The sequence below is a fragment of the Tachypleus tridentatus genome, chromosome 4 (assembly GCF_004210375.1).
Source record: "Tachypleus tridentatus isolate NWPU-2018 chromosome 4, ASM421037v1, whole genome shotgun sequence".
In the NCBI taxonomy this organism is placed as follows: Eukaryota; Metazoa; Arthropoda; class Merostomata; order Xiphosura; family Limulidae; genus Tachypleus; species Tachypleus tridentatus.
This window is the reverse complement of record NC_134828.1, coordinates 37,999,268-38,071,356: the sequence shown is the minus strand read 5'-3', so window position 1 is coordinate 38,071,356 and position 72,089 is coordinate 37,999,268. Positions and strand designations below refer to the sequence as shown.

The 72,089-nt window shown below is 33.5% G+C and overlaps 1 protein-coding gene across 1 annotated transcript; it reads left to right on the top strand.

Annotated features, from left to right (window-relative positions):
- The first annotated feature begins 27,532 nt into the window (after positions 1 to 27,532).
- Positions 27,533 to 62,122, top strand: LOC143248874 (uncharacterized). Its single transcript, XM_076497743.1, has 7 exons — positions 27,533 to 27,653; positions 45,136 to 45,187; positions 46,352 to 47,711; positions 52,597 to 52,746; positions 57,633 to 57,762; positions 57,948 to 58,031; positions 58,179 to 62,122. Exons 3-7 carry the CDS (start codon positions 46,353 to 46,355, stop codon positions 58,373 to 58,375), a joined length of 1,920 nt encoding a protein of 639 aa, XP_076353858.1. The 5' UTR covers positions 27,533 to 27,653; positions 45,136 to 45,187; position 46,352; the 3' UTR covers positions 58,376 to 62,122.
- The last annotated feature ends 9,967 nt before the right edge of the window (positions 62,123 to 72,089 follow it).

Sequence of the window (72,089 nt, the reverse complement as noted above, 5' to 3'; positions counted from 1 at the left end):
CACCACAATAACCAATAGGCGAACGCCAAGCCAAGATTATAAAGGCTGAATACGACTGCAAGTACATTCTAGTATGTTTAATAAATATAAATTACTTATTACAAGATATTTTGTCTGGTTACAATTATAAGCATCGGTTTTCAGCTAACATGACAATATTACGGACTACTACAGTGTACTAGAATATCTATTAGAGGTATGATTGGTTGGATAAAATTGTGACTGGTATGCCTTCAACCTAAGGATTACAGAATACAGCGCTAACTGATTAGTAAATATTGTTATATTTGTCATTTTAAGATTATAGTCTAAAGTCTAAAATATATTCACTTGATTTTAAGTAGTGTTATGCCTACGTAACAATTACAGATAAAAGCGTTAATCAAATTCTTAAGAATTTAGTAGGTACTTATACTTTATTTAATAAAATTACAGAAAACGTTGGTAACCGGGGGTTTTGGTGAAGATGTTTACTTTTTATTTTGGTTAAGACATCAAAGTAAAGCAGTAGCTGAGAGTGGTGAGGCATACTTTTCAAATGTAACAAACTGAATGAAGCAATATTTGGGAGGTTAAAACTGGTGAAACAGGTGTATTTCTCAGGTGTACCAAACTGAATGAAGTGATATTTGGGAAGTTAAAACTGGTGAAACAGGTGTATTTCTCAGGTGTACCAAACTGAATGAAGCGATATTTGGGAGAATAAAGCTGGTGAAACAGGTGTATTTCTCAGGTGTACTAAACTGAATGAAGTGATATTTGGGAAATTTAAACTGGTGAAACAGGTGTATTTGTCAGATGCAACAAATTGAGTGAAGTGATATTTGGGAGGTTAAAACTGGTGAAAAAATGTGTATTTCTCAGATGTACCAAACAGAAGAAAGCGATATTTGGGAGAATAAAGTTGGTGAAACAGGTGTATTTCTCACATGTACCAAACTGAATGAAGCAATATTTGGGAGGTTAAAACTAGTGAAACAGGTGTACTTGTCAGATGCAACAAATTGAGTGAAGTGATATTTGGGAGGTTAAAGCTGGTGAAACAGGTGTGTTTATCAGATGTAACACATTAAATGAAGCAATGTTTTGGAAGTTAAGGTTTAAGCTAACGTCCGCTCTAATCAAGGCTAGGCAACATTTGGCAAGTTAAAGACTACGAAGAATAAAAGTTTTTAGCTTTGATAAATAAATAATATGTTTATTAACATGTTAAAATAGATAAGAACAGGATGCCTCTTTAGTTAAGGTAACAGGAAAAAACAATAACTGATAGATTAAACTTTCTATAACATGGACATATAGGATATTATAGTAAAATAACCATAGTTTCTTTAGTTTCGCATATTGTAAATTGTTACAGATGTATAACAGAAATCATGTTGAGTAGCGGCATCTGTTGAGGATCCTTAAAAGACAAATATGTTATATCTAAAGATATATTTGGAATGGTATGATAACCTAAAAGATGATCAGTTTGCTTCTCTTTTTCTTCTTTCAGGTTTTGTGCATATTTTACGTTTCGCTGTCTTGAAAACAATTAATGTAACACGCACATTTATATCAGGGATTCCTTTAAAATGCAAAATTGTTAATTTAATAAAAACTTAGTGTTATTTCACAAAATACGAAAACTCGTAACCTGAAGATCACTGGTTCGAATCCCTGTCACACCAAACACGCTCGCCCTTTCAGCCGTGTGGGCGTTATAATGTGACGATCAATCCCACTATTCGTTGGTAAAAGAGTAGCTCAAGAGTTGGCGGTTGGTGGTGATGACTAGCTGCCTTCCCTCTAGTCTTACACTGCTACATTAGGAAAGGCTAGCGCAGAAAGGCTTTTGTGTCTTTTATAATAACACAGATGTGGCACGGTCCACGTTTCAGAATTGTGTTTGTCTAAATACGTGGTTATTCTCTAAAGTAAAAATTTTTATTGAGTGTTTGCACTTTATTTAAGATTCAACGAAATTACTTTATCGGTTAGCAGCTTAGTCTTGTTCAGTTTTAACTGGTCCCAACTATGTTGTTGTTTTTTATTCTATTTATTTAAACACTAGGCTTGAATACTAATTAGCAGCTGTTATTTCAAGTTTTGTTTTGTTGTATATTGATAATGATCGAAAATACGAGTTTATATTCTGTAAATAAGAATATAAAAAAATCCACAAATTTACTATACCAAAGCAAATTTCTTTGTTATTTTAAATTAACTATGAATCAGTGAAACTGTATGTGGAACTGATTTTGAAAGATAAAGATAATTCCCTGAGGCGCTCATGTTTGGGCTGTAAGAGACCCTAACGATCACAGCCAATGGGGAAAGAAGCTATACTTGCACAGTAAACACATAAAGTAAAACTAACATAAAATCCGCTTTCACAAACACATAAGAGTTATGCCTCTGAAAATAGACTTGAACTCTGCCTTTACTCTGCAGTACATAATTTCGTATCCATGTAACATACACAAGTTGCATAAGACCTTTTACTTAATTCTGTAGGCTACATACTAATGTTTACTTCTAAAATATGATTCTGTTCTTACATTCGTACGAATGTTATTTCATTATTATTATAAATAGTAACTTAAAAACAACTAGTTTTATATTATAATTATTTTTAAAAAACTCGATGCAAATATATCACTAGCGTTTGTTATTTTTTAGTTCAGCTATATGCAATGTATCCACCAGAGAAAAATTGAGCCATGGATTTTGCTATTCTAAGTCTGTGAGCTTCCTACTATCACATTGATTGTTTGTTTGTTTGTTTGAATTTCGCACAAAGCTACTCGAGGGCTATCTGTATTAGTCGACCCTAATTTAGCAGTGTAAGACTAGAGGGAAGGCAACTAGTCATCACCACCCACCGCCAACTCTTGGGCTACCCTTTTACCAACGAATAGTGGGATTGACCGTCACATTATAACGCCCTCTCTGAATCCTGATTCCATTTTATCGTTCTTTTATTTACAATACCCGAGGAACAAGCTGGGAAAAAAAGTCCACGTTGTGATGTCTTTTTTTGAAACGATAAGACATTAACGAACATTCAACACATTACTGTGTACACAATACGATTTGAATGATTGCGAATACACAAAATGTTGTTTCTTAAAGTTTGTAAACGAGAAATCGTTTTTTTTTTCTGTTTCTAGTTTCTCTTGTTTGATACTGAAATGTCCATTGGAAACAGGGCATTAGCGATCAGCATAAACTTTCTTTTTCTTACGTACTTCCAATAAGATGCAGCAGTCTATTTTCCGCCCACTAGGCGGTGTCTTAATTACTTCTTATTGTCAAAATTTTCCTTTTAATGGCGTAATTTTTTCCCATCGCAAAGTACTAATTCGTCTGATCTGAACAATATAATATTCTCGAGAGAGAAGTTGGAAACAAGTTTTTGGACTTTATGAGCACTCAATGCACGCGATATTTACAACCACTCACGCGCTTTGTAATCAGGATATATGATTTACTCGTGGTCTATATATTACTTGATAAAAATCTTATAATTTTCATTCTTACACTACATAACAGGCTTTTTTAGGAAGAGTAAATCGCGTTTCGCTAATTGTACCCTTCAAAAAAATAGGTTATAAATTCAAGACAGGCGTAACCGCAAAATGCAGATCTTTGATGTTCCGTGTATTTTTAAAGTATATTTTTATTCTTTTAAAATGAGAAAGAACGAAAAATAGGAATTCATAATTATGTGATATTTAAAAATAAAATTGATGTAGAAAATGATAAAGACAATATTAGCTTTTAAATAGACATAACTATATGATTTTGATCAAATTTATGGTCGACAATGAAGGCATCCCTCGAAACCTTCCCCAGTGTCTTAAATGAATGTGTGAAACGATGCTCTAATAAACACAAGAATTTTGTGTGTGTGGATCAGAGATGGCTGGAACAATTACCGTAATTTTTGTTGCGGGAACTGGAAACTGTCCAACTGCGTACATGGGTGATTTTATTTCAGGATTTTTGTCCAATAAGGAAGATGAAAAACTCTCAAATACGTCATATTTTCACTTTATTTTGTAGACATTTGGTTCTAATTTAGAGACACAAGCACTTAATCATTTATACGAGCTAATTATTACATTACACAAAAAACAGTGTATGTAATTAGCATCTAATGAGGTCATTAGGTGTTTAATAACAAAAGAAAGAAGGAAGGGAAATATTGTCCAATATTGTCCCTTATACACTTTTTGTTAACCCTAACAGGTCCCCTTAGCCAGTTATTAAAACACGAACCGTAAATGGCTTTCCCAGACTTCTAAGCATTACTAGTATAAATTAAGTGTGATATAATGAACCAAATTTTCTAGTGGTCCGTTAAATTACGTGATTATTAATGACATATGAGTACAAAAAAAAAAAAAAAAAAACGTAGCCGTAAATACCACCAATAAGCAGCCTTCCTCCGTACACACACATATGGAGTTGTTATACTAATTAAGGACGTTACTAAGTTTCACTGTATAAAATTTAGGTCTTGTTCACATGGAGAAGGTGGTGTGATTTCTTTAATTTGGCCGATAAAATTTGTGAGAACTAAGTTTCTGAATATAATTTTTCTACTTAAACATTCTATCAAATTTGGCTTTTCCCGTTATCAGATATGCCTAATACAGTTATGATTTTTATTTGAATAATCATTTGAAATGAAAACATTCCAAAAGGAATGAGAAATTGTCGTTTCTCTCGTACGACTTATTGAATTATGCATTTCGTTCGTAGTTTGGAAAAGGTCATAAATCATTCGGTATCGACTGTTATATCAAGAGTAGTTCAGGAACACCTGCCACCAATCCTTCTCATGTAACGTTCTATTTATATTCCTGCATGGAATGACAACAGTACGTAAAGAAAACAATGAAAAAAACACATCTTCTCAATCTGAAAAAAAAACAACTATTGGCCCCTATTTCGTGGCTTGGAAATTAATTTATTTGAACATAAAGCCATAATTCTGGGTTCGATACCTTCTGTTGGCACAGTCTACAGGAATGAACATAGTGTCCTTTAATCGTGATTAAAGTGTCACTCAGACAGAGAAAAAACAATATTTTTCCTAGATGTTTTATTTTCGATAACGCTGTGTTTTGTTAAAATAATGTTAGATTTATGAACGGACACAGACTTAGAGTTCCTTTTAACTGTATTTCAGTCTTTTTTTTATCGCAAAAGATAATGATGTTTTGATTTTTTTCTGAATCAATATCGAATATATTTCAACTTCTGGGCATATTTTAACGAACGTTACTTTTGTTGAAGGGCCCGGCATGGGCAGCTGGTTATGACACTCGACTCGTAATTCGAGGGTCGCGGTTTCGAATCCCCGTAGCACCAAACATGCTAGCCCTTTCAGCCGTGGGAGCGTTATAATGTGACGGTCATCCCCACTATTCGTTGATAAAAGAGTAACCCAAGAGTTGTCGGTGAGTGGTGATGACTAGCTGCCCTCCCTCTAGTCTTACACCGCTGAATTAGGGACGGTTAGCGCAGATAGCCCTCGTGTAGCTTTGCGCGAAATCCAAAAACAAACAAATGAACAAAACACATTTGTTGAAATACAATCCCCTCTTCTGAGGTCACAAGTTCCACATTCTATAATTATTACATTGACCAAAAATCAGGATACGTAAAAACTTAATATGTTGTAAGTACCGTTGTATACTTCCTTCACTAGTCCAGGAATTTAAGATGTCAAAACATGAAATATTTTTTCTTAATAAATCTTAAACAAGTAATATCTATTCTAATGTCTTGTCGTTTGTGCTTCATGTTTTATTAAAGCGTTGTATATAATAAAGAATAGTACATATTATTTTAGCATCAAAAAATTAAAACAGTTACAGTAAGTCACAGGTCAATATTATTGATAGATGTGTGGTCCAGTTCGCCAGCTGTTAACACATGATACAACGCTTAATGAGAAGAACTAGTTAGCCAGTTGTTATCACAGTATACAACACTTGATGAGAAGGCTGAATTCGCCAGCTGTTGAGGCAGGATCCGACACTTGATGAAAAGGCTTTGGTTATAGTTCAGAGATTATTTTGAAATTTAGTTCTTCTGATTAGAAAAAAAAAAATCGTTCAGGAATTACGTGATGTCTTAGTTTCAAAAATAAATTCCAGGTTTTCAACTACAACAATAATCCATGTTCCTTTAAAGGATACCAGGACGCACAGCAATGTCATCAGTTTGGGAACAGGCTTTAACATAAGCATTGGTTGACGGAAATGTATTTCAACCTTAACAGTTTCATTTCATGGAGTTTTAAAGACACTTTTGATCCACGACGTTCATCACATCAACAGTGGCTGGGTAGCGTTTCAGCTAAATATACGACTTAAAGAATTTATTGTTTGTTTGTTGCTTTTCGAAGGCTAAAGAACAACATCGTTTGTAACCGATTTTAACACGACACAAGTGAATGATACTTTTCCAACGTATGTTAGCATTGGTTGAGTCACACAAATTCTTTCTAAACAGAAATCAGACTGGTAATGAAATAATAATAATAAAGTACATCTACAAGTGATTTTAATACGAATGTACTTTGAAAGTAGCTGTTAAGATATGGAACTTTTGTTTCAAAGCAGAATTACTGCTCGAAGAGTTCAAGCGTGTTCTACTAGATGCGGGTTACACTGAATCGACCATTCGATATATTCATAAGCTTATCAACAGTATCTGTAATCGATGGATAGAACGACTCTTCGATTCACCACCTTAGGAATAAACTGCGACTTCTAAGCAAATTTTCATCACTTGGTTTGAAAGCAAAACATTCGTGAGAAAGATGTTTATTTTACCTAGTTATAGAGCAAACGACCTGTATCTCATAGAAACGTTACTGAATACAAAGTTACAATTCTGTGCAAAATGCCCCTCCAGTGGCACACCGACATGTCTGTGTACTTACAACTCTGCAACCGGGTTTCGATAACCGTGGCGGTCAGAACACAGATAGCCCATTGTGTAGCTTTGTGCTTAATTCTGAACAAACAAATAACAACATCTGTGCAAAGTAAATGTTACTGTACGCTAAAAACAAATTATGCAATCAAAGAATGTTAAAATGGGATATTGAAATACATCATCTAAATGTTTAAAACCAATAATCTGTTTGTCAGTAATAATGGGAGTAAGAAAAAACATTTATATTGTAAAATGTAAAGCTCATGGGATAGTTATTAGAGCATTATATACACAGGGAATGAGTAAGGTTGCTCTAATTATTTTTATTGAATTAGATTTAAAATCTAACATGTAATGCTTATATATAATTTTCGAAATCAGTATGACATATTCAAATTTTATTTAATCTTTTAAGAAAACTTTTCGAAAATGTTCCATTCAGATAAACAATAAGATTTTAATGTGAAGTACTTCAGTAATCTGAAAGCTGATAGTAACCAGAATTAACTGCCATCGCCATGTTAATTGAGCAAGACAACATGTCAATTTACAATTAAGACAATGGCGACATATCTTATTGTCAGATAAGTCCTGTTTTCAGCTTGTTAAAGCTGATGGTAGGATTTGTGTTCGCCGTTTGTCTATAGAAAACATAAAGAAAGACTTCTTTTATCCCAGGAAACACACAGGAGGTGGTGCAATATATGTTTAGGCAGCTATTTATCATGATGGAAAACTTCTCTTCATATCATTCAGGGAAACATCAATGACGCATTTTATAAGCATCACATAGAAGCGATATTTCTGCTATATGCTAAGGCAAGGTTTGACAATAAATTTATATTTCCACATGGCAATCTCATTGGTTACAGCACACGTATTGGACAGGATTATCTCGACCAGGAGGACTTTACAAAATTCAGTGACCAACAAATTCTCGAGACTGTAATCACGTTGAGAACTGTTGAACAGAACTGAGTCGGTAAACGGCTAACCATGATACTAAACAACCTACTTTAGCTGAGTTTTAGTGCCTTTTGGTGACAAAATAAGACGACATCTCTTAGTATAAACTTATATAAGGCCACAGGCGCTATTTATAATAATTTGTTGTTATATTTAGTCATTACATATATATTTATTGTGATAGATGTAATGATGAATTATACATCATTCTACAAGTTTATAGTAAAAGTTTTTGCTGTTCTAATAAGTTGTTCATGAACTCCATACAAGTTGTCTCATTATACAAAATACATATGTAGGCGGGCCGGTATGGTCAGGCGGTTAAGGTACTAGACACCAAAAGTGCTCGCCCATTCAACCGTGGGGGCGTTATAATGTGACGGTCAATCCCACTATTCACTAGTAAAAGAGTAGCCCAAGAGTTGGCGATGGGTGATGATGACTAGCTGCCTTCCTTCTAGTCTTAAAGTGTTACATTAGAAACGGCTAGCGTAGATAGTCCTCGTTCAGCTTTGCTCGAAATTCAAAAACAAACATATGTAGGTATTTTATATAATATGCATTTTTCAGTTTTACGGCGCTAAATGTATTTGTATTTCATCTTAACAATAATGATTTACATACAGATATTTTGTCCAAGACTGTATTAGTTTGATTATCAAGTTATTGTTGAGTAATCAAAGTTTCTGTTCAGTTTTATTTTTAAAATATTTTCACAGTTGAAGATGTAGTACCAATGTGCCCCCACTTTGATACCCGTAATGGGCAGAGTATATGTAGTTCAATTTTTGGTTAAAATCTGGGTTTTTTAGCCTAATTGTAAAATTATGTAGTGTTCTCTAATGGAATGTTTTCCCAGAAATGAAAAATGACGCGAAAAAAGTGGAAGTAGACCTAACAACGCATTTTTATAGACAACGTTCAGTCACACTACTAAAAGTAAAGGATTTTCATTTTGACAAGATCTGTTTGAGAAACGTGTAATATTAAACACAAGTGTTTATAAGTTCACATTTTTTTATGTACTAATAACATCAGAACTTAAGGAAAGTATTGTTTGTTTGTTTTGAATTTCGCACAAAACTACTCGAGGGCTATCTGTGCTAGCCGTCCCTAATTTTGCAGTGTAAAATTAGAGAAGGCAGCAGGTCATCACCACCCACCGCCAACTCTTGGGCTACTCTTTTACCATCGAATAATGTAGGTGGGTATTGACAGTCACATTATAACGCCCCCACGGCTGAAAGGGGCGAGCATGTTTGGAATTAGTGGGATTCGAACCCGCTGCCCTGAGATTACGAGTCGAGGACCTTAACCACCTGGCCATGCCAGGCCTAAGGGAAGTAATTGATCGTATACTGACAAGAAGGTTTTTACTTAATTTAAATGTAATTTTAGTGAAGAAGAAAACATATCCAGCTGCACAAAAGAAAACTTGAATCACAGAATCACTTCGTTCTAGAAACAACAGAGTTAAATTTTAAAATGAAAAACCACCAGTTAAAATTGTTTAAATAAAATTCCGTCCATGTATACTCCAGGCAGCATTATGTACTTTCAAAAAAACAGCTAGAAAAGTTTAAAACACGATTTCAAACAGTTAGCAACGGAACTAGAGATATATTGAGGAAGACAAAACACACTATGGTAGTGTTTTCGAAGTCGTGAAACGTCATTTTCAAGAAATGCCCCACGTGTCTTTACGTTTGAACTACTGAAATAAAAGTTTCCCGTGTGTATTATAAATGTCTTTAGTAAAAAGATATGACAAATGGAGCATTTCGTAAAGATGTTTAACTTTGCGATTGAGCTGTCAGAACTAAGAAGTCGACTGATTTGTTGTTCTTGTTTGTTTCGTGAAACTATGTAAGAAAGAAAACGTTTAGTAAAACAACCGAAGTTTTAAACTATTAAACTTAACAAAAAACATGTTCTCATGCTATACTTGTGATAAATGATGAAAAACATATCACTTTAAAATGTGGTTTTGAACGATATTCGATAATAATGACCATCGTACAAAGACGCTCATGTATCTCGAAACCTTGCAGTATAACCAATATGTTTATTGTAATATTACTGTGTTGTTTCTGTTAGAGATAAAAATCTGCAAAGTTTAGCCACTTTTCAGCTAGATCTAGCATTCAGAGTTGAATAAGTGTGAACACGATAAAGATGAATATTGCTTTATGCAGACATGAAAACACATTCTTATCTAATTATCATTTGTGATAAAAGTGGATAAAGGTTGAATAAACATAAAAATCACGAACTTATTTAACAACCCATTTCGCTAAAATTCTGAAAACAGGCAAAATGAAGATTAACATACTATTTTTAAGATGTAATTTTACGTTGCTAATTCATTCAAGGGATTACTGTTAAGTTAAATCTATGTTTTTATCGAATACCTGTTGCGCTACAGAAACATATTTATGTACTTCGTGGGATATTAATCCAGCCCAGTATCTCTTTCACTGTAAACGAATATTCTGAAAACTAAGTTAAAAGCTTACTGTTTGTTTGTTTGTTTGTTTCTGAATTTCACGCAAAGCTACACGAGGACTATCTGCGCTAGCCGCCATTAATTTAGCAGTGCAAAACTAGAGGGAAGGCAGCTAGTCATTACCACCAAAAGCCAACTTTTGGGCTACTCTTTTACCAACGAATAGTAGGATTGACCAAAACATTATAACGTTCCCACGGCTGAAAGGGCGGGCATGTTTATTGTGACGGAGATATGAACCCGCTAGCCTCAAAGTACGAGTCGAGCGCCTTAACTACTTGGCCATGCCGGGCTAAAGCTTACTGAAAAAGCAATTTTAACAACTCATGTTTGTTTTAGAATCCACACAGTTGTCACATGGTCGTGGATGTTCCAGTGTTTCAACTGATGGACTAGTGAGAAGGTATCCACCGATAACTCTTGGGTAACTCTTGTTTTACTGAACAGTGGAAGTTGGCAGTCATCTTTACAACACACGATTCCAAAATGTATAGCTCGTTTCTGTAGGAACGGGAAGCGAATAAGAGACCATAAGATTCACAATCCGGGCGCGTTAGGCTCAATGGTACCGACTGACGCATACCAAATCGCACCTTTTCTAAAAATGCATGTGATATTGGATGTATATATTAAATATTACAACACCATGAATATGATTGACGAACCTGGAATTACTTTAAATATCTTACTGTCTTAAGATTACTGTAATGCAAATATGTATATTTATTCATAGTAAACAATAGGTCCATAACTTCATGAACTTATATTTTTCCAGAATTTGCTCTACGCTCATGTATATCGCCAGTGTTTCCATCTGTCGGCGATAATGTGAGAAATAAAATTTCTTCCAAAGTATATACGTAGATTATTTAATCCCTTACGACACGAACGTAAACCCATAAAAAGAAAACAAACCTGAACACACTTTCATAAAACAATCCATCCAAATAAGTTGCACTCTTTATTCACGTGGGTTTTGTATACAGAAATAACGGCGTACAATCCTGGGATTCTGCTGGTTCTTTTCATTAAGTAAGTACATTGATCCGACAGGAGACTTTTGTGTATAGTATACCGTTCAAGATAAATAACATTGATTCAGTCAAGTGTCCCTTAACTTTCAGCTTGAATACCACACGAAGAGAGAGAGATAGACATTTCACACACTGGTGATGGCTGGCATATTTCACTCAGATTTTGACTATTTGAAAATTAACAATGTTTTTATACAAACACGAAGTCCTTCATATTCTGTAACAAATCTACACAGTCAACAGGAACTCAGACCAATAACAGATGTCTCTCCAGAAGTTTAACTCGACCTTACATATTTCTCAAAATAAGTATGGATATCTGATACAATGTCTAAGAGCTAACGCCAGTTTCCCACAATGTAAACATTTTCAATGTTATCTTAGTATTTAAGTGTTAGGACAAAAAACATTCTGTCATTCTTTCCATTTTATGAGCTAATTCTTCCATGCCCTTACAAAATGTAAATTTCAACCCTATGGTAGTGCTTCATTGATTTTTGTTCACAATTGAATGAGCCACGGTGAGAATACTTGTCAAATGCATGTCATAAGAGTTCTGCTGGAATGAACATACTGATCAAATTTAGGGTTTGAAATAACTGTCATGGTACCCCATACAGTATCTTAACTATATAGAAAGAAGTTAGCAAGAGACCAGCATATGGTACTGTTATATGATAGAGAAATCAATTTAATAGCACTCCGCAATTAAACCTTGATACAAAAATAGTGTTTAACACAATATATTAAGTTTTGTTGATATATACGTATGCAACAGCTCAAAAAATGTAAAAACTGTCAGTAAAGCAAAGAGTTTGCATAAAGGCTTCATGTCATTGTGGTTGAACTCTCAGACAAATTATTGTAAAGTTGAAATGCTTCTTAAAGACTGAGAAGTACACTCTAGATCGTAAGACTAAGAATATAATGACCCAAAACACTCATCCAACACATGCAGAAATTATTTAGCTGAGAAAGATGTTGCTGGAGTCATTCAAATGACTAAATGGCCCCCGCAGAGCTCCGATCTCAGCTCAGTTCAATTTTTTTTTTATTTGATAGATCAAAAACTCAAGAAATCAAAAGCTACTTTCAACGAGGCTTTATGGGAATGTATCAGAGACATTTGGAATGAAATCTCAAAGGACACTTGAAACTAAAAACCAGTGAAAATTTTACAGAAACGTTAGGAATAAAAATACTAAACAAACGATAATCAGTAATGTCGAGAAACCCACTTGTTGGGAAATTTATATGCAAAAACGGCTCATTTGGGTTGAGAAAATATTTTGCATAGAAGAGCGAACAACGTTTCGACCTTCTTCGGTCATCGTCAGGTTCACAAAGAAAGAGGTAACTGACCGGAAGCTGACCACATGTTTGAAAGGGGTTGTGTAACTGGGTGTCGGAATGTAGAGGGCGGTATTATTTACCAAGATTGTAATTAAGCTTCGCAATAGCACTTAGGTACATTCCAACCATAGAAATCAAAACATGTTTAGAAGACCTAGCCAGGAGACTTGTGATACTTTCTACAGAAAACAAAAACAAGAAAACAACCAAAAACAACCAACAGAAAGAAGACAACTTAGATAATTTTATTGACATTCAACAGCCAAACTTCCCAGGTAAAATTACAAATTTATATTTTCCAGAAACACCCAAAAACAACATCTTAAACGATTTTTTCAAAGAATTTTCTCACAAAACCATCAACATAATTTCACAAAACAGAAAACTACAAAACAACCTTACGAAAAGAGACATTAATGCCATTAAAAACCTAAAACAAGACAAAAACATAAAAATTCTAAAAGCAGATAAAGGTAACGCTATAGTCATAATGAACACGAATGAATACATCCAAAAAATGAATAACATCCTATCAGACACGAACAAATTTAAACCAATACACACAAATCCAACAAAGACACACGAGACGCAACTGAACAAATTACTACTACAAATGAAAAAAGCCAACACAATTTCACAAACACTTTATTCCTACCTACGTATAACCGACTCACGCACACCGCAATTATACGGCATCCCCAAATCTCATAAACCAGATTATCCATTACGACCAATAATGTCCACATATGAATCGTTTAATTACAATCTTGGTAAATACATAGCATGGGCATTCTCCAAATATGTAACATCAGCCAGCTTATTCATCAAAGACTCTTTTAATTTCAAGTCTAATCTAAATCAACTTAATCATGAAGCCTTAATGGCCAGTTTCGATGTTATATCCCTCTTTACAGAAGTTCCAACCACTAAAGCCTGCAAGATAGCCTTAAAACTCTATATCCGAGACCCTAATCCAACTATAGAAATTCCCAGTAACCAGTTAGCAACCCTCATAGAATTCACCACGATAAAGACAAACTTCATGTTCAACAACCAAAACTATATACAAACAAATGGCCTAAGCATGGGCAACCCAGTATCACCAGTTCTAGCAAATATTTTTATGACACAAGTTGAAACACAAGCAATTAACACAGCATTACATCCACCACTATACTGGTACAGATATGTAAATGACACGTTGCGGGATTCAAATCTACAGAACACATACTTAATTTTTTCAATCACATTAACTCTATACATTCCAACATTAACTTCACATGTGAACAAGAAGAAAGCAATCAAATATCATTTCTTAACCTCAAAATTACAAGAACCGACACACAATTTAAAACAGAAATCCACCGAAAACTCACCCATAGTGGACTATACATTCCTTGGGACACAGCACATGAAACAAAACAAAAACTCAACATACTAAGAAACCAAATAAACACAGCCATAAAACTATGCTCACCAGATAAAATTAACGATGAATTAGACAAAATAAGACAATACTTCATCAACATCAATAAGTTTCCTCCACAAACCGTAGAAAACATTATTCGCACACACCTAGACAGAAAGCAAAATCAACCAACTAAAGTTAATATATCTCACGAATCAAAAAATCACGAAACCATATACTGCTGTATACCATATATTCCTGACATCAGCAAACAAATAACCAACATTTGACAAAAATTAGTAACAAAATATGACATTCCAGTTAATACCAAATTTATTCAAAAACCAGGCACAAAACTGAGGTCTATACTATGTAAAAACTACACTGACAAACACCACACTAACATTATTTACAAAACACAATGTGATAACTGCCACGACTTCTATATTGGAGAAACATAGAAAATGGAAACCAGATTCAAAGAACATAAAAGTCACCTTCACACGTTTTCGAACACTGCAAGTCAAATAAACACAACATAACCATAGAAAACACTCAAATACTAAATAAAGAAACAAACATAAACAAACGCAAAATTTAAGAAGCCTTACTTATACAACAACTTTAACCCAAAATAAACCAATATAAAGGAACGCCTTTATACCTATATTAATATACTAAAATAAATAAATTATATATTCAAACATTTAATACCGCCCTCTGCATTCCGACACCCAGTTACACAACCCCTTTCAAACATGTGGTCAGCTTCCGGTCAATTACCTCTTTCTTTGTGAACCTGACGATGACCGAAGAAGGTCGAAACGTTGTTCGCTCTTCTATGTAAAATATTTTCTCAACCCAAACGAGCCGTTTTTGCATATAAATTTCTCAACAAACGAGTTCCAGATGTCTTTAAAGAAATGGGTTCTCATTGAAGTGGTTATTTTGTTATACTTCTATGAGTTGCTTTTCTACGTCATATTGTTGTAAAATGATCTCCCATGGCTTTTTAACAAGGATGAGTGACAAAGAATTCGTGGTTTGATACCTGATGCAGCTGAACACAATCCATACATTCAGTTATGCATTCGTTGTAAAACTAAATAATGATTTCATACAAGAAGTCAAACAAGGAACATTGGCTAATGTTCCTTTAATCTTTATTCAAAAATTATGTTTGTTTTGTTTGTTTGTTTTTTAATTTCGCGCAAACCTACTCAAGGACTATCTGCGCTAGCCTTCCCTAATTTAGCAGTGTAAGACTAGAGAGAAGGCAGCTAGTTATCACTACCCACCGCCAACTCTTGGGTTACTCTTTTACCAACAAATAGTGGGATTGACCGTCACATTATAACGCCCTTACGGCTGAAAGGGCGAGTATGTTTGGTGCGACCGGAATTCGAACCCTCGAATTACGACTCGAATGCCTTAATCCACCTGACCATGCCGGGCCATTCACAAATTATGAAAGGCTCTAACTAAAACTTAAAGGTCTCTGACCTAAACATTCCCCTCAGTAGTACAGTGGTGTATCTGGAGGCTCACACTGCTAAAAACAGGGTTTTGAAACCCATAGTGAGAAGAGCACAGATAGCCCATTGTGTGGCTTTGTTCTTAATCTCAGACAAACCGACCTAAATGAAGAGCTTAAGATCAGGCTAAAAATTCCAAATTCCAACAGTGTGAAATAATATTAATGTAGATTTGTTTTACATTAATTCCTAATTTATTTATTGATTACTTGTTCTCACTATCAAATTATTTTACCTACCGGAGGAAAAAGAAATTAACAATAAAATGAATTAAAACACAGAGAAGAAAATTTATTTTATTGTCTTTTTGGCTTTCAGTAAATCAGAATTTATCATTCTGTGAACTTTCTCCAATTATAAGGTGATAAATCCAAACGAAATAACACTTCATTTTCTCGTCAATCTAATGCTGAAATGAATTATTGTGTGTGAAGATTTCGATTTATGAAATTTCTGTTGGTCCAGCCATTAAAAATATACATCTAAATCTAAAAAACCGAATGACATAAAAGAAACCCTTAAGGCCAAACAAATAAATCACGATATCCATACAAAACTGCCAGGGGAAGAAATCGGAATTAAAAACTGAGTTTGTATCAGTTCAAGTACGTGAACAGCAGCAACAAAAAGAGCTTGAAACCCGAAATCTCGATTAAAATGATGCTGTAAGGATTCAGAAAAGAAATCGATTTTTTTATTTTCAATCCTGTCATATAGGGTTTTCAGTTTTGAAAATATTTTCAGAATTTTCAATGATGTTACTATAAAAAGCTTGACAGAGGGAGAAGACAGCACTTTGGCATGAAACATTTTCTCAGAAATTCGGAACGATTCGTCTTTTCAGACTAAGTGTCTAGGATGTATGAAAACATTTTCCATTAGATTTTGAATTGTGTATCCACTGAAGCCTTAATAACGACGTGGAATCGAGATTCGCGTGTTCGTGTTATCGTTTTGGCGAACTTATGTTGATATAAGGTCCCAATGCTAGAAGTACAACAACGGTAAAAGAAAAGTATAGTTCGTATTTAGCTATGGACTGAATGGCAACGGTGAAAAATAAACAACTAAAAATCGTATATCTCGTTTGACAAAATAAAATATTATCATAACCAGTAGCCTGACGAAAACAAGAATGCTTTGATAAAAAATAAAAGGTTATTTTTAGATAAACGTTGCATTAAGCTTATCCAAATGAACAAATAAATTATCCACTTACAAAATTTTTTTTTTTTATAATTTCCAACAGACACATCTGTGACGCTTAAACTAGTCTGTTTTGTATTTTACCCACCCTGAAACTGATTTATTCGAAAGGTTTTCTGAACGCACAGAAAAGAAGAATTATTTTTAGAATTATTATCTGCCTTTAACACGGGAAGAAACGTGAAGTTTTATTCTTATGTTTAGCCACTAACAATTGACAGTTGACAATTAATATTTCGATCTCTATAGCGCTAGCGGATCGTTAGTCAACTGGACTGATAAGAATTAATTGTACAATAGGTGTTACGAAACAATGGTATTGTTTGGAAAAGTTTTCGAGAATTCCCAAACCCATTTCAAAGCACTTTGAAATAGAACACTCAGATGATGATAAAAACTGATAGAGGAGAAGTAGTTAATTTGTGATAAAGCCAAACGTTAGAATAATTTGACTTGAAATGTTTAGAATAATTACAAGTGTCCTTTCAACGTATAAGAATATGTCGTATTATGTTAAATACGAAATAAAAAGAATCCTAAAAAGAACGAAAAACAGTGTGATGCACAGGACAGAAGTAGGGCTAACAGAAACACGAAAGTATCCCCGCATTCAGAAACGCAAACTAACGTAGCAGGGGTTTAGTTTAGAGAGAGAGAGATCAGAAGATTTCTCTCTCCTACTGGGGTGTTCAGGAACGTTGTGGTTCCTCTTCGTCCCCTTTCGTGGAAGGTTATTGAATTTAGTTGGGCCCGCATTCAATTTATGATTGTTTCTTTTTATGTAACCAAGCACAAATATCGTATATGGTAAACCATAATTTTATTTCTCATTAGTTTCAAGGGAAACTGATGCTCACTTTAAAATTAAGAACATTTAGTGATGAGAAATAAAAATTAGCCATCCAGTAATTTTGCAAGAACCAGATTGAATACACATGATGAATACACCGTGGTAAATATTAAAAACGTTGGGATGATGCTGTCTGTCTGTACTGACGATGGTGTGATTTCACTAAGACATCAGCGGTGCCAAACGTTCGCCGGCGTGTTCTAAACGATGGATCTCTAGGGTTAAAAACTGTTAACATGGCAACAACATCTCCAATATCTGCCAGCAAAGTCTTTTGTATGATGTTTATATTGGAAAAAGAGGTTTGAACCAATAAATAACACATTCTGAAGCATTGCACTAATCTCTTAAAAAAATCCAAAGCCCGGAATAAAAAGTATTTAATAACAACTGATGCCAGAGAAAATATCTGAGGAATCCAGATGATGTGCTTAAGTCATTCATGAAAGTGTCAATTAAGTGAATAGATTTAAGCAAATAAACATTATTTCTTGCTTTGAATTAGGGTTACAACTCTTGGAAATATGTATTTAATACGTTGTTATTGTTGTTTTTTGTATCTGATTTTACGTACAGTTCCATCACGGTACTGCCGTGCTTATGATTGGATTAGCCTAATGAAAGGAAATTATAACTTCTGGATCAGACAAATGCAGCTTAGCTCCTTTCACATTTTTTATTTCCGTGCAATTGATCGATCTTAGTTTATCCTGCAAATCAAAAAGATTTTGACATAGTTGTTTCTCTATTACCGAGCGAAGCTTCAAGTGCCTCTGCTGAGGATCCAAAAGGGAACTGTTTATATATATATTTTTTTTGCTAAGCTCAATAGTGGATCCGTTACATGATAGAATAGCTATGTTTCTGTTTATTAGCCACCTATTTTTCGTGTATATTTGTGAGTTTTATTTACTAAAAAGTTTATATTTAACAAAACATTATTTTGAAGAACTTTCTACCTAATAATTATGTGTAAATTTTAGCTTTCATTTTCTAATATTGGACTTGCACAATATGTTTATACAACGCGGATTTTTGGCCTCCGAGTTATAACACCGATTTCTTCATGAACTTTGTCGAATATTCATTTTGTTCTAAGTATTATCTTTTTAAGAAATATTAAACGTATTTTTAATCTCTTTTATTGAGTTCTAACTTTAATTTTACATTATAGATGTATGCAGTGCTAATTACATGACCAGGACTTTATAAAACGCCTAATGAATTTAAAAAGACGTAAACCTCGAGCGCTTTCGAAATAGTTCATTGTTCTTTTTCAAATAACTCTTTACAATTTGAAAATTTAGTACACAAACATATCAATAGGGCTATTTACAATCAAAAATAAAAATAATAAATTTCGTAGTAAATTCTATACTGCATAATACCGACAAAATTAATGAATTGTGAAACAAAATCCTTCATCTTCCTCCACCAATGACACATTGGAATGCCTGCGGACTTACAGTATAACAAACCGGGTTTCGATGCTCGTAGTGAGCAGAGCACAGATAGCTCACTGTGCAAGTTTGTTTAATTAAAAACTAACAAACCACTGTTTTTCTCCTTACGAGTTTTACAGACATCCAAATCATTCATTTTCTAATTTTAGGCCAACCTAATGAAATAAACCAACAACTTTGATAAATTTCCTCTCAAAAGGAAACTATTTGAGTTTATTAATTTTGATAAATTCATTTTTGTGTTAGTTTTATTCAGACTTTACAGTGATCCAGTTAACTAACGACATCATGTCGCCATATGGTGGAATTACATGGACTACGAGTTTGAAGAAAATATCATTTCATTCAATGAATTCCTTGTTACCAAAGTGAACGTAGGTTATTAGATCTGCATCAAATCTTCTTCCTACTAGTTGACGTAATTTGTAACGAAAAATGAACGTACAACAATAAGTGTAGATTAGTTGTAACCACTGAAAGAAAAATGATCGTGCTGACAGGTCAATAGTTTGCACTGAATATTAATGTTATTTCCCTCGATTTAACTGCAGAATCAAACAGCATACAAATAGTTATTATCTACTTCATATATATGTTACTGTTAAAGAATACATTGTTAGGCGAGAAGATGGTTGGTCTTCATTTTTATGATCGATGTGTCATCAAAACTTTAATTTTTTTTTGTAACATGATCTGCTGCTTACATGTACTTTTTCTTTTTGTGTAGTTAAACACAAAACTACACAATGGACTATATGTGTTGTGCACAGTTTCTAGCGTTATAAGTCCCGTAGACTTACTGTTATGCCACTAGGGGGAGTGTGATCGACTGATTTCACGTTCTTACACTTTCTCCCATGTTAAAATGAATGCAACACAAATGTTTAGTTTAGTTTCCATAAATAGGGCCCTCGCCCTTGTTCGAGAATGTTCTATGAAAAGGTGAAAAGAATTTTTTTTTTCCTACAACATAGTCAATCGAGAGAGCGGCAATATATGTTTTTCATATCCATTTTAAACACAATTTCTTAATATGAATAGTTTCAAGCACTTATTAAGGTTTTAAGTATCAACACTGCTAACACGTTAGTTCAAGTTTTGATTTCACATCCAAATACAATCACAGCAAATTGAATTAATGTTTTAGCCTTTCACGTTGGTAATGGCCAATCTCAAACGGTATAACTCCGATGGGATAATAGATTCGCACTTAACTCATTACGAAATGCAATTATCGAGAATATTAACAGAATAAAAACATGATTTCTTTAGAAAAACGAGAGGGTTTAACGTGAAAAGTATTGAAAGCGCTTTCTCGCGAGAAATTAACTTTAACATATACAAGTTTCCATCACATATTTGTTTTTGCCTGTCTAATAATAATAATAATAAAGAATTAATAACAACAGTCAGAATATTTGCTTTGCCAGTACAAATAGTATTCGTTTATTTTTGGCGAGTTTAATAACAACAAACCAAATATTTGTTTTGCCAGTATAAATAAATAGTTGTTTATTTTGTTTCTTTTTCTTGGTATGCCTTAATTAATCCTAAAGAGAAGATGGAAAAAACCAACATATCTACTTCGATGTACCAGTTCTCCAAAGACGTGTATATTTCTGTACGTTTTATTTCGTACTTTTTAGAAGTTGATTAGCCAAGTTTAATACCCTAAGTAATATGTTGCGGATGTTTATATATCTATGTTTTTGTCAAGCAGAAACTGTATGGTAAATTGTTCTTCTCAGCCTACCCTCGTACAATTCTGAGCAATATTCATTTGCTGTTCTTTGAAAAACATTTATGGGTTTCTATAAATATTTTAAGACAAAATACAAGGATTTCTTATGCCTTCTGTGAAAGGTAAACTGAGGTATGTATTTACGATCAATGAACTCAAGCTCCTATTTAATACATTTTAAGGGACTTAATTTGTTTGCGTTTATGTGTTTTTCGTATAGCAAAGCCACAAAGGGTTATCTGCTCAGCCCACCGAGGGGAATCGAACCCCTGATTTTAGCGTTGTAAATCCGGAGACATACCGCTGTCAATTAATCAATTAATAGTAATAATGAAAAAAACGTTCTTGGTGTTTTCTAATTAAGCACAAAGCTACACTCCGGGTATCGAAACCCATTTCTTAGCGTTATAAGTTTCAGACTTTCCACTAGGGGAGCAAAAGAAAGATACTTGATATATAAGCACTAGTCTTCTGGTTTTTTTCTGCGTCTAACTTAACATATCTGTTGAGAAACCTTTAAAACTTTCATGAACCTTACAAAGGTAAAATGTTTATTCGCGATGACGAGAAACCCACTAGGAGTAAAAATGTATCTCAAGATAGCTGGTATGGGTATTAAAACTTTTATTAAAATAAAGCAGAGAACAACGTTTCGACCTTCTTAGGTCATCTTCAGGTTAACAAAAAGAGAATTTTGCAATTTGAGGGTCGCAAGTTTGAATCCCCGTCGCACCAAACACGCTCGCCATTTCAGCTGTGGGAGTGTTATAACATGACGATCGATCGGTGATAAAAGAGTAGCCCAGGAGTTTGCGGTGATGACTAGCTCCCTTCCCTTCAATCTTACACTAATCCGGGATGACGAGAAAACCCACCTGTAGAAAATTATATATTTAAAAAAGGCTGGTATGGGTAGAGAAAACACTAGTAGAGGAGCGAACAACGTCTCGACCTTTCTTTCTTTGTGGACCTGACGATGACCGAAGAAGGTCGAAACGTTGTTCGCTCCTTTACTAGTGCTTTCTCTATCCATACCAGCCTTTTTTAAATATATAACAATCTTACACTGCTAAATTAAGGACGGCTTGCGCAAATGACTCATTGTGTGGCTTTGTGCGAAATTCAAAACAAACAAAAACAAGTCGTCTTGAGATACACAGAAATGTATCTTATTTCAAAGTTTGACATACATGTTTAAGGTTTAAGCGAAATTTTTTTCGTAAAATATTATATTAAATAATAGGCAGTTATCATGTTCTTTTCTAAACATTTTATTACGTAGAAATATCTTAACTACAAAATAAACAATAAATGCAATTACTTTTATTTCTGTCCTTTGGTGAGCCAACAGTAATTTACGGAGTTTCAACACTAAAATCAGGAATTTGATTTACCGTGAAGGGCAGAGCATAGATGGTATATTGAGCCGTTGCGCTAAACACAACAAACATATTTTTCTATATGACTTGTTGTTTGCGTCATCTACTGGCACAAAAATTATTTACATGCTGATCTCTAAGTTAGAATTCTGTAAAACTATAATTTCTCGAAAATTCATATTTTCTTTAATCAAGTTAATGACTGTCACTCTTTTTCTCTTCTGAATTTTTTGTTAATTTTTATCTTTATGTGTAACCACTTTTTTTCCTGTTTTTAGCATTTGCTTCAGTGCGTGCTCTAATTAAATCAGTATAATAGAAATTGACTAGACAATGAGTTTGTCTGAAATTAATATACAGAGAAATTTGAAATTTGGAAACGTAATAAGATTTGACGCAGTTCCTCACCATTTATCCTAACAATTCCATGTAATTTCTCTTTTACAGGAAACTTAAGTCCGACACAGAAATAATAAAATAACTTTTGAAGTCAATTAAATATTTAGTTTGAGTCTACGAAATTCCAGTCTGACTATTGATTCAAACATGTGCTCTCTGATGAGCAGTCTAGTTAATTAACGTTATCCCGTTTTTTACTTTGTTCTCAGAAGTACTAAAACAATCTTAGGTTTTATGTATTTCAATTAGTATTTTTATTTTAATCTATATGTGGTAGTTACGCATTAAACACATACCCATCAGCATTCGCACCCAAAATACGGTAATGGCCGCACGTGGTGCGCAATACTAAGCCTGGTTTCTCAGTTCTATAAAGCCGTTTTCTTTGCAGTTTCCGTTAGAGAAGACCGAAAAAACTCAATGAAGCTCTCTTGCTGCTGTAAGGTAGTTAAGTGTATTATTTGCTTGAATATGAACATTTCCACTATTCTCTGCTAGAGAAACACATGCTAGCTCGTTAAACTCAGCATCTTCTTGGCCGAAAATTATAACGAGGTGAGATCTTTAGGCTGTAAAGTGTCATTTTTCTTATTTGTAGGTTAACGGATCAAACTGTTTATCTGAGGGTATTTTTTCCCTTTGGTTTTAATACGAGTAGTGAAAACCGTGGCACACTTCTGAGGCCCATTCAGTTCTCCCGAATTCAATCATATCGATTCGCAGACTGGATGTTACAACATCACTACCTAGAACTGACCAACGTAACGTTAGCGTGTAAATCTAGAGAGGCCTAGCGTCATTTTGTTATGATACTTTCCATTCATACACACTACACTTTGAGAAATCATTATCTTCAAATTTCACAGGCTGGAACTCGACTGCAACTTGTATTATAATAAAAAGAATTCTCTGCTCACTGATTACAGTAGTGAGCAACCAGGAATTTAATTAATAATAAAATCGATAGCAAAAATAGTTCATCATGAGTCATTAAGCAACAGATTTACTAAATAGGAAAACTTAATTGTATATTGATTATTTAAGAATCTCCATTGGACGTGCAATGATAACCGGAACTCATTAGGTTGAAGCATCTGTTTTTGCGTTTAACTGTGCTTTGGAAGAAGTTTTTTTATTGTGGCTGTTCAAGGACCATTGTTTGTCCTTGATGTTGTAATATCTGGATTCTTTACATATTATAATAAGATTACTCTATTGTTTTTAAAGCTGGTCGCGAATATACAGATTTAAAACATGATTAAAATATAGACTATCTTATATTTCCACCTTTCAGGGTATTGATTATTTAAAGTCTATGATGGAGTGAATACAATCTATGCAATTTAGACTTTCAACCTCTCACACTATACACCAAAACGTCCATTCAACAGTTAGAATGTGAAGTTGTTCACAAACACAGATAATGTTTGACGTATATTTTTCTCAATGTAATTGATTAGTTTCTCCTTGGAACTTACACTTTCCAAAACAAGAAGTATTTGAAGAAAATGGGTTTTCAAGAGATATAAATCACCATTTCCTGTGGTCTTTCTTTTTAACTTGCGTTTACAAAGCTTAATCGATTGGTCCCACCGTTCATTTATATCAGACTTTCCAGTAACGCTCACACAAACAGATAACGCCTGAGTTGCAATCTACATTCAACCAGGTTTAATCGATTTAGTCGCTGGAGATCTTTTATTTTATTAAATTCATCTAACTTCGTGGAGAGACTTCTTAATAGGAAAACTCTTCGGGCATTATACTAATGTTGCATCTTCATACACTTCTATAACAATGTATTTCTTTGCATAAACTGAAACAGATTGATCATACAAGATGTCACGTGACTGCTCGAGTCTTATAAAATTAAAGATGTCTGCTTATTTATTATCAAGCACAAAGCTACAGGTTGAGGTATCTGTGCTATGCATATCTTGCATATAGAAACCTGATTTCTAGGACATAATCTCAAGTTTACTGCTGAGTAAACATACGGATGAAGTCACCTAGCAGTTTATGTGGAAGAAGATTAGTAAGTAAATTTTATTTCTTACTTTGAAAGAAATGTAACCGTAAATAGCTGTCTAAGATGTATGTTCTTAAACAAAGATGTGTTTTTGATTAGGTGGCAAAAAACAATGTCATAAGAGTCCGTTATTATTGGAAATAAGTCTGTGTCTGCAAACTGTATTAATTGTCTGTAAGGAAGAGCGGATTGGACATGCCAAAAAATGTAACGGACATCAGAATGTGTCTCAACTGACTGATTCTTTCTACAGTGGTCAGTATCCTCATGGCTCCAGCTTTTTCATTAGAAGTCTTTTACAACTAGTCTGAAATTGCTTATCTAATACGCTCAGATAAAAAGAAAGAAACGATGGTTTCGAGGCTGCTTGAAGCTAATATTTGAACAAAGATTGGCCAGAATTGTATAATTTAGTTTAATTTTAACATAAGTAGAGAAATATATGCGGTGCTTAACTTCATTTGTACTGTTTTAACAATGGAAAATGTTGGAGGGCTCATACGTACCTTACCCAAAAGCGGTCACTTTTCGGTGATATCACACTACCTATATCACGCCAAACAATGTAAAAATGTAGTTCTGATACATCCCGTTCCAACTTCACTTTATATTGGCTATTCCTGTCACGTGGCTTGTAGATTTTGCTTATTCAACATTGTTTTAGTGTAACGTAATCAATCCTTTGCAGCTATTTGCTCTTGTTCCGTGACTGATTTGCTTTTCATCAAGGATGTCCTCCATTTCCACATATATTTTACATAGATACAATCTAATATCTTAGAGTCCCCCCGTGACACATCTGTATGTCTGTGGACTTAGAGTGCTAGAAACGGGGTTTCGATACCAATGATGGGCAGTGCATAGATGGCCCATTTTGCAGATTTGAACATAATTTCAAACAAACAAAATTTATTATAATAGAATTTTCTGTGACATGCTAAGTTTTGATTACAAAATCATTTAACATCAGTTTCTTCACACAGATGTTTTGTATCTATAGTTCATATTAGCAATACCTTAAAAAAGTGATTGTTTTAAATAAGTTTGAATTTTTGTTTTACAAAATTGAAATATAAAACTAACTTTCTCCTGATCTGAGTTGGAAAACTTTCATAACTTTGTCCATGAAGAAACTTTACAAATATTTTCTTTCCGTAACACTGATATTACTAATGAAATTTAATATGACTTAGTTCTGATATATCTTCTGATATTGTATTTTTTATCCTTGTCACAATATCCATAGCTTTGTGTCTACTCAAGCACAGTATACCATCCCATTTGACGTTTCCTAAGACTTTTGACCAAATAAAAGTTCCCAAAGTGCTTCTACTAATACAAATGTTTAACAGAGTCCAACTACGTTGTATTGTCCTTTGTACACCATCCTGTAGTTGAGCTGGCCCGACATGGGCAGATGGTTAAGGCGCTCGACTCGTAATCTGATGGTCGCAGTTTCGAATCTCTGTCACACCAACCATGCTCGCTCTGTCAGCCGTAGGGGTGTTATGAAACTATGATAAATCCAACTATTCGTTGGTAAAAGAGTAGCCCACAAGTTGGCAGTGAGTGGTGATGACCAGCTGCCTTCCCTCTAGTCTAATACTGCAGATAATCCACGTGTAGCTTTTCAAAAACATTAAAAAACAAACAAATGTCTAGTTGAGCTGCGAAACTGCCTACAATTATTCTTGTACTAATCTAGAGACTATATAGAGGTGCAATATCTGAACCTTTTGTTGTTATCTTAAATAACAATAGAGTTACTTTATTTTTGGTATATTCATTTTCGGACACTGTGTTGTAAGAATATAATCACAAGATTAAATATAGCATAGTTTTTTTTCTACTATATTGTGTCATCTTATGATTCATTTGTTTTTATATCATGGATGAATTTTATAATTCTCTATTATTTATTATGAAATGCTGGCTTTTAACTTGTTCTTATTTTAAGCGTCAAATCAAAATTAAACGCTTTTCCGTTTTAAATATTGTCACAGTCAATCAAAAAAAAATCTAACTCATTATGATTCGAACAAAAAACCAAAATTTCATATATTTTGATCAAAATGTTTGTTAACAAAAATGAATTAATATCGGTATGTTTATTTGTTTGTAATTAAGCACAAAGCTGCACAATAAGCAGTCTGTGCTCTACCCACCACGGATATGGAAATCCGGATTCTAGCTTTGTACGTCCGAAACGTAGCGCTATGCCACTGGGAAGCAAAACAATATGTACATATGCTTCATCAATTACTGTGTTACGTAGATTACAACTGACTATGTAAGGCAATAATGATATCGACTCCATTTTGGTTTCAAAAACTGGAAAAAGGATCACAGATGCCTTCAACCTTTTCTTTAATAGTTCATCACATACAATATGACCTTAACATAACTCAGTTGAGAGTAATTACTACAAGAAATACAATACACGAGTGGTATTTTAGTTGTTGTTGCCATTTGAAGTAAATTCTTCTTAAATATTTGTAGTAAAGGAGGAAATTAATGTTCTCAAAATAGAAATCAAAAGAGTACAAATATTCGTGAATTAAATGTTATGATTAGTCCTTGTTAGTGTGGGACGCTGTTAGTTTAAAGTGTAAAAATGTACAGGTTTCACAATCACCTTTCAACTCCGTATAAATTTTGCGCACAACGTAATGAAACACGTGGACTGAGCAGAAGACTGCGGAGCAAGAGGGGATAGGGAACAGCAAAGGGGTAGGGGACTGCTGACGCGCGCGTGCTACAATACGGCTCGAGGATTGAACTGGCTGGAGCAGCGATTCTCAGCCTCCTAAAGACAGTGGAGCAAGTGATGTCAGACTTGGGGGTAAGTACCACGAATCAGGATTACACAAGAACTCCTCTTAAAAATACTATGAAAATAAATATCTTACCTCATTGTTTTAATTGTAAAAATCTTGTAATAGTCTCACAGCTATGATGCAGTGACACGAGAGGTTACAAATGACAGAATTACATAATCGTTGACCAATAACAGTTGTTTTCTGCAGCACATTCTTAACGTGTACAGCGCTCTAGAGGAACGTGTTTTTTTTCCTATTGATGCAACTTGTATTTTCTATGCTTCAACTTTGTTACTCCATTCTACTAGTTTTGTTATTACTTTACGTTAAGGTTCTGTGTGAACCATATAGACGTCGAGCCTAAGAAACGTGTTTCTTTATTATATATATTACTTTACGTTTACTGTATCTCTTTGTGTTATCGTAAATTTAAAATTATTCTGTAATCATGCACGTGAGTCTAGTCATACCTGTTTAGTGACTAATAAACCTAAAATAGGTTTCATTTTAGTTTGATATACCTAATATCACAGTAAACTAAAAGCATCAAGATAACTATTGGCTGTTTTAAAACTTCCTTGTTGTATACAGTACTTGAATGTTTCACATCTGCTTTGCAGTTTAATAGTTTATAAATGTTTTAATGCTTTGTCGTATAATGTATAGCTTAGATGGACCACCTAGTATTATTATACAGTTCTCGAATGTTTCACATCTGCTTTACAATTTAATAGTTTATAAATGTTTTAATGCTTTAACGTATAATGTATAGCTTAGATGGACCACCTAGTATTATCCTGGGCATACATTCAATGTACTTTGCTTAGTATTATATTGTATCTCCTCTTTCTGTGCTTCTCTGATATTTATATTGACTTCTACCACTTTATAAGTCCAAAAACTGTCTCGACATGGTTTATTATGATACAGTATTCTTTCTAATTTGCATAACTCTGAACAACAGATTCTAGTTTTGAAAAATTCCTTCTAAACCGTAAGTAACATTTGTTTCATTTACATCAAAGTGTGTTATTTGTCAGGTTCCAGTTTTATACGTTTGAGTCTACTTCCTTCATTTAGCACTGCCTTTATTTAACGATATACTTCGCTTACACTTACTTGAAATGTAATTGATATACACCCTCTATTTGCATTAAAGTCTACGTTACCTCTCATGTTTAAAACTTGTGTCTCTTTATTTTAGTATGATATTAAAGTCGTTTTTTTTAAGAATCTTATGCTGAAGATTATCTTCCCTCAGTACTGTTTAATTAGTTTTCAAGTCTATTAATTATATTCAGTTATTTGTTTTTCAGCTGAGTATTTTGGCAAGTATTTATATTCAGCGCAAAATATTTGAGTCATTTAAGCCTAAAGTGCTATGAATCATTACAATAATATCCAATAGACAGAAAGAGTTGAACAATATACGAGCAAACGATTTATGACTGAAAAGCACTTGCTAAGTTTAGAGTGTTTAGAAATAGCAACATTCTATACCATTTTGCATATGTAAGTCGTATACTTCCTTTCAAAAGTGTGATATTCTCGTGAAAATAATATCTTAAAGTCCGTGCCGTGATTGGGTCACAATGTCTTATAAAAGCCATAACCTGATAGCTCGATTTCAAAACATATTCCATAGTTTCTATACTTATCGAATTTATTGACTCCATATTTATTATTCTGATTAGCAGTTTTTAATATAATTTGTCATGTACGTGCTTTTTTATCTAGTATGCCAAATGTCCCTCCGTGCTACAGCGGTATGTTTGCGGACTTATACTGCTAAAAATCGGGTTTCGATACGAGTGGTGGGCACAGCACAGATAACCCTTTGTGAAGCTTTGTGCTTAATAACAAACAACGAGAAATATGTCAGATTTATACAGTGTTATGATGTGCTTTGTAGGAAAACAAATATTTCGAATTTTGTTTTCTCGCTCAATCACGACAACTGATAAAACAAGTAAGAGTATTTTTGAGTATATAAATATTTTGCAATTTATGTCTCATTTTAACTTGATTTTTTTAAATAATATATTTACCATCTTCAAAACTTTGCTCAGTTATTTAAGGGTTTTTTTTCACAGCACCGTGTCGTCACATCAAACATGCTCGCCCTTTCAGCCGTGGGGGCGTTATAATGTGATGGTTAATCCCTCTATTCATTGGTAAAAGAGTAGTCCAAGAGTTGGCGGTGGGTGGTGGTGACTAGCTGCCTTCCCTCTAGTCTTACATTACTAAATTAGGGACGGCTAGCACAGATAGCCCTCGTATAGCCTTGCACGAAATTCCAAAACACAGCACCGTGATAATCTCACTTCTGGATGAATAGCTGATTTAAAGTTTAAGCTTAGAAATGTGTTCCACCTGCGCTTGTAAAGAAACCATCGTACAGATTTGTCGTTCTGGTTTTATCGTTTTTATAGATAATTAACTTGGGGTCTTATAAGTTGAATTTGTAGATATCATGGAAAATACCTTGTCCTTAAATGATGGAATTCCCCATTTAGATATATTTAATTTTAAAACGTATCTTGGCGAATTCAGATTTTACTTAAATTGCAAGTAACTTGCAGACTAATCAGTATTAAACCTAAAGCAGGTTATGTTTTATTTTGATATATTAATATTACAATAACCTAAACAGTGACTGTGTGAGTGTTTTCTCATAGCAAAGTCACGTCGGGGTATCTGCTGAGTCCACCGAGGGGAATCGACATCCTGATTTTAGCGTTGTAAATCCGTAGACTTACCGCTATACAAGCGGGTAACCATCTTAGTTAGGACTTCCTTGTTATATACAAGTAATATTTCACATCTGCTTTACAATTTAGTAGTTTATAAATTATGATGTGTGCTTTATCATATAATGTGTGACTTAGGTAAGCCAGCACATATTACATAATTTTATGATTTATCTTGCCTTTTGTTTCAAAATATTGTCTTAAAATATATCTTGTATGCCTTCAAAACTTAAAGAAAGTCTCTTGTTTCAAAATGTTTCTTAATTATACTGGATTCTGTTTATTTTTAATATAATTTTATTTATTACCTGTACTGCCTTAAAATAAACTTAACAAACACAAAATAACTCATTATACAAATAATTTTCAACCATTCAACAACCTTCTCTCCTTAAAAAACTCAGCTGCCCCAAAACTACCCTTAAAAAAACAATCATGTAACGAATTCTGAGTTTTTGAGTCATAAAACTCCCAGCGTCATCGCTGTACCACTGGAAACACATAATTAAATATAAATTAACTTTTGATAGTTTATACAAAATGTAAAATGAAGTCATTAATGAAATGACACTTAGAATGTAAGAATATTTATTTATAAAGAATGTTTGGGATGGAGGGCAAAGTATTTTTGTTTTGATTTTTAATTTGTATTCTTAGTCCTAAAGATAGAAATACGAAAATTCCTTTTATAACTGTTCCTTGTTTATTATTTCATAATTTCATATGATATTTTAATATTGTTAATGTGTACTATAAGTATTTGTTATTTATAAACAATTTTCTCTTAAACTCTTATTCTGACATGTTGTGAAAGACGTAATATAAGTTTCGAACTGTTTATATTTTTGAAGAAATTAGGAAGATTTCGTTAATTTTTAGAATAAATGTGTAGACACATTAGAAATACATGAAAAGTATTAGATCGTCGTGGAAATAACGAGTTAAAAACGTTCAGAAACAGCTACGTCTGATGGTTAAATGACTTACAGAATAATCATTTATCAAATTTATTTTCTATTTCAAATTTAATCATAAAGTAGTAATGACTATTCCCATGTAGCTCAATTTCAGTTTCAGTATGATTCATGTAATAATAAAACTACATATCGTATACTCTGAAACTTAAAAAAGAAAATGTTGAATATTTTTCGATACATTTGTTTCATGTTAACTAATAAAGTAGATAAAAATAATTTTAATACGTATATGCTAGCACTCTGTACAAATTTTAAAAATCACACCCATATATATCAAAATATGATAGTACTGTCAGTTGTATGTCCATGTGGCTACTTTGCAGGGTCTGAACGTACCTGGCTACTTTGCAGGGTCTGAACGTACCTGGTTACTTTGCAGGGTCTGAACGTACCTGGTTACTTTGCAGGGTCTGAACGTACCTTTACCAAAATTTGTACGAGAGTTTACTATGTATATGCAAGATCACATAGAAAGTTTCAGTTTTGAATTTTGCGTTTTGCGGTTTTTATGGACGTTTTTTAACACTATTTCGACACCTGTAGATTTACATTCACCAAATTTCGTGTGGAGGTTCATTGGGTTTATTGAAAGATAAAAATTTTGATTTTTTTACGGGTTTTGTGGGTGCTTTTGATTCCATTATATGTAAACAACTTTTAATGTCCTAAAATAAGCTTTCATTAATCATGGATTTACATAAGTTCTGCCCAGGTGACGGATACTCTAGCTAGTAGTTCATACGTCAATGTGTGAGTGTGGGAAACTTTTTTCAAATTCAACTAAAAGTTGCAAAATTAAACTAGGAGTGGGGAAATACGACCCTAAGGGAAAAGTTGGTTTGTTTCGAATTTCGCACAAAGCTACACGAGGGCTATCTGCGCTATCTGTCCCTAATTTAGCAGTGTAAGACTAGAGGGAAGGCAGCAAGTCATCACCATCCATCGACAACTCTTGGGATACTCTTTTACCAATGAATAATGGAATTGACCGTCACATTATAACGCTCCCACGGCTAAAAGGGCGAACATGTTTGGGGCAAAGGGGATTTGAACCCGCGACTCTAGGATTACGAGTCGAGTGCCTTAACCACCTGGCCATGCCGGGCCGGAAGAGTTGGTGTAGATAATATTGTGTACTGAAAACGAAAATATATTTAGGAAATTGAATGTCATCCTCGTAAACTCTATCTCAGATAGTAGCGTTTATGTGTTAAGGTTTGTGTGCAAATTTCTTTACCTTTTTATATAGGCACTTAGAGCACCGGTACTGCACTTGTAGAGTAAGGACGTGAGAGTTTCAATATTTGTCTCCAACGCCCAGATTTTGAAAGTGTCACTAGGTCTGGTGCTTCTTACCGAATAAGTCGGTCGTGCTTTTTGATTTTGTTTTGTTTTTCGTGGGTGTTGCGTCCTGTGAAATGGCGTTAAATCTGTTAAACTGAATCTCGTCCGGCCATCAGATTTTCAAATCTCTATGAAACTAACGTCATATGTGTGTAGTAAAGCAGTTCACTTAACTATTTGAATCGCTTTAAACACACAGCACTGATTTTACATTTCATATATATTAAACGTTCAATTAGAAAACTAAATATGAATTTCGTACTCGAAGCACCATTATCCAAGGATTAAAGGTTTAACTTAAAATAACACAATTTGCAACTTATTATTTCATATGGCTGCCCATTTTTTACGTTTATTATTTTTATATTTCACTGTTTGCCTCTAGTCATGAACACATAATATTTTGTTAACATTACAGGAATCTGTAATGCTCGCTAAATTACAAGATAATTCCAGCTTTATCAAAAAAATTTTTGTGATAATTCGTTAATCTTAGCAATGACATAACGTTATGAATCAAATACTTTACAACTTAAATCGTTAAGTTGTTAAAGAATTTGTTTGTGAAAAGAGCTATAGCTGTTTTTTAATTCTCGTTGAAATGAAGTTGTAAAAATGTTAAAATAAGTGACGAACCCGCGTATAGAAATGTTGTTTCATTTACAAAAATATTACTGAAAGCTTTACCTGTGTATTTCTCACCATATTATCAAAAAGCAAATTTTATTGAAACGTGTATTTTGAATCATTCAACAGCGCCTCTACTGGCACAGCGGCACGTCTGTGGATTTCGCGCTAAGCTACTCGAGGGCTATCTGCGCTAGCCGTCTTTAATTTAACAGTGTAAGACTAGAGGGAAGGCAACTAGTCATCATCACTCACCGCCAACTCTTGGGCTACTCTTTTACCAACGAATAGTGGGATTGGCCGTCATATATTAATTTGAGTATTGTTTCTCGTTGTTGCAATAATGTATGTGCAGCAGTTAATAAAAGTGCACATATTTCTGAAAATTATGAAAAATTAAATGATTAGTATTAATACTCGAGTTTTTGTCCTGATAAACCATAAGGCATTGTTTTTAGACATTAAAACATTAAAATTACTTACTGCTAGATTTTTGTCATAACGTGAGTTCTGCGGCAATAAAAACCTCTTATAATTTTTAAACATCAAACATCTGTTGTGAAGTTCGTTGCTAACAGGGAAAATTAACAAAAAAATAGTTCTATGAGGAAAAGAAAATTGACACCTATACAAGTTTTGTAAAATAAATTATGACTAGCTGACTTAAACAACTGTTTAAGAACAAGTAATCCCTTTTTGCAAACCGTAAAATTATTGTTTTGCAGGTGTTACTGTTTCGAGAAGCTTAGCCTAGTTTGCGAAGAAATTCTTATAAACTCACAGACTTTATCTGTTTAGTGTGTTGAGGAATACATGTGCTAGCCGACCTTAATTTGAAGTGATAAACTAGATGGAATTCAGAAATTTAACGCCACCTACTGCCATACCTTGGGCTATTCTAATTGAATAGTGGATTTTACCGTCACATTATAAAGCCCTTACGCTGAAGGGGTTGAAATCTAATAAACGACTCTTAGATTTGGAAACAAGAACCCTTTAACACCAGGCATTCCATTGGTAGCTGTTATAAACATAATAACAATATATTGTTTATTATTGTTAAAGTAATTCAAAATTCAAGCATTTGAACTTACTTGATCTGCCTCAGAAGTATCATGGGTCAATAAGATATTGCAATTGTTTTTCATCATTAGATATTTATATACAGGATTGTTTAGAATTTCACGCAAAGTTACACGAGGGCTATCTGCGCTAGCCGTCCCTAATTTTGCAGTGTAAGACTAGAGAGAAGGCAGCTAGTCATCACCACCCACCGCCAACTAATGAACTACTCTTTTACCAACGAATAGTAAGATTGACCACACATTATAACGCCCCCACAGCTGAAACAGCGAACATGTTTGGCGTTACGGAGATTCGAACCCACGACCCTCGGATTATGAGTGAGGGCCTTAACCACCTAGCCATGCCAGGCCACAGAATTGTTTATGATGTTGAATTTTTCATTTTTGAAACTACGTTTATTAAATGATGGCTCAACAATATTCTTAAACAAAAATAATTATAATGAAATATGTTTTTTTTTTAAGTTATACTTGCTAGTGATTATATTTACATACATAAATACTGCCTGATTGCCCGAACTTAAAAATAATGAAGCGAAATATGATTATGTATAATAAATAGTGTAGTTTCTACACATTTTATCAAATTATACAAACCTCTTTTTGCCTTCGATCGTTCGGGAACAATTCACAAGAATATTAACCTAGCTGTGAAAACCGAATCCAGTGCGCAGTCTCAAATGCAACATGTATCAGACACATTGAGGTATTGATCGCAAGTGCCGTAACAGCGGAACATACGATTTTGTCCCCAAAACACTCATTTTTGTCTTTCAATTTTTTTTTTTTTATATTTTAGGGATATTGTGTGATAACAGTATAAAATATTCATTACGTATAAGGGCAATAATTTTTATTAGAATGTTATGGTAAGTCGTAATTACTTGTTGTACATCTGCATAGTCCCCGAAAGTATTCTTTTTCAAGAATAAATAAAACCAAGATTAAAAGCAACAAATATTTCTATTTATTGTTTTTGAAGTTCATATGTCAAGCTGTGGTGTAGCCTAGAGAGTACATAATCTTTCCCGTAATTCATGGCATGTGCACGTTTTACTGACGTCACGACAGAACAAATTGTAACGCTAAGCGTCCTTTATGTGATGTCATTTTAGTGTCTACTGACTGTCTGACAGACAACACATTACTGTATAGTGGTTTGATTGGACAAAACAGGTGATCCTTCTAAGCGACTTTCGGCCCAATTTGGAGAAAATTATAAACTAGAGTAAATAGAAGTCTTGCTTTATTTTGCTAATTTGAAAATAATATAGTCTAAAGACAGTTACATTTTATGAAAAACTTTGATAAAAAGGAACCAAATATCACTCTATTTCATAAGAAAAAGTCTGAAATTTGTATGAAAAAATAGCTGGAAATTTATATCTGGTAGTTCTTCCAGAAAGAAAATATTTTAAAAAACATATATATTAAAATCTGTAAAAATTAAAACAATCAGTATTAGTAAACTGATACATCTTAACATTTGGAAACACATTATTCTAAGAAAGATGGGTCACTATAAAACTAACCCTAGATAAGCTCATATTTACATTCCCAGCAAAGAAACTAATTATTACTAATATCATGGACAAACAAATAAAATAACTGAGAACTATAGTTGAGTTATTGATTGTTTTCTAATATCTATAAATTACATTTTTAAATTTTGAAAAATTTCAAAATCTATGATCTTCTTTCTGTAAGGCTGTCTATTTTATGACGTGTTGACATTTTGAATTATTAATGTTATGAAATAAAGCAGATATCAGATGTCGGTTTATAATATTATAATAAATGTATATGATACATTGAATGTAATTTACATAAGTTTTTGTAGTAATTTTTTCTACCCTTGTGTTTTCTATATATTAAGAAAATATCTTTTTTCAAATGTTCTAAACTTAAAATTGGGCTACCTTGCGAAATATAATATACGAAAAATGTAGCATTAAATGTGTTATTGACTAATAAAACAGGATAATGTATTCCACTTGTGAAGACAAGTGAGCGTTCACTTTACTATAATTGCTATATAGAAAGCTCTAGTTAAATTTTTGTAGAAATTAGCAATAAACCATATTTAACCAAAGTTGATGACGGCCTTAACCGAGAATAGTTGGTTTTATAATTTATTTTGACACAAAAAGAGAAGTCTTAGAACACTTTTCACTAACCCTAATGTACATTACAGAGTTATTTTGTTTTATATAATATATGAAATAGAATCCAGGAAGGGCACTTGATATACATTCCACTCTACTCTCACTTCATCACTGCTACATGAATTATTATACTCTGTTCAAGTTTATGGTTTTCGTTTAATGTTGCTTTCTAGTAAATTAGTCTCGTGCGTCAAGCTATGATCAAATTTCTGTCCTTAACGTTCTTCACTTTCGGTTTCACTAAGCCAATCAGATAAAAGCAGTAGACGTTGTCATAATATTTGAATTCTTCTCGGCCTGAAGATGATTCACCATCGAGTAATTTTATTAACACATTTTTGCATGTATACACAAGTGATGAAAAATCCCAAACTCGGATGAAAATAGTTGAATATAGTGTGTATATTTTATTTAAATATCTGGGGCGTTATATGTGACCGTCAATCCCACTGTTCTTTAGTAAACGAGTATCCCAAGGGTTGGCTGGGGGTAGATGATGATGATTAGCTGCCTTCCCTTTAGCCTTCAACTGCTAAATCAGACACGGCTAGAGCAGGTAACCCTCGTGTAGCTTTGGGCGAAATTAAAACAAAAAACGTAGAGATTTTACAATTCGCCCCCAGCTACTTCACCAAAATAAAAGTTCACCTTCGAAAACTCAAAGAATCCTTCTCAGAATCATAATAATCCGGATTATTTTTTCTAGTGTGATCAGGAATTTCAATTTTAATGTGCCCATAGTATGTGGTGCAAATCCAGTCACACTTTACATTAACCACAAACCGCGAAAATGCCGTATTTCCCCATTGTTAAAAAAAATCCTTCAAAGCGATTCAGAATCTGGATCCGTAAAAAAAAAAGGAAGCATTGTTCCATAGTGACTTCCCATTTTATGTAGAATTTTCGTGTACTTCGGTTTATTAGTGTTCGAGATACGCGTCCTCCAGTGGCACAGAGGCACGTCAATGGACTTACAACGCTAGAAACCGGTTTTCGATGCCCGTGGAGGGCAGAGCACATATAGCCTATTGTGTAGCTATGTACTTAACAAACAAATCGAAACACGTTCTCGGGAACACATACGTGCACAATTGCAATTTCCTCGCTTTGCGAGAGTAATAACTAAAGAAAATGTAGATCAGCAAAGGTCGCAGAAATGTTATATATATATATAACAATTATTAAAGTAAGTATAAATGAACGTAGTCTATATTACGCTGAACTTCACTGGACATGTTTAAAATGACATTTTTATCTTAAGAAATTGTAATGTAAACAAGTAAGACCAAGCATGGATCAAGAAACATTGTTATCAATAAACTTTTTAACGCGACTTTCTAAGAAATTCGGCACTCATGAACTTTTTCTTTAAAACTTACGTATATAATTCTTTATGAATCTCCTTTAGTTAAGGTATTATAAAGTTTTTCTATCACTATCGATTTCTATAGTAAAAGCGATTTACTGTGTTCTTATCAAGGATTTTGTAAAATATAAACTTCAGTACTCTCTGTTTATGCATTATGATTATTCTAAAATATCTGAAAGTATCATATTCCAAAAATTAAATTAATTCGATAACTTGTTAATAAACTTTCAAAAACAGTAAAGACATTTAATTGGTTGACATTTCAAATTATAGTAACTTTTTCAATCTGGTTTTAAATGGGGGTCAAACAACGCACAGAAAACACACAGTTACTAAGTAGGGAAACAAATACAAACAAACGCAAAATTTTATACAACAATCAAAATTAAACCAATATAAAGAAACACCAATACTTATTAATAACCTAACACCCACAGCAACGCTCCCTACAATCCTGTACCCGTTTATACTCTCGTCCATAATAAATGTGTCCAGCAACGGTCAGTTGCAAACTATCTCTTTCTAAAGCTGAAGGTGACCTAGGAATGTCGAAACATTGTTCTCTCTTTATCAATAAAAATGTTAACACCCATACCAGCCGTTTTGGGATACAATTTTATTTCAAGTGGGTTTCTCTTCATCAAGGATTCCAGAGCCAGCAAGAAACTACTTGAGTCAATGCAAATGCCATAGTAGCTGTAACACTTAGTCTCGGTATGGTCCTAGGCAAATTTAGTTGAATACAACTTAGCAGCGAAGAGAGAACCGATGAATGGAATCCCATGGACAAGTATTGAATCAGCATAAACCTTCGCAGAATCATTCAAATCACTTTGTTTGCAGTCATCCATAAAAATAGGAATGAAAGATATGTTAGTTTAGGGAATGTTCTCGAAATAAAAATTGTAATTCATAGGCAACAGTATTAAAAGGTCAAAAATAAATAATGATAGGAACAGCAGTGGCTTGAGCCCCCCAAAAAAAAAATGAGCCAAGCCCCCTCAGCCCCCAATATTGTTACCTACATATATTCATAAAATATGGAAAACACTTCTTCTTTTACATATACGCATATTTTCATAAACAGATTATTTCTAATTTCTAATAATGAATTATTAATCAGAGTATGAGTTTCCAATGAAAACTGCATTGAAAACACAGTTCAAAATAACACACCTTTCTGAAATGTACCTTGGTATTTACATTATTGTAATTTACCATCTATACTTCATATTGATGGCATTTTGGGAAGCCCCTCCACAGTTTACCTCAGCCCCCCTCAAGCCCCTTAACGAAAATATCCTGGCGCCGCCACTGAGGAACAGTAACCACTCGTGGTATGATGGGCTCTCTATCAGATATGGTAGTTGTCTTGAAAGACATACCTGAGTTTTACAATATGCCAACGACACAAAAAAACAAAGAAATATCAGACCATCTACTTTCAAAAACTGAGATCAACTAAGACAAGACGACACCATGTCAAACAAGATACTTCTTCAGGGATTGTAACTTTTCAGCACATTGCAAGAATAGTTGTGCAGGTCAAATATGGAGGAAGACACAAAGAACTTAATGCTTCAACTCTGAACAGAAGACCAAGTGAAACACAATATCGAGCATCATCAAACCGGTGTTCAAAGCGTGGTCTACTGATCTGTAACCTAGCTTTTACTATATTAAAGCAAATAACACTCATCAAATTCCTATAGCCTCAAAGAAAGAGTTTGTAAGATAATCAATGTTCTTGCACATCTACCCTTAAGTTGTCGTACATATAAGATAAAAAAACCACCTTGCTATCAAGATGAAGTTCCGAGTACTTCATTTCTGTTACAACAGACATCTTCCAGGCATAGTTAAAACTGAAGATGCAATTTTCACAGGTGGCAAAAAATGCATCAAACATTTTTTAGGCGTGAATGTCGAACACAGAAACTCCTTCGAAGTACTTCACCCATGTTTTCAAGTGACAGCAATCTGGAGCTGAGTACCAATAAACCCCATATCTGATTACTGAGAGGAAGTCTGTGAGTGATCAATAATCAGAATTGAAACAATTCGTAAGAGCTGAAGGAAGTTCTTGTATAATAAGCTGAACTTGGTTCTTACGTGAAAGGCAGCAAAAGCATCAACTAGCAAGAATTTAAAAGAACCAATACCAAATGGGACTACTGTAAAAAATGAGCAAATTGTCCCATAACCCATATAAATGAATTTATCTTTAAGATAATTTATGTCTTTTCAATATCAAACAGTATAAAACCCAAATACTTTTCTCTAATCAAATCTTCCCTACTAAATGTCTCATCAAGTAGACCAAAGTGGATTATTTAATTCAGATTACAAGACAAGAACAACATTATCTCATCCTCCGATACCCTAGAAACAATAAGTCAAAGCAATAGGCTTATATTGAAAATGATCTGTGAGAGACTTTCTGGGCTTTAAAAAGAGATAATAACTTGATATTATAATACAGGAGAACTTTCCATTTTATAAATGTTGCTAGAAAGAGAAAGCAAAAGTGAAGCAATAGAAAAATGACGTAAAATGTCCTAATCGATGTCCTTATTAGAGATGTACTGTCAGACTTGGTTTAGTATCGAAAGTAGCCCAGCAGATCCAAATCAGAAACATTTTCTTGATCCATGGTCAAAAATTGAAATATATAGTTAGAAACCAACAGCGCCAAGAAGAACAGTCCTCAAGGGTGAGTAGCAGATGTTATAAAATCTGATTTTAAAAGAAAATGAGAAGAGCGCTTTTTCTTCCATTATCCATTCCAAACAATCTTAGACTCATGAGAGAAGACATAATAGAGATAAATTTAATTCACAAATATCTTTAGCTTTAGCTGTACTTTAGCTTTACAAAATTCAATGAGGTTGAAATGATTAGAATACCTACAGAAAGCTACTACAGCCCCTAATCTATCTGATGAGCTCGTTTTATAGTTAAAGTTAAACGAACAGCGCAATCCTTCATGGCCTCGACAGATCCATTAATAAAACTCTTATCTAACAATGACATAAATAAAGTTTGAAATAGTAGAAGAAGACAAGCAGTAATCATCTACAGTTTTCAGTTATAACATGTTAATTGAAAGGTAATGATTCCAGTTAACTATAGCTCCTCAAAATAATGGAAAGGTTATCATTAACATATACATTCACCTTTTAAGAAAATAATGAACGAAGACAATATAACCTAATGAATAAACTGATAGCAGCAGAAGCCTGACTTAAAATATGGAAGTGTGTCTTGTATCAGTTTTTTTGTTTAGAGGGAAACCAAACCATAAAACGAGCCAATGGAAATATCGATAACTGCGTTCTTTTTTTTTCTGGTATTGTATTAAATGGTATAGACATCGATGATTATCAAATACTCACGTTCTTTTCATAAAATATATCGCATAAAAGGTTTTGCATAAGTTGTAGATGTATCAATAATAAAGTTTTCATTTGAATGTTTTTGTTTCTTTCCCTTAGAAATCTAGTCCTTCTATCGCATATACCAAGGACTAAATAAAAAAAAATGCAACGGTGTCATTTTCAGTTACCTTTAACAATAAATAATAACAACATTTGTTTCCTCAAGTAACACCAATTAATAGTTAAATGATGTAAAGATAACATATTTTTGTGTTGTTTTTACGTAAAGTTTCAAGAACAATAATAACTACAATTTATTTAAAATTGACAAAATCCAGCTTCCATCAATATTTTATTCTATTATTGTAATACTTCTTTGAATACCATCTCAAAATCTTTATTCATTTACTATTTATAAACTGTGGGAAAATTTATAACCAGCAGTTTAACAGGATTCGAATGAAACAGAGTATGCCTAAGTACAGTAAATTGAAAAAGTTCTATGAAAGGAAATATGTGTTTGAAAATGAATGAGGTTCCATGGTGAGTAAAGGGTAAATTTATGAACTTGCAACGCTTAAACTCAGGGTTCGATTCCTCACAGTGAACAGAGAGCTTCTGTGTAGCTTTGGACTAAGAACAAGTGAAAGTTTGTATATTTAAAGAGGTTTGGTAATTTAATGACGATAAAACGTAAAACGTGTATTAAATGGCATTCATTTATCCTCTGATGGCTCAGCGTTCGAGCCCCGTAGTAGACACAGAGCAGATAGCCCATTATGCAGCTTTACACTAAAAACAACAAGGTAAGGGAAAGTTTCATATTTAATGCTTAGGAGCCGAATAACAACAAAATCTTTAAAAGCGTATCACGTGGCATACAACCATCCCCTCGTGAATCAGCACTGAAAATTAGCGCTCAATCCCCATGGTTGACACTGAACAAATTAACCATTGTGCTGCTCTGCGCTAAAAAAGATCACCTACAATACCCTGAAGAAACGTTTTGAACTACTAACACATTTCCCCGTCACATCAAACATGCTCACCCTTTCAGCCGTGGGGGCGTTATAATGTGACGGTCAATCCCACTATTCGTTGGTAAAAGAGTAGACCAAGAATTAGCGATGGGTGATGACTAGCTGCCTTTCCTTTAGTCTTGCACTGCTAAATTAGGGACGGCTAGTGCAGATAGCCTTCGTGTAGCTTTGCGCGAACTTCAAAACAAACAAACACATATTTCCATTTGAATCGAATTGGTAACAGGCTAAAATATCCTAGTGTTTCTTATCGAATTAAGTAAACATCACTACAAAAAACAGTTTCCACACAAGAGGAATTTCAAAGAAATCGCTAAGCCAATAAATAAAAACGTTCCAAATTTGATTAAAAAAGTGCCAGATTTTGTTATCCATTTTATCAAATTTTACCACTCGTCGTGTCAAATATTTGACACGAGTATTTAAGATGTGAATTATAAATCACAATATAAGACTACTTAACGGGAACAAAAACAAAATTGAAGTCTTGTGAAACGTCCTTTGTTGCAGTCAGTAAAGAAACGTGTATTGTAATATTGAAAATATTGTAATAAATCTGTTTTGACACCATCTTTTATCTTAGAATATTTTGAATTTATTTAGCTTTTTTATACATAAAAACTCAAATATCAACATTAGTTAGATATTGAAAAAGAAATTAAAGTTTGAAAACATTTAGTACTATACGTATTATATAATAATGCATACACATGAATTAAGGAGTTATTTAAAAAAGAGTATAGATAAATTGATAAATCCCATGTTCACGTCCCCTTAACACAGAAATAAACTTACGATTGAAACTTGGGGCAGTCGATGCGTTAGAAAGGTAACTGTCAAGTTCCAATATGCGTTCAGAAAAGTCTAGTTCAAGGGTTAGCGTGGAATAGGTCGAAAATCCGTATTATGCCTGCAATAGCCGTCCGTAATTTTAAACTACGGATCATAAAGAAACAGTCAGTCATCAACACTCGCCGCCAGAAATGGGATAGTGAAATTTAATGAAACACCCACATCTGAAAATCTGAAGCATGTTCATTAACACCATTTTCAACCTCTTTATGCGACTTTCTTACTAAAACTGAATTTTACACAATAATTATCCACAACTTTGTATTTCTGTTATACAGATAACGCTTTTACACCTAAATCAACTTAGAAGCTCACAGTTAATTTTGGCATAGAAGCTTTAAACATGTCTTAAAGATATTTTCTAATGACTCTGCAATTACGACATATTGAGAATCAATATGGCTATTTGTTTATTAAACAATATTACACTAAATATGATCGCCCTTTCAGCTGTGGGGACTTTATAATGTGACAGCCATCCCACTGTTCGTTGACAAAAGAATAGTCCAAGAATTAGCGGTGGGTGTGATGACTAGCTGCCTTCCCTCTCGTCTTACACTGCTAAATTAGGACGGCTAGCGCAGATAGCTCTCAAGTAGCTTTGCGCAAGGCCCGGCATAGACAGGTGGGTTAAGGCGTTTGACTCTTAAGTTAAGGATCGCGGCGGACTAATATGTGGGCAAGCTGTATTTTACATTATATTCATAATATATTTCAATTCACCCATTCTGTTATGCTTAGCTACTACTAGTAGAAATGTATTAGTGATGTTAGTCTCCTGATAACAGTAGTTGTTTGTTTGCTTTAGATCAGAGATATATTGGGCTATCTGCTGTGTTTACCTTGGGGAATTGAACCCCACATATCTGCGTTGTAAGCTTGTAAACATACCATCGGGTGACAGATGTATTCTCAAAACGGCTGATATGGTATTGAAACTTTAATTAAGATAAAGGTCAGAACAATGTTTCGACCTTCTTAGGTTAACAAAGAGAGTTTGTAACTGACTGTTGCCAGGCACATGTGTTGAGGAACGAGAGTGTAAACGGGTACGAGATTGTAGGGAGCGTTGCAGTTCGTTAGGATCGCATGAGCGTGTACGGTGAACAATGGCATAATGTAACTAAGTTCAGGCATAATGGACTTTAAACAGATAACACAGTACACAAAAAAACACTATGGACTTACACTTCTCGTATAATCATTGTAGTGAAGTAATTTGTGATGACGAGAAACACACTTGAAGTAAAAATGTATTCTCAAGACGGCTGGTATGGGTATTCAAACTTTAATTAAAATAAAGTACAGAAAAACGTTTCTGTTTGTTAACTGATGGCGGCATCTAACAAAAATTGCACACCAGAAAACACAACAAATGTAACTTTGCGTGAAATGGAAATTCGAATCAAACCAAGTAAAACAAATCACTTTCATACGGTATAGTTAAACTAGAGGACATCAAAGTATTTCAAATGCTACTACCAGCGTGGGAAAGCCGGTTCATTGCTGCATATCATTCGAGATGTTAGATGTTAATGTGATATAAGCAGAATTTGTTGGTTATGAGATAACAAACCAGGAGAGCCAGAATGCTTCTCTGTGTGTTACGGTTATAAACTCAATCTTTCTTAATGTTTATTTGTTAGGACAGAACTACACAATGTGGTGTCTGTGCTCTGCCCAACTTGGATATAGAAATCATATTTTTAACGTTATAAGCTGTCTTTCAACATATCAGTTTTATCTGAACATAGGTAAGTTATAAGTAAAGTATTCATGGATATTCGAAACAATAATCTTCAACGCTAAAGGTAACTCACAGATGTCAATCCAAGGGACCGTTTCAAATACATATCTTAAATCAGCTTGTGAGAAATTTTCGACATGTTAGCATTTAATATTACGTTTTGTTTTCACAGATGCCTTTCTGTCTCCATACTAGGAACACGGGCCAGTACAATAAGTCCGTAGGTAGGTTTCACGATGATCTATTACATTGTTTGTAGAATTATCTGATATTTATCACAGTTCTAACCCAGTTGTCTTGTTACATATTCTCACTTGTTTTCGTAATTTGTTATAATTTTAACTATAGTGACTAAATATTAATAATAACTATTTTGGATCTAAGTGTTTTCCTCGTGACATTTACAATGCAGAGATAGATCTATACTTTTAAACGTATTCTATTATACCGTATTATTTTTAAATAAGTTTAATATTATACTATCTTAAGGCTTAGAAAAATTTTAGAGCAGTTTATGTGTCGATCAAATATATTTTTTGTATTATATATATATAAGCAGTAAATGTACTATATCATTTGTTCTGAAGTTTTTAATTCTGTTGGCTTATGACCAGAGTTTGAATACCTTTCGAGTAAAACTGAAGACCAAAACTTATAATTACTACGCATAAGAGCGCTGACAATATTTTACGTCACTATCAAGCAGCCTTAGGTTTCCTTGTTTTTCAAATATCAAGCATATCACGTGAACTTAAGCGTATTTGAACTATTAGTGTTTATTAGATTGTCGTTGATATAAAACTACTTGTACTGGATACCATGTTAAAATTGTGAATACCGAATGAAAGTTTTAGAAAAACAAAATCAGTTTTAATGACCGCAGAAGCCTCGATTAGGCGGGTTAAAGCATTGATGAAGATATGAGTTACTTTGTAAAAAAAAACATAATAATAGAATTCTGCAAACGGAAAACTCTTCCTACTCTGTAAATTGTTTTTTTCTCATATAGGAATTTTTTTGTTTTTAAAACTTAATGAAGTGGAAGTTTAACTTAAGATAAACTCTTAATAATTAGAAGTATATACAATAGTTGTTTTGTTCGTTGATATTGTAACAAACGCGAAAAGGTTGCAAATGCGCTCAGTGTCTAAATTATTTTAAAATACATGAACATTAGTAACGGTAAAGCTCGAAACATTAACATTGGAAGGAAATTCTAAGAGCTTGGTAAAGAAACGTAGCTCAAAGTTGAATGGTTTCTCAAGAAAAATATTTTGTTTAGAGTATTTAAACTAAAGTGATATAAGTATTGCTCTAAGTTTCGTATTTAGTTGACACATTCATTCAACAGGTTCTTAGTTTTGAAGTAAAAATAATAATCCTTTCAGAATGGATTACGTGGTGGGAAAGTTACGAGAATTACGTACGTCACCCCGAAAGGCACCAAAAAACATTAGACCTCATCACTCACAGTCTCCGTGTAAAGATCACGAAAAACATACAACACCGAGAAACTGTTCCTCGTGGAAAGATCAAAAACCACCAGAAAACGTTCTGTGCCCAAAGTCACCAAAGTTGTGTGGAACAAACAATTCCCCAGGACAATCCCCATGCAAAAATCGACAGAATAGCGAGAGTTCTCCACAAATATATAAGCAAACAGGAGAACATTCTCCAAGGAAAGATAAACAGTCATCGTGGCACATTCTGTGTCGAGGATCACCCAAACAATTTGGAAGAAAACATTCTCCAGGACACTCCCCATGCAAAGGTCAACAGAATAGAGAGAGTTTTCCACAAAGGTATAAGCAAACAGGTGAACATTCCCCACGGAAAGATAAACAGTCATCATGGCACATTCTTTATCGAAGATCACCAAATCTGTTTAGAAGAAAACATTCCCCAGGAGAGTCCCCATGCAAAGGTCGAAAGGATAACGAATATTCTACTCAGGCGTATAAGCAAACAGGAGAGCATTCCCCATGGGAGGTTCAACAGACATCAAGATACTGTCTCTGCAACAAGCAACAGATAACAGAACAACTTACTTATAAATCACAGGAGAAAACAAGATTTCACTCATTTAAAAACAATCTGCCCGAAGAACAAGTTCCGTTTAAAACTCAACAGACATTTGAACAATGTCCACCTAGCTACCAACAGATTTGTGAAAATTCTCCGAGTAAAAACCAACAGAAAACAAAGAGCTATTTAAACAGACATCGAGAAACAGTTGGACAATCTCCGAATAAGATACAACAAACAGTAGAATGTTCTCGTGAAAGTTCGAGTGGAAATTCACGCTTAAAAGTTCGGATTTCTTTCGACTGTAACGAATACCCGCCGACCAAATCACCAAAACATGCATTAAAAAAGCATAATTTGTTTGAATGTTCACCGATAAGAACACGAAAATTGCATCAGTGTTCTTTACAGTCACAAGAATTGTGCCCTCGTTCCCCCCGAAACGTACTTCGCACGTGCCATCATTCTTCTATAAAGTCACGTGCATTACCATCGACGACAAAGTTTCCATACAATAAATCCCCAATGCATTTTTTTCATTCACATGACGTATCGTCATTTACGTCATCAGATTGTTGTAAACATTCATATTCACCCTTTAAGCATCGTGGATCGTCAAAAAGTGACAAACGACACAGTTTTAAAGAGTTACCCAGCAAAAACCTTCCAGTGTTGTATTTAGGACCTCCTTGGAAGGCGAACTCTATTGAAAGACTTAATAAGGCAAGTATAACCCGCTTTATCTCCACTGTTTTTCTGTTCTCTCTTCTTCTTTTTTTTTAATATCTCTGTACATTATTGTACAGAGTGTGCCCGGTTGGGAAGAACACCGATATTATGGATCAAAGTTCTCATGGTTTTTGTTCCGCTGTCGTTAAAAGGCCGCTTCGCATTTTAGGTTTGTGGGTGCGTTTACGTTATTTAAAACACAGCTAAGTAAGCTAGATGCTTTTTACCTTTTTAATTTAATATAAAACGATTTTTTTTTTGTGAAACAGCGTGATATGTGTTGTGCTTAATAGCAAATAGGTTTAACACAGTTGTTCAGTTTTTCTGTCTTCACAAACGTTAATATCTTAGAAGTTAACGAACAAAATTACTATTAAACGCTCAAATCTAAACGTTTACACAATTATATTTTCTACCAGTCATTTCGTTCTTTCTAGATGCACATCTATTTATACTGGTCGTTGAGTCATTACAAAATAATATATCTATTTCTACCAGTCATTTCGTCCTTTCTAAGTACACTTCCGTTCAATTGAACCTTTTCCAGGTACGTATCTGTTTACTCTGGACATTATCTCCTTTCTGGGTATATACCATTATTTCGTTTTTCTCTGTATACACATCTGTTTATACTGGCCATTTTTTTTAGTTATACACCTGTTTATACTAGTTATTTCGTTCTTTTTAGACGCACATGTATTCATATCAGTCATTGTGTTTTTTTTTCTGGCTACAAATATGCTTATCTCAGTCATTATGTTTTCTCTGAATGCAATTCTTCATGTAAAAGTCATTGTGTTTTTCTCTGGGCACGCATCTGTTTATACTTCCTCTTTCTTCCTGTCTGTAGCAATTGCATACGTCTTTTAGAAACAGATTTGCAAATATCAGCTCAGTAAAAATAAAAGATATTTCATATTTTTAGTAAACAATTTTATGCCAAAAATTAATTTTTGTTTCCAACAATTTATACAAAAACGGGTTGAACAAACATTATGAAATATCTTTTTGCCACGTAACAGGTGTTTACCACTACGTACGAAAATCTTCAATTACAGTAACATTTAAATTTATGACATTTTGAAAGGTTGAGTTCATGATAAAAATACTAAATAAACCAGCTATGAAAACATGAACCAAATATCTCATTTTTTTACATTAATCTTAAGGTCACTCTATTCGTCAAGGTGGAGACGCCTTTCTGAATCATTTTACGATATTTTAACACATGTTTTTTGTTAGTTTCTTTTATGTATATCCTTGATAAACGTATTAACCCTAAAAACTATTAGGCCTTTTTAATCTATTTAGCCATTTCACCTATTTCCTCTGAGTTCTTTAGGTGTTACATGGAACACATATGATGATCAATGTAATTTGTAGCCACACAACAAAATCAGCATCTAAAACTGAAAAAAGTTTAAACTTTCAACTTGCTTAGACCTATAAAACATAATGAAAAGGACGTTTGTGAAAATTTTGTAAATTTCATTTTCCCAATACGTCTACTTCTTTAGACCCTTTTTTAAGGTTGATGTTTGCTTCAGTCGAGGAACACTCATTCTTCGTTTCTGTTGTTAGTTTTATTTCTCAGAAGTTAAATAATGCTAATGTAAATCCACAGTAAGGTCTTGGCTGCAAGGTAGATTGATTCGAAAAAATCGTCATTCGAGAATGTTATGAGAAATGTCACTGAACAATGTTTCTCAAAATTAATTATAGAGGGCTTAAATTAGGTTTTGGGAAGTGGCGTTGTATACCCTAAGCCTAAAACGTATTTGAACTAGATATGCAGCTGGGTTATCAATATCCTGTTTTTTGCAGTATATTCTAAAACCTTTTTTTTCACTCAAAGAAGAAGAGGCGCAACAATGTAAAAAATTATCAAAATCCAAATTGATCTTTATTTAACATTGTTTCAAAAAGGATTTTCCCTTAGGAAAGATAAAAGTACCATAGTATTTACTTAATACATCACCTTCTTATCCTTGACCATAGTATTTACTTAATACATCACCTTCTTATCCTTAACCATAGTATTTACTTAAAAGCAAGTGGAAAGGTTTTGTAAATAAGGTTTAGGATTTCAGTTTCAATCGCACGACTGGTCTGTTCTTTTATTTGGTGAAAAATCAAGAAGATACTTAATAAAATAAACTTTTTCACATCTGTCACTTCACTCTTAGTAATTTTAATATAAGGGATCATTCAACTTCATCAATTAACTTAAGAAATGTATTTTATCACATTCATTAAAAATGTAGTAAAATGGTAAAGTGTTAATGACAACCGTAAGTCATTTTCTAAGAACTTTGAAAACGTTGTCTCACATTACAGTACAACTTGCGCGAATTGTATCACATTACAGTACAACTTGGGCAAATTGTATCACATTACAGTACAACTTGGGCATTTCAAGTTCCCACTAGACATTTGAATGAGTCGCTTTATCATGAAATCGAATTCAGCTACATGCCTCACTTGTTAAAACACTACCATTTCTCATTTCACCAGTTTTTTTCACAATTTAATTAGAAATTCGTGGCATTTATAGTCAAGATAAAAAGTTATTTTCATCAATCGTTAGGGATCTTACCTTCAAAAGCTCGGTTGCTTACATCTCTTTCATTTTGTCTGAAATGACCTAAGACAACATATGTTACGATATGCCTTCTGGAGCACTCTAGATCTTGTACCCTCTAAGACTTTTCACTCAAGCATCTACTTGAATAACGATGAATGGTACATTAATAAGGTTCACAATATACACATTTGTCTTGGAAAAGTAAGCTCTTTGATTACAGATTTGAGTTCTCTGATGAATATTTTGTTCTTTTTATCTTCAGTATCAAAAGGAAAATTCCAATTAACTTAGCAAGCAATGACGGTTTCACACATAGTATTTCGTTTGTGTCGAAGATAAGTTTTAATTAAGTGTCAATTTTATTAATATTACAATGGTCATGGTCGGTAGATGGATGCTCAGGTTGAGTATTGTACTATGGTTTTGTATCCGTATTGTTTATTTTAATAGTGTAAGTTCTTACTCGGGTCAAATACTTGCAGATTACACTGCTTGTGTTTCGTTTTAACCCTTTTAATTTCTCGTATATTAAGATTACTTCTTATGCTAAGTTTATATATCCTGCTGTTATTATTTTCTTTCTGTGATGTTTTAGTTGTGTGAGTTAACTACGTAACTTAATCCTATCTCGTGGACATAGAAATAGATTTTATAGACACCAATTGTAAACCCAACAATACCACTTATTAGAGCACAGTTTCAACTTAACGATTTTACAAGTGAACTAATTAATTTTAATTATTGAATTTTCTATCTTTCGAATGACCACGTTCTGATTTTATAGTATGTAACTTGTACAAGCAATGATAAAAAAAACAAATCCAAACTATAAACAGCATGGACAGGGTACAAGTTAAAAGCTAAGTGAACAAAATAGTACAAGTGTTGTGAACTGCAAAACATGAAATCAAAAATTTATCTTTTCAGATACAAGTGAAATAAAACCTCTTTTGTATGCATGCATATACATACATACACTCAACGTCATTTCAATATCTGAAAAACAATTTTGTTTAATGTTTTTGTACCTTTATAATACACCCACACCTTTTCAATTTATTATAATCATCCGGGCCTGTCCAAACATTTTGAGACTTTTGAAGCTATGGCCCGGCATGGTCACGTGTGTTAAGGCGTTCGACTCGTAATCCGAGGGTCGCGGGTTCGAATCCCGGTCGCACCAAACATGCTCCCACTTTCAGCCGTGGGGGCGTTATAATGTGTGGTCAATCCCACTATTAGTTGGTGAAAGAGTAGCCCAAGAGTTGGCGATGGATGGTGATGACTAGCTGCCTTCCCTCTAGTCTTACACTGCTAAATTAGGGACGGCTAATGCAGATAGTCCTCGAGTAGTTTTGCGCGAAATTCAAAACAAACAAACTTTTCAAACTTTACTATACGTTAACCAGTAATTGTTATTGATCCATTATGTTTTTTTACAATTGCATTAACATTTATACTACTGATTATCGTAATTATTGGATTTAAAATTTATGCCTTAACATTCAAGACACAATCGGGAGGATTGTCATTTTGCTAGAAAAATGTATGATACAATTTAGCCTTCACAGACATGTTCTTTTGTTATAAAAAAGGCAGTGATTTTTTCTACGATAAATTTCGTAATTGTTTATACATATATATATTGTATGCACAGTATTGTATGATTTTCAGATAAGATTAATGGAATGGATCTTTTTTTGAGAAATCTTATTTCCCGAAGAGCCATTTAGTAAAATAGACTTATTCATCATAGAATTATGAAAAATAGGATTGAGTAATAATTGTTTTTTTTTCATTTTCAACAGTTTGTTCAAGATGTTTTAGCGAGAGATGGTTTATTGGTGTTATTTATTCTAATAGATTTTTCAATCAATCATTTAGGAAAAAAAACTCATTTGTTGTACGTCAGCAGCTTATTTTGACTGCGTACGTCGTTTGAGATATTTTTAAAACATGTATATCTTTGTATTCTTATAATTTTATCTTAAAAGTAGATTAAAATTAAATTATTTAAAATATAATGTATAATTCACTCTGAGTAGTTTATTAAAGTGCATAAAAATAATTATTTCACACATTACTACATTTTAAGAAACTTTAGTGTAATGCTTACATTATTTTTTAAGGTAAACATATTATATCCTTTGCAATCTTTAAGAACGTATGGATATCTAACAATCAGAGTATCTTAAAATGCATTTTAAACTTTCATTAATTGTCGATAATATTTTAAATTCTAAGTTTCATAGGGCAAAAAAATAATGATAACGTGATGACTTTCTTTACCAGCAGGTGTCTCTGAGTCGTCCATTACATCTATATTATCATGATGAAGACATAACTACTTGGTACAGCCAAAGTGAGTTCGTTACGAGCTGTCTACAATGGCACAACATTTTCCGAGATTTTCATGGTTCACCTCCTCTTGTTTTGTCCCATCAGGTGACGTAGAATCATTTTTAGTTCATGGTGTCACTTACCACATTGTAAGATTAAGAAATATATTATTATATATTATTATATATTATAATAATTACTTTCGTATCGCTACATCTTAAACAAGCAAAGTCGAATTAAAAATAAATATAGAAAAGCTTTTAATCCATGTTTAACTCAATTTCCCCAAAGACCAAGTGATTCAAAGAATAAACAAAAAATCCAAGCTTCGATGCTAATGACTCGATGAACTGTCTCAAACCTTAACGGGCACTGACATCCTTGACCAATCTAAAGAAATGCAATACCCCTATAACATCGTTTACAGTTAGTATATGTCTCCTTGGAATCAACTTTGCAATTCATTTTCACAAAAAGAAAAAGGCTGATTGACAGGTTTTAAATAGCAACTGAACGCATTCGAAAGATTCGAATTTTTTCACTTTTAATACAATGGAAATATGTATATAACTCACAAACTCGGGTTATTATCAGATACATTAGATGAGGCAAATACTTATTTTGTCACAAATGTTGTTTTTAAAATAAAATATATGAAGGGTCTTTCTCATTAACGAAAGCCGTCTAAAATATATCAGTTTTCAATTTTTATTACTATTATTATCCTAATCTGGGCTTTCGTCTGACGTGAATTTTTTTACATCAGTTTCTTAATGCTATGCGTCTTACCTGGCTGAAGGTGGCGCAGTAGTCAGTTAATATTTCAGACTATATATCTGTGGGTCTATTAATTACGTTCAGTTATCGCCAAAAAAATAATAGTAATAATTTAGCTCAACACATTGGTTTGGTCTGGTTTGTTTTGAATTTCGGTAATTTAGCAGTGTAAGTGTGTTTTTTCTTATAGCAAAGCCACATCGGGCTATCTGCTGAGCCCACCAAGGGGAATCGAACCGCTGATTTTAACGTTGTAAATCCGTAGACTTACCGCTGTACTAGCGGGGAGCAGCAGTGTAAGACTAGAGGGAAGGCAGCTAGTCGTCACCACCCACCGCCAGCTCTTGGCTTAGTTACTTTTTTATTAACGAATAGTGGGATTGACTGTTGCTTTATAATGCCCCCACAGCTGAAAAGGCGAGCATATTTGGTGTGAGGAGGATTCGAACCCGCGACTCTCAGATTACGAGTCGAACGCCTTAACCACTTGCCATGCTGGGCCTAAACAACGCTAATAAATCACAATGAATTATTAATTGCGACTATATCAAAAGAAGCATAAATATATGTACATATATCCACTGGTAAATATTTCAAAAATCAAAAGAAAGACAAAAATGGAAGAAAAAAAAACTGAAAAAAAAATGTAACTGTGTTAAAACGATTTATAAGCTGTTAGGAGAGAAACTTTTAGTTCTGTTAATAAGTACTTATTTACCTAATTATATAAACTTCCTTACAAAATTTCAGACCTTTATGCTATAATGATAAACATAAATTTGTCGTGTATTCAGCTAGTTTAAATACATTGCAATTAACAACTACAGTTTATCTAAACGTAAGTTTAGTTAGAATTTATAATTTAGTTTCATGTAGAGATTTAGTTTTCGTGTTTGTTACATTCATTGTTGCCATGTGTTCAATTGAAGGTTTAGTAGAATATCATTATATGTTAATTATAGGTCTGTTATTTAGTTTAATTACAAATCTAGTGTTATAATTAAGTTGAGTTTTGTTTCATTAGATGTATAAAACATCTGTTGGTAAGACTAGTCATAATGCTAACTACCTGAATCCTAGTTGTGTGCAACATTAGGTCGGATGAATCTCTAAAATAGGGGATTAATGACCAACACAACTTAGTTCTGTGAACTATAACGTATAATGCCACACATATTAGGTAGATTACTACATCATTAATTGGAGAAGGTAATTTGCAACACTCTATTACTAGATTTCTAAATTTAATGGTATTATCCTCTTCGATTAGACTAAACTCTGAGATGGTCAATGCAATTTAAAATGACAACAACAGCTATAATCATTAGGACAACTCTCAGAGGAGCAATCAGCACTGAAATTTACAAACCATCCAGATAGCTTATCCGAATTCACCCCCACACACATAAAAAACCAATAATGTGCCCATAAAATGCATTATATAAGTCTATGCTGCAGGATTAAAATACACGCCTGACTTGACCTGTATATTTAGCCATAAGAAACTTCAATGCCAAACACCTCACCTGTGATGCAAGTGAAACACTAATTAGAAAGGTTTGCCTTTACAGGGTATAAATGCAAATATTACACTACTAAACTCAAATGAATCAATAAGAATAACTTCTAGATAAATCTTGATTTTGTTTTAAGTATTACCTTTACCAGGCATAAGGACATAATATCAGCAGATATCACTTTATGTGAGGTGAGTGTGAGGATTGAAAGACGTCGCGCGTATAAAGAGCTACAAATTCATACAACCATACTAAGTTTGTGGCAATACTTGCACCTCCAAGCACCTTTTCCCAAAGACAATGTCTTCTACAGAAGGAGCACCTGTTACTGATGAAACAATGACAGTAATAAATCTTGGAAAGCACGTAATCAAGTCTTTGTTGGGTTTACCTAGATACGAAAGGACCCAGACCAGCCAGAAAATAAATTTTGCAAAAAATTGCGCTTGACCTCTCTACAGGTATTCAGCTTTTAGAGCATGAGACATAAAGTGGAATGAACAAGGCAGCGAGGTCAGTCTCAAACACATTTCATTTGTTCATTTTCACAAACTTATATCTGACACAGGAACCCAAAACATGGTGACACCAATCATTTATAATAATGACTGTACCTCACACCATACAGATGAAGGCCAAGGCAATGTCTTCGCATGCACATACATTAATGACCTTAGTGATGAGCAGAAGAGCCTTAAGCTAAACTATCCAAGCAAGTATTATATGTGAATATGAAATCCATTTTAATTTGGAGATAATATACAGAACCTTGGGATGAAACTCCACGTTGAACGAATATTTTCATTTGAGAAACTTAAGGAAGTCAGTTAGTTAAAGTTGTAGCCAAAGTAACACATAGCAGGTGGAATTCTTCATATATGGACTGACACGTACATCAAATCCTTGCCCAAGTCCATAAAGGATCACTTTCATTTTAAAAGCAATCGAATCATTGTCCTGTAAAACAATTACTAAGATTTTAAAAGAGGTCATAAATGAACGTTTTAACTAAAATGCTTGTCTATTAGATTGAGCCACTAATAACATCATGATTAGATGGTTATCAGGAAGAAAGAAACAATTTGATCAATGTTGCTGATTAGGAAGATTCTGAGAAAAATAATAATATATTATCACTAGACTTATATCCGGAAGATTCTGAAACAGAGTCCAATTGCACTTTTCTTGTTGACGCAAAGAACATGCATTCGTAGTGCATGTGTACGATGAGTTACGTATGTGTTACCAATAGGATCACTATGAAGCATGGAAGCTGATACGTATGTGTTACCAATAGGATCACTATGAAGCATGGAAGCTGATACGTATGTGTTACCAATAGGATCACTATGAAGCATGGAAGCTGACATTCAGACTGAATTACCATCAACAATGGTCTATCTCAAGGATTACCATACCCATCATCCCAACCATGAATATAGACAGCCTTTGTATTCCAACCAGATGGAGCAATATCACTTTCAACAAGGTTGATGGAGCTGTATAATCTCCTATAAGCAGTACGAGGATGGACATAGAAAACATAAATCAAACTTTCCTCTTTATTGCAGAACTCGACATATTACAAATAAATAGTGTCAATAATACTACTACTAAATAGTAGACAGTGCTGAATAAAATTCAGACTAGTTGGTCTTCACATGACTGTATGGTAGGATTACCACTTCAGTATCTGTGTATGGCTATGTAGTGATAATGTTAATGTCCCTATATCAAAATCAGTACAACTCTACTGGCAGGATATTGATTTCTTCCCTAGTAACGTGAATATGACAACTTTGAAAAATATTCATCAACATTCAGAGAAAATACCGTATGATATAACTGAGAAAAGCAAAAGTCCTTCTACTTCCTTACGTGGCAGTTGGCCTGCAGACATGGGGTCAGCACATTTCTGCACAGTTCCCGGAATTGCTATTTAGTGATTAAACTTCACTTTCTATAACATTGATCATGATGTCTAGTGTACAGAAGACTTACATGGTTTTGTGCCCATGACCTTCCCATTATAGATTTCAATAAACAAAATACATAGATATTTGTCTGTGTTTGTGAATAACCTTTGAACATCCAAACTTATTATGGTAGTTTGTACCTATCTTCAAATTCCCGTCTTTCCATCAGCAACTGAAACAGATCCAGGATGGAATCAATATTGTATAGAAACAATATCCAAAGATCACAACAACTTAAGTCTGATGTACATTATATTACACTCATTTAAAGGAGACAAGAAAGAGTTCAAGTATACTGTGCATTCCTTTCACAATATAAGATTAACTTGCTTAGAAATATTCTATATCTAGGAAACTTGTGCCTTTTTTAGGATAACGTAAAAAAATCGAGTCTTTTCTCAATACTTCTCTTGTTTGGTCAGTGCTGTGATATATTAGAGCAGATAAGGTAAAATTAATTTAATATATTAATATTTCTATTTGTTTTTATTTTACGCATTTCAAATTCTGCAAAAATTTGCTATAATTTTTTAATGATCACCAGTCTCTCCTACTATAGATACCTAAATATACATTATGTTAGTTCCTAGTTCTTCAGTAAGCATATCGGTTTTTTGTGTCACTTACCACACTTTTGCCATTACCATTTCAAGGTTGTTGTTTTTTTGTGTAACTAACTCATGTTATGTTTGAGCAATGTATGTGTCTTGCATTGTTTCAGCTATGTATTCGAGCTCAAGATTGGGCCAACCACCTTGCTCATACAAACACTATTTGTCATAAAAATGACATGAACATTGGGGAAAACCTCTTCAGCAAATGCCTTGGTATTTCTGACCCTGACCCTAAAGGTACTTTAATTACCAATTTAAATAATATTATTGTAGTTTTGATTATTTGGCCTCATCAGTTTTGCATTTTGTGTATTTTAAATATTTAAATTATAACTTATGGAAAACTTAGTTGTTCATTCTTTTATTAAATAACCAACTTGATATTTTACGAACACAGTACACAGTCTTCTTTCTTTCTTTAGGAGACCAGGTGGCCAAGTACTGGTACCAAGAAATCAAGTTCTACGATTTTTATCAAAAGCCATCGCTGCTGCACGTTAAAGCCGGTAAGTATTCATATTATACAGCGAAATAAACTGGTTAGTTGGAACTTCTTCCATTATATCTTTATTTTGTATTGGAAAGGACTAATACAGTCAATATTTATGACTTTTCCATTTCTAGACATATTAATTAATGTTTTATTTATACAGGTCACTTTACACAAATGATTTGGAGAAGTACACAAGAATTCGGAATCGGAAAGGCAAGAACTCGATCTGGAAAAATCGTGGTGGTCGCAAACTACAGACCTGCCGGCAATGTGATTGGTCATTTTCATCAAAACATCTTCCCGCCTGTCAAAAAACAAGAAAAAAGAGGACAAATGAAGTTCATTTCGGACATCTGAGGAGTTGTAAAATAAATCTTTAAAAGCAAGTAGTATTACTTAAGGTTCATATAAGCAACGATTTTTTTAATATTATATTGAACAATTTTCGTCAAAGTTATGGGATAGATTCTAAAGAAGGCAAGTTTTCAGAGTTGAATTTGGTTTACTTACACTACGAAAAATAACTCTCCCGAAAAGTAATAAAAATATAATACAAAAAAATATTACAGTCATTAGAAAGAAAAGTTTTCTAATATAGAAAAAAATCATTTTCATCATAAATATATTTTCATTATGTGAAATTCTTCTTTCACTAATAAGAATTACCTATAGGTTGTCTAGAAGTAAACAGTTATTGGTTACGTTAAACATTTAGAGTTTATAGTCAATTGTAGGGCTAATTTGCACTGTAAAGAGATAGTGGTTAACTTTATCTTCGTGCCTTTACAAAAGGAGTTTTTAATATTTAAAAAAAAGAATCAAAAGTGATTAAAGATTACAACAAGTCTAAATATAGTTTTAAAAATCTGTTTATCAAAGTATGTAATAAGACAAGAAAAAAATTTTCTTCTTATGAAAAATGAACAGTAAAATGAATTTTTTGGTTAAACCTATTTTACTGAATGGATAGCGAAACTGTCCGCATGGTTAGCATGTGTCCTTGTTTATCGTTTAGCCAGTTTGTGCAAACATGGCATTTATTTTGAGAAAACTATTAAAGGCATGACACTTGCTGCTTACAACGAAATTTGTCCAATTCGCATATAAGATGACTTTCGCTTCGGGTGATAATTCTGTGATATATTTAATTATTTCATCCATTGTTTCGTTTGCCTTGCTCACAAGCACGTGATTACTTTTTATTACACCTGTTAAAGTAAAGAGACGTAAATCTGTCTGGTTATGTAAAACCTTCTAACATATTTGTTAATAATTAAAATAGCATTTTAGTAACGTTCGCGTTGCATATGGATCTAGATCCATTACCTTCGATAGAATAATTAAATAAAATCAGTATTAATGTGAGTGTTAAAATAAAACATCATTATAATCTTACATGTTTAATCTTAAGAAATATCTGTTAATATTCCAGCAAACACAGTGTCAGTTTTTCGGTTACTGCTCAAAATCGAGATAAGTGATGTTTTTATTCAAAGGCAAGCATGGTTTGCTTTTGTCAGGTTGCAGATTATGTCAAAAATTAAATCCTCTAATTGCATGTGTTTAGTTACTTGAGTCACTTATTGAAATAACTTGTGTTTTCCACCGCTAAACTAACACAGTAATTCCAGCTGTTTAGTAACTTTCTTACTTCCTATGTTTTGTGTAACAGACATCTAAATTGAAGTAGGTATTAATTGTGTTCTATTTGCTATTACTGACAATCATTTAATTTGACTCAATAAAATACTGAATTTTAGTGGTATGTCATCATGTTGTCACGTGAATTTTGTTTCTTATGAACAAATTCATATTATCTCTGATATCAGTATAACTCAGACTTTTTAAAGTATTTAATATTATTTATTTATTTCGACTGTACTTTCTTTACACGAGTTATGCTTTTAACTATATCCAGTTATTGATTATAGAAGGTCATTAGTCAAAAACTAAAGAAAATACATAGCAAATATTGCGTTTCTTGACCTAAGTATGCAATTCAGATAAAATGGTATAAAAGAACGTGTTGTATTCATAATATGGTCAGAAGTATTCTAACTATTCTTGGGTAGGCCTGAATTTAAGGCAGCTTGTTTACAAATATTATTTGGATACTTGAGCAAATCTAATTAAATACATTTCTGATTTTTAGACAAATCATAGGTGTTATCGCAATCCATAGTATACTGCCAAATGGTATCGATACTGTCTACGATCTGTGTAATATTACACAGTACACTATCAGTTAAAACACTTTAGTGTAATTTTGGACGTTAATTACACAGTTTGTTAAATTTATACGATCCCCTATAAGATTTGTATCTCTTGAACATAATTTGCTCACTAGTGTTTGCTTGTAATTATTGAGCTTTGAAATTATTTCAAAACAGTACACAAATATTTGAGCTCAGTAAGCAATTTTAACCTTTACTAGGTTAAAACCCAAACTTTACTAGTTTTCCAATTTTCCAACCACCAGGTCACCACCCAAAATGAGACTTTACTAATTTTAAACCTGGGAGGAAAGAAACTTGGAAAATGTATTATATATGTACTTGAAGCGTGAAATTCAATTCATTAAAATAAACAAACATGATATTAACCTAAAATAATATGTAAATTTTGCACCGTAACGAAAAAAACATAAACTAACTAACAAAAGAGGTAATGAATCATTCGTCGTCGATATAAGTTATGTAATAACTACTAAGGGAAAGCTTCTCACTTACTGATATATCCATATACTTTTATATTTCAACATACTATAAATATTATATGTATATCCAATGACTTTCTTTTAGTGTAAGTCTCTGCTTGGTTTATGATGCCAGCCAGCTTTAAGAAGGAAATATAATTAACGACTAAGCCTAAATTCGAAAACAATCAAGATAGGCTAGAAACCATTTCTCTAAGCCTATATAGAGTATAAATATATTTTCCAATAGGGGTCTGCATCGAATACAAACGCGAATGAAATGGGTCGTTTCAACGAGATTTATTTTATCGTGGAAATTCTTCTTGTCACCGTTCTTGTACCGACTGAGAGAAAAAAAAAAAACATCATATTTATGATGCATAAGAGACCTATTACTTTAGGACCACCCTGTATTTTGACATGAAGCAATATGTTCATAACAAACGTATTTCACTCAATATTTATAGCAAGGTGTCAGTCACCCATTCGCAAAAACTACCTCTCAGTACAAGTTAAAGATATAAACCTTCTTCAGTTGTTATCCAGTTCCTTTATTTCACGTGATATAAATGTGGTTGATAAGTAATGCGTCTCACTTATACAGCAATATGTACATAAACAAAGTTATTTCACACAAATGTGCTTATTAGTTGCTAACTGGATTGTTGTTTTTCGCAAATCATTGCATGTAATGATTTTTTACAGCTCAAACTTATAAAATAAAACAATGAAAATCGTTCTGTATAACTTGTTGTAACATGCTTACCTTATTTATGTAGACTAGTTAGGACTATTGAGAAAAGTTTGTATCAATTGTCCAGAAAAGCTGACAGAGAATTTTCGAAATTAGTTTTTTTTGGAAGCTTACCTATTAATTGATAATTTATATTTGCATACTAACTTATTGTTTATATTATTACTGCTGAAATCACGAAAATACAAAGATAAAAATGTGTTCTGTTTAATACTAATTGACAACGATGATATTGGATAAAAGTCGATATTGGTAATCTTGAAGTAATTATTTGAGTTATTCAAATCGAAACAAATGTTTTTATAGGTGTTGATTTTAATAATCAGTCTTTTAAGAAACGTAATGTTGGTCACAAAAACACGTTCAGCAAGATATTTTTGTAAAGTTAACACTTTATATTTTTCTAGCTCAGTTTTAAGCCTTTGAAGCAAACAGTCCGATTGCTTCATTAATACTATTGTATGAACTAGAATTGTTTATTCATAGAATACAGAATAATTGGCTTTGTCTGCTGTTACTTTAATTTGTTTTCAATGTTCAGTTATTTACAGGAAAAATGGAAGATATTTTGTTTTCAGAATTATGTTTAGTAGCTCCCAGAGTTATTTTCTCGATTTTCGTTGTTTAACACAAATTAAAAATCACTTTATCAAAAAGGCCGATAGAAATAAAAACTGGAATGCATTAAAGTATTTTTGTTGTTTTTTATTTGACTTATTTACACATGCATCATATTTTTCTTCCAGCTATATTTTCCCATTGCATTACTAAGTAATTAAAAACATTGTTTCACTTAAAACATGATGATATTAATGCGCAAAGTCTAAAGTTGACTTCTCGATAACTGATATCAAAGTGTTCAGTTTTAAACTATGCACACAAAACAGTAGAATCGGAATTACCTCAAAATAAATTAAAATAAGTTATGAGTCGCAAGAAAAAAGACGACTTTTATCGTTTCTTGGATTCCCAAAAATGTCATTCTTTTATTTAGAATTCGTTGCATCCCAAGTACATGCATCAAAAGGTAACTGTTGCCTCACGGCTGTAAGCTTTATCATTCTGGATACATTCATCTTAACTGATTTATTGTAGACAGTTTTATCCAATCAACTGTTCTACTAATATAAAGGACTGGCAAGTGGTTAACGTACTCGATTCGTAATCTGAGAGTCATGGGTTCGAATCTCCCTCACACCAAACATGCTCGCTCCCTCAGCCATTGGGACATTATAATGTAACGGTTAATCCCCCTATTCGTTGGTAAAAGAGTAGTCCAAGAGTTGGCTCTCCAAGCAATCTTTTCCAGATCTTCGAACCGCTTGTCACTCATAACATGTCTGATCTGAGTGCCAACAAAAATGCCCTCTTTGATCTTGGCCTCAGTTATTCTTGGGAACATCTGTCTTAAATAACGAAAACCTTCACCTTCTTTGTTCACTGCTTTCACGAAATTATTCATAAGTCCCAATTTTATGTGAAGAGGAGGCAAAAAAATCTTTGCCGGGTCGACAAACGGCTCATGCGCCACATTTTTCTGTCCTGGAACTAAACTTTTTACGGAGTGGCCAGCTCTGTCTAGAATGATGGCACGACTGTCCCATTCATAGATGAAACAACAGTACTTTTTATAGCCGAGCTGCAGTCCCAGTAACAGAGCAACGACTTTCAGATCTCCACAGATATTCCAGTTGTACTTGCTGTACTGTATGTGATTCAGCAACATTTCCATGTTCTCGTAGGCTTCTTTCATGTGTGCTGCATAGCCAACAGGTATTGAAGGGTGGACATTGTCATTGTGTAACAGAATAGCTTTGAGGCTTAACATTGATGAATCAATGAAGAAACGCCACTGTTGCGGGTCATGGTCACAACCCAAAGCAGAACACAATCCTTCGATGTCAACACAGAAACAGAGACTGTCAACTTGTGCAAAAAATTTGGTTATATCATCTTGGCAGCTTCGAAAAATAGAATTTTTTGTACCTGGTGACAGCAAACACCATTCCTGCAGTCTCGAACCCAGCAATTCGGATTTTGCTTTTGAAAGACCCAAATCTCTGACCAGATCATTTAATTCTGGCTGTGTTATGAGATGTGGATCGCCTGAGGAGCACGGTTCAAAATCCAGATCAATGTCACTGCCAGTTCCCTGCATTGCAGTTTCTTCATCTGGTTCGTCTAAGGTCCATTACTCTGGTAGTTTCAGAATTGGAAGACTGTCTTCATGTGGCACGGGTCTCATTGCTGGAGGCAGATTAGGGTATTCAATTGACTTCCTGTTTTTGGCATTAAAACTAGACACATTAGTCGAACGAAAGTAACAGTCCGTCACATGGTCTTTCTGTTCTCGCCATATCATCGGGACAGCAAACGGCACTGTCTTTCGAGTGCCTCTGAGCTAAGCTCTCAGACAGACAGCACATATCGCACAACAAATGTGAGGCGCCCATTCCTGGTCTTGATCACCAATTTTACATCCGAAGTACAGATGATATGCTTTCTTCACAAGAGCAGTCATTGAGCGTCTTTGAACAAGCGTACACTCGCCACAAATATAGCAGAATGTATCACGGCTATTACGACATTGACCGACACCAATCGTCCTGTAAAACGTCTATAACATCTAACTTACTTGTTACAGTGTTACTGAGGCAATGCTATATTCTGAAACAACTATAAGGTCTATATTAATCCAATGAGTAGCATCTGTGTATGCTGAGACAGTGTCAAGCTGGTTCCGGCCTGCCCAGGCATGCCCGGGCTGCGTATTTCCACAGAACAGCTTCCAACCTGGTCTAATTTCATGCCTGGACATGCCCAGACTGCACAAAATATTGTTCATGGGTCTCTTACAAAAACGAAAATTGTTGGACACAAATATAAGAAAAAACATGACAAAACTGAAGATTTTGATGAAATGGTACGTGATGGGCAAATTTGGGTGTGATTTTTTTATGATCAGCAGCCAAAAATTTGAAAGGAACACCCAACAGTGTTCAAAAAGCAAAAACTTTGTTGTGCAGTGTATGCAAAGATACGCTAGTAATTTCTTAAAACGTGTATTGTTGATTCTAAATATATATCAAACTGAAACAAATGCAGATATTAAAATGAATGTATAAAAGCAAATCCGTTATAGCCCTCAATTTACCGCTTAGCCACGGGTGGATATTTAAATAGAAAAGAAGTAATTCTTGGTAAACTTAAAGAAATACAAAAGTTTATATCCTCCTTATTTTTATATTCGTGTTAAATTAGATTTCTTTTTCAGTTCTTGCTTTTAACACTTTAATAGTTTATTGGTTTTATATATATATATGTGATATTATTTAAAATAAACTTTAGTATTTTGTGTTTTATGAAGCATAATTTATTTAAGATTGTATATTAATCCTATCACTCTTTCTTTCTTCTATGTAACCCCAGGATGGAATAGCTGTGATCTTGAGGGCCTATATAACGTTAAATTTCGATTTTCAACACCTGTATAAAACGCATTGTGAAGCTTTACAAAGTTTTAAAGTTTTCTTAATTTTGTTTTTCAGTTCTCGAGAATTTGTTTCTTTATAAACGTTTAAAGCTGGTATCGTTGGAAACCTCGTGATTTTCATACACCGTACGAAGAGTTTAGTATGGTAATGTTAACAAGATAACCCTTGACATACTTTACCGGCATGGCCAAGCGTGTTAAGGCGTGCGACTCGTAATCTGAGGGTCGCGCCAAACATCCTCGCCCTTTCAGCCGTGGGGGCGTTATAATGTGACGGTCAATCCCATTATTTGTTAGTAAAAGAGTAGCCCAAGAGTTGGCGGTGGGTGATGATGACTAGCTGCCTTCCCTCTAGTCTTACATTCCTAAGTTAGGGACGGCTAGCACAGATAGCCCTCGTGAAGCTTTGTACGAAATTCAAAACCAAACAAACGAACATACATTACTGGTGAACATGGATAGGTAGTTAGGGTACTCGTCTCGTAATCGCAAGAGCGCAGGTTCGAATCCACATCGCACTAAATATGCTCGCCTTTTCAGCCGTAGGAAAGTTATACTGTTATGGTTAATCCCACGGTAGTTGGTGAGGACTAGATTCTTTTCCTCTACTCTTACACTGCTAAATTAGGAACAGCTAGCGCAGATAGCCCTCGTGAAGCTTTGTACGAAATTCAAAACCAAACAATTCGCATCCGTGACAAAGAAAAATCGTTTGTTATCTAACAGTTGATGAAATGTTCCTTGTTGAAATAGTTAATTGTTTTAAAAATTATCTGAAGGAATGAAACATTTGTTATCGTTGAGATAGTAGTTTTGATAATAGTGTTTCAGAATTTGGCATATCGTTACACAAAAGCTATTTGCTCATAGCAGTCTATATTTTTAACTGATAAGCTAAAGGAAAAGCAGATAAACAACTTCACCTACCGCCAATTTTTGAACTACTCTTCTTTGATTTAATATTTGACCGTTATTCTCACAGCTCACCACGCACAGACCGTTCATGCAACAACGGGTCACAAACCATGGATTCATAGATTCGTAGTTCTGGAACACTAACCTTTAACGCCAAACCTGGCACACTTTTACAAGCGATGGAAATATTCTTATCATCCTAAGTAACCATTGCAGAAGATCGGCTTTAAAATATATTCTGATTTATCAATAAAAAAGAAATTATCATAATAAACTTTATTGAATGTTACTATAAAATTATTATTACTTCTGCAGTATCGTTATTTTCATTTTTTTATTTTACAATTTCATTTCAAATCTATTGTGTCTCATAATAAGAAAATTATTTGAATATAACAATAAATAATATTGCACCTTTCATCGAGTTTTCTACATTTTGGCTTTCGTATAGTGTTCTTCATTTTTTATTTATTTTTTTTTTAATTTCGCGCAAAGCTACTCGAGGGCTATCAGCGCTAGTCGTCCCTAATTCTGCAGTGTAAGACTAAAGGGAAGGCAGCTAGTCATCACCACCCACCGCCAACTCTTGGGCTACTCTTTTACCAACAAAGAGTGAGATTGACTGTCACATTATAACGCCCCCACGGCTGAAAAAGCAGCCCAATAGGTGGGAGTGGGTGGTGATGACTAGCTGCCTTTCCCCTAGTCTTACACTGATAAATTATGGACGGCTAGCGCAGATAGCCCTCGTGTAGCTTTGCCAGAAATTCAGAAACAAAAACCAAATCTTTATTTTATTTAAAGTGTGTGTGTATTTTCTTATGGCAAAGCCACATTGAGCTATTTGCCACCGAGGGGAAACGAACCGCTGATTTTAGCGTTGTAAATCCGTAGACTTACTGCTGTTCCAGCGGGATATTTTATTAAAAATGCTTCATTAAAAACTGATGTTTATGTAAAAGACCTATGATATTATCTGAAAGCCTACCAATTACTTATGAAAGTATTAAATCTATAAAAACTAAACGAGTACAAAAAAGGTCAAATGTTCGGTCAAAGTGACCGGACCCGTGTTGATAGAGTAAATATATACTATATGGATTAAACTGTGAATTAAAATAACCTATGGAAAATCATGTAAATAAGTGGTCAGTTTACAAACTTACAAAGCCAAAATCTGGGGTTAGACAAAGGAGATAGCTCAATGTTGCTTTGCTTTGGAACAACTAAGAACGATAGAGAACACAATAACAAAAGTTGCACTCAATAAACTATTACTTCTTATACCTTTCCAGTGTTTACACTTATTATTCGATACAGGAATATGTGCTCGAAATTACTACATAGAACACCATACCAATGTTGCAGAAGTAACACAATCAAGATGAAAACTGTTTCTAACTTTGCAATCGAGATTAAAATAAAGCTTACGACATTAAGTCTCCACGTTTATAATCATATACTGGGCCTCAATAACAACGAATGTAATAAATATTTCAAATGTAATTTTATTGTCTTATAATTATTTTATAAATAACACGTGTCGTATTATTTTTAACTAAGTGACTGATAAATATTTCATTACTTAATAAAATTTAACAAAATAAATAACCAAATAAAACTTGAAAATACAATTTTATATCATAACCTCGATTTAACCAACATGCGTGATTATACATTACAATCAAAATTATATTAAAATTCATTTTAATAATGAACCAACACTCCCAAAGTGCAGAGCATAATTCTGTGGCACTAGAATAACATTCCAGAATGATCATCAGATTCAGACCAGCATGCTATTCACTGGACTACATCGAGGCCACAGGAAGACCTTTCACCTCTCTAGTGGACCCAAAATGCGCTTTTACAAGATATGGTTTACCCAGTTTGAACTATCACTGTCTCTAATAAATTCATAAAGAACAATAGCTTCCTCTGTTGAATACAATATAAACTACCACGTCTTTTGACGAACTTACAACCCTCTCTGATGGAAACAATATGAATCATAACGCTCTCTGATAAACAGAGCTATCATCCCACTAATAAATGCAATATGAATTAACTTATCCCTTTACACTACAATAATCCCATAGCTAATCTCAAATCTCTAAGAACCCTAAGCTGAGCCAAAATCTTTTGGACAGAAGTTAGAAAAAATGTCCCATTAACATACATGTACCAACTTTCACATAAAGCTCAATGACAAAAAAACGACAGATATCAATATCACGACTCATAAGTAACGCACAGATTTCAGTGTTACACCTTAGTTACAATAACATTCACTTGTCATTACATATACATTTCAAAATAACCATATAATCATAAACCAGGGACATATAAACATTATGTGCATTACGTATTCTTATATTAATGGTTGTAATCCATAACACATACAATTGAAAAGAAACCTTTGTCCACCAAGATTCACCAGCTCTAACACACGCATATCAAAATAAACACTACTATACCGATAGCCACCCGTCATAAAACAAAAGGTTAAAAAATTTGATTAGTTATCTTCTCTCATATAGAAATATCAGACACGTCATTAATTATTACATAAGGACTGAGAATTAGCAAACGTGTTTTAACGTCACTTCGCGTCAAGAGCTTACTCAAACACACCACATACTTTAATAGTATGTATAAACTAACTCTGGTTTTAATATATTTAACCAGATGCCAGCAGTACCATACTAAACAAACATTAAGAGTTACAATGAAAACTTAAGATTTAAAAGGACAAACACACATCACAAAGTACTCACATAAATATCTATAAGAAAAACAGTAACATAACATGCATACGGATGTTTTCTAGTCGTGCTTTAAGCTTTATTAAACACTCGAAAACCATCGTAAAAGAAATAGAAATAACCATAGTAAAATTATGTTGCTATTGGTTGTTGTAAGTAGCCCATAGCACGTAGACGATATATTAATTCAAAGTATTTTTATATTTAAAAAGAAAGACAGTTTTTAGGAGTTTGGATTTGACTGATGTGCTCGGCACTCTACATACGTCTCATACTTGGTGTTTCTATGAGGTCTCCTCGAGTCATATGGAGACGTGGCTCTTCTTTACAACACTGTAAGGTGCCTCTACCTTGGCATACCTAAAATACAGTGCAAGGTGCCAAGTGGATCTGTTGGAGCTCGGGCTTAAATTCGGATTTATTTAACTGTTTTCCCACAAATTCAAATAATAACGAAGAATAATGGTGATCACAGTGTTGGTGTACTGGCGGCCATTTTCTTTATCGTCTCCTTCTCTAATTTGTGAGATACAATACTGCTCTCTCGATCAATAGTTTTCGAGTTATGTGGTCGTCATTACAGAACTGATATTACAATAACACTGCAGATGTTTTATTTGAAACTTAAGTGCATTGTTGAACACTTCGTTTTAAAACTAGTATTTTATTTCAGATTCTACGTTTTGTATCTTTATTTGTTTTATAGGTTTAATGGTGCCTCATACTGTCTCTAAGTAGATCGAGTCTTGCACTAAAGTTCCATGTTCATAATAACAAGAGCAATGCCATCTTTTCTCGAGTGTATCTTTCTAACTCATTTCTCGAGATTACAAGAGATGCAGGCGGTTACGACTTGCAAAGATGCATACTAAACTAAAACCTGCAAAAACATACGTTGGTCTTGGAGCAAGAACCAACATCTTTCTACGAAAATACCATTGTAAGTGAGCGTTGGTTTCCAGGACAAGAGACTCAATTGTCCAGTAAAGTTGCTTTGAAGAACGAAACCTGTAAAAATGTGTACTCCAATAGAAATGTTATTATTCCAACTTCGAAGTATAGTTGGAACCTGGTGAGATATTATTAACTTAAAACTTAAGTATATCTTTAATGGCTGTAGTTTCATCATTCAAAGTGTTCTCTTTCTTAACCATAACTTACTGTGTGCAGAAAAACTTGCCTGTTTTGATGTCGACATTTGAAGTTCTTTTCTGTGTGAATATTCCTCTTACTATAAAAATGTTGACTATCTCAATGAAGTGTCGAATTATCTCATTTATATACTTTGTTAATATGCATCTTTCCTCCAGCTATTCATCTAAATTGTGGCAGTGTTAGATTATCAAATAGCCAAGAATTTTTTCTTCACCAAATATATAGTTGCTATATATGAAGTATCAGTGACATAAACATATCATTCATGTAATGTGCGTTTAACCCTCTGAGCTTACGAAAATCTTCACCTGCATATAAACAAGTAAGAGTTTGGTGTGAGGATAAATATAGCTTTTATACCACATATCAGAACTCAAGTGTTAGATCTTTGTATGATTATTACTTTTTTTGTTTTTTTTACAAAACGCTTACGTGTATAAAGAACATTATATATATTGCAGTCCTAAAGTAGTAAAAAAACTTATATGCCATGAAATCTTTATAACAACAATAATAGGTTTGTAGACCTAAGTAAGACTGTCAGAAATAAGCGTAAAATAATATTTATATCGTTAATAATATTATGACTTAGTAATAAATGACGTAACACTCATGTAACCGTGGAAAATATTACTATTGGATTTTGAATACAAGAATATACATATAAATATTCAAATAAATAAATCTCGTTGCTAAATATTGAAAATAAAACTTGCGTATTTGGTATCTTCTATGTATAAACTGTTCAAAGAGAAGTGTTAAAACTGATAGAAGATCATCAACAATAAGAACAGATGAAGTATCTGTTAAAATTTCTTGTTTCCCATTACACGAGACAAATGAATGAAACTTTCGTCTGCAACAGTAGTTTGATTGTCGTTAAGCCTAAAGCTACATAAAAAACTGACTGCCCATCATTGGTATCGAACGAAGGTTTATGGTCTTATAAGGCTTTAGGCTTAACACCAAATCAGTCGGAAAGAGGACATCTGCAGTAGAATCATTAATTTTTCAGCTTAAAAATGCTATTTATTCTTTGATAAAACATATTTTAGTACTTTAGATAACATGTTTGATTTAAAGATGTATCCTTTTCTTATAAAAAACGATTAAAGTGTTAGTACATTTAACCTTAGATTCACATTTCTTTTTTTTGTAGAAACAGACAAAGATTAATAAATTAACAATGACGATTGTTTGATAAAACAAATTATATTTTACCTATACAAATTCACGTCGAAGCTCTCAAACGTTTGCATGACAAAAATGTTTTCAAAAAGTAAAAATGATAAATTAAGAAAATACGTTAAAAGTAAAGTTGGATAAATCATGGTCACACATCTACCACTTTCGCTGGCAACTAGTGTCGCATGCACGAAAATCAACGAATTTGATGGCAGTCTGCAGTAAAGGCGGTTACTATAGCAACATCCAAGAAGAGAAATATTTCCTTGAACGGACACCACAATTACTGTTGTGTCCAGCACAGAAGAGCTAAGTAGAAAATAACTTCCCAAAGTTGAAATGTTTCGTTCTTTCGAGAAAAAAACATCTATTTTTGTAATGTTGATAAACAGTATCTGAATTTTGGCAAGGAAACACAAATATTGTTTATGCGAATTTGGGTTTAAAAAACTTGATCAATACCGGTTAATTTTTCAGCTAAACCAAAGGAATTTTTAAAGTTCAAACTGATGAACTATAAATGCACATGAAATTGGAATTTACAATATTAAGAAGGAGTAATGTCGTTAGAACTGCTTGCCCCCTAGTAGCACAGCGGTATGTTTGTGGCTACTAAAAACCGGTTTCGATACCCGTGGTGGACAGAGCACAGAGAGCCAATTGTGTATCTTTGTTCTTAATTCCAAGAAATCAGATAATCAAATCTAACTGTTTTATATGTATTATATTTTATTGCAGATGTAGGCTTAGTTATTAGCTCGACAAATCTACAATCTAAGGGTCGGTGATTTACATGCTGTTAGTACAAAAACACACTCTATACTTTCTATGCACGTCATAAAAATTACGGTCAAATTTCATTACTCAACTAAAGCAGCGCAACATTTGACGTGAAGTACTGTTTGTTACTCGACGTTTCTTTAAGCTATTATTTCAAAAGTATTGACGACTAGAGCAAGTAACTCTTGACGAATTTCTAAAACATTAAACAGATATTTAGAAATTATTTCAACTTTGTTTTCTTAACGTATGTTAGACAGTATGGTCAATTTAATGTTATGTATCTCTGTATGTACGTGGGTTTAATTTAATATTGACTTTTTTACTAT

Coding starts and splice junctions, on each gene's coding strand:
- LOC143248874 (XM_076497743.1), top strand. CDS start 46,353: ATGGATTACGTGGTGGGAAAGTTACGAGAATTACGTACGTCACCCCGA. Junction 57,763..57,947: donor TTCTGACCCTGACCCTAAAG/GTACTTTAATTA, acceptor TTCTTTCTTTAG/GAGACCAGGTGGCCAAGTAC. Junction 58,032..58,178: donor GCTGCTGCACGTTAAAGCCG/GTAAGTATTCAT, acceptor TTATTTATACAG/GTCACTTTACACAAATGATT.